Consider the following 71,284-nt stretch of genomic DNA (forward strand, 5'->3'; position numbering starts at 1 on the left):
TGTTTTTGTGAATGGTGTAAGAAAGTGGTCTAGTTTCATCCTTCTGCATGGTGCTGTCCAGTTCTCCCAGCACCATTTAAAGAGACTGTCTTTTTTCCATTGGATATTCTTGCCTGCTTTGTCAAAGATGAGTTGGCCATACTTTTGTGGATCTAGTTCTGGGGTTTCTATTCTATTCCACTGGTCCATGTGTCTGTTTTTGTGCCAATACCATGCTGTCTTGATGATGACAGCTTTGTAGTAGAGGCTAAAGTCTGGGATTGTGATGCCTCCTGCTTTGGTCGTCTTCAAAATTACTTTGGCTATTCGGAGCCTTTTGTGGTTCCATACAAATTTTAGGATTGCTTGTTCTAGCTTCGAGAAGAGTGCTGGTGCAATTTTGATTGGGATTGCATTGAATGTGTAGAGAGCTTTGGGTAGTGTTGACATTTTAACAATATTTATTCTTCCAATCCATGAGCATGGAATGTTTTTCCATTTCTTTATATCTTCTTCAGTTTCCTTCATAAGCTTTCTATAGTTTTGAGCATACAGATCTTTTACATCTTTGGTTAGGTTTACTCCTAGGTATTTTATGCTTCTTGGTGCAGTTGTGAATGGGATCGGTTTCTTTATTTGTCTTTCTGTTGCTTCCTTATTAGTGTATAAGAATGCAACTGATTTCTGTACATTGATTTTGTATCCTGCAACTTTGCTGAATTCATGTATCAGTTCTAGCAGACTTTTGGTGGAGTCTATCGGATTTTCCATGTATAATATCATGTCATCTGCAAAAAGTGAAAATTTCATCTTTGCCAATTTTGATGACTTTGATTTCCTTTTGTTGTCTGATTGCTGATGCTAGAACTTCCAACACTATGTTAAACAACAGCGGTGAGAGTGGACATCCCTGTCGTGTTCCTGATCTCAGGGAGAAAGCTCTCAGTTTTTCCCCATTGAGGATGATATTAGCTGTGGGCTTTTCATAAATGGCTTTTGTGATGTTTAAGTATGTTCCTTGTATCCCGACTTTCTTGAGGGTTTTTATTAAGAAAGGATGCTGAATTTTGTCCAATGCTTTTTCTGCATCGATTGACAGGATCATATGGTTCTTATCTTTTCTTTCATTAATGTGATGTATCACATTGATTGATTTGCGAATGTTGAACCAGCCCTGCAGGCCAGGAATGAATCCCACTGGATCATGGTGAATAATTCTTTTTATATGCTGTTGAATTCGATTTGCTAGTATCTTATTGAGAAATTTTGCATCCATATTCATCAGGGATATTGGCCTGTAGTTCTCTTTTTTTACTCGGTCTCTGTCTGGTTTAGGAATCAAAGTAATGCTGGCTTCATAGAATGAGTCTGGAAGTTTTCCATCCCTTTCTATTTTTTGGAATAGCTTGAGAAGGATAGGTATTATCTCTGCTTTAAATGTCTGGTAGAATTCCTCTGGGAAGCCATCTGGTCCTGGACTCTTATTTGCTGGGAGATTTTTGATAACTGATTGAATTTATTGGCTGGTTATGGGTCTGTTCAAGCTTTCTATTTCTTCCTGTTTGAGTTTTGGAAATGTGTGGGTGTTTAGGAATTTGTCCATTTCTTCCAGGCTGTCCAGTTTGTTGGCATATAATTTTCCATAGTATTCCCTGATAATTGCTTGTATTTCTGAGGGATTGGTTATAATAATTCCATTTTCATTCATGATTTTATCTATTTGGGGCATCTCCCTTTTCTTTTTAAGAAGCCTGGCTAGAGATTTATCAATTTTGTTTATTTTTTCAAAAAACCGACTCTTGGTTTTATTGATCTGCTCTACAGTTTTTTTTTTTTAATTTTGTAATGTTTATTTTTGACAGAGAGAGAGAGACAGCGAGAGAGAGCGAGAGCACGCTCATGAGTGGGGGAGGAGCAGAGAGAGAGTGAGACACATAATCCAAAGCAGGCTCCAGGCTCTGAGCTGTCAGCACAGAGCCCGATGCGGGGCTCAAACCCACAGACCATGAGATCATGACCTGAGCTGAAGTCGGATGCTCAACTGACTGAGCCACCCAGGCACCCCTCTACAGTTTTTTTAGATTCTATATTGTTTGTTTCTGCTCTGATCTTTATTATTTCTTTTCTTCTGCTGGGTTTGGGGTGTCTTTGCTGTTCTGCTTCTATTTCCTTTAGGTGTGCTGTTAGATTTTGTATTTGGGATTTTTCTTGTTTCTTGAGATAGGCCTGGATTGCAATGTATTTTCCTCTCAGGACTGCCTTTGATGCATCCCAAAGCATTTGGATTGTTGTATTTTCATTTTCATTTGTCTCCCTGTATTTTTTAATTTCTTCTCTAATTGCCTGGTTGACCCATTCATTCTTTAGTAGGGTGTTCTTTAAACCCCATGCTTTTGGAGGTTTTCCAGACTTTTTCTTGTGGTTGATTTCAAGCTTCATTGCATTGTGATCTGAAAGTATGCATGATATGATCTCAGTTCTTTTATACTTATGAAGGGCTGTTTTGTGACCCAGTATGTGATCTATCTTGGAGAATGTTCCATGTGCACTTGAGAAGAAATTATATTCTGTTGCTTTGGGATGCAGAGTTCTAAATATATCTGTCAAGTCCATCTGATCCAGTGTATCAGTCAGGGCCCTTGTTTGTTTATTGATCCTGTGTCTAGATGATCTATCCAATGTTTTAAGTGGAGTATTAAAGTCCCCTGCAATTACCATGTTCTTTTCAATAAGGTTGCTTATGCTTGTGATTGTTTTATATATTTGGGGGCTCTCATATTTGGCACATAGACATTTATAATTGTTAGCTCTTCCTGATGGATAGACCGTGTAATTATTATATAATGCTTGTAGCGATGTCTCTGGTACTTTGTCTCACAGGATCCCCCTTAGGATCTCTTGTAGGGCTGGTTTGGTGGTGATGAATTCCTTCAGTTTTTGTTTGGGAAGACTTTAATTTCTCCTTCTATTCTAAATGACAGACTTGCTGGATAAAGGGTTCTTGGCTGCATTTTTTTTTTTTTCTGTTCATCACATTGAAGATTTCCTGCCATTCCTTTCTGGCCTGCCAAGTTTCAGTAGACAGATCCGTCACGAGTCTTATAGATCTCCCTTTATATGTTAGAGCATGTTTATCCCTAGCTGCTTTCAGATTCTCTCTTTATCCTTGTGTTTTGCCAGTTTCACTATGATATGTTGTGCAGAAGATCGATTCAAGTTATGTCTGAAGGGAGTTCTCTGTGCCTCTTGGATTTCAATGCCTTTTTCCTTCCCCAGATCAGGGAAGTTCTAAGCTATGATTTCTTCAAGTATACCTTCAGCACCTTTCCCTCTCTCTTCCTCCTCTGGAATCCCAATTATGCGTATATTATTTCGTTTAATTGTGTCAGTTTGTTCTCTAAGTCTCTCCTCATACTCCTGGATTTTTTTTATCTCTCTTTTTCTCAGCTTCTTCTTTTTCCATAATTATATCTTCTAATTCACCTGTTCTCTCTTCTGCCTCTTCAATCCGACCTGTGGTCACCTCCATTTTATTTTGCAGGTCATTTATAGCGTTTTTTAGCTCCTCCTTGCTGTTTCTTAGACCCTTGATCTCTGTAGCAATAGATTCTTGACTGTCCTCTATACTGTTTTCAAGCCCAGCGATTAATCTTATGACTATTATTTTAAATTCATTTTCTGCTATATTGCTTAAATCGTTTTGATCAGTTCGTTAGCTGTCGCTAATTCCTGGAGTTTCTTTTGAGGAGAATTCTTACGTTTTGTCATTTTGGATAGTCCCTGGGGTGGCGTGGAACTGCAGGGCACTTCCCCTGTCCTGTCTGGAGTAATTTGCATTGGTGGGCGGGGCCGCAGTCAGACCTGACGTCTGCCCCCAGCCCACCACTGGGGCCACAGTCAGACTGGTGTGTACCTTATCTTCCCCTCTCCCAGGGGCGGGACTCATTGTGGGGTGGTGTGGCCTCTGTCTGGGCTACTTGCACACTGCCAGGCTTGTGCTCCTTCGATGGGATCTCACATATTAGCTGCAGTGGATCCGCAAGGTGCACGGGTGGCGGGGTGGGGGGGGGGCAGGCTCTGCTTGCTTTGCCTTCGGTGGTCCACTTTGGGAGGGGCCCTGTGGCACCAGGAGGGAGGCAGACCCATCCGAAGGATGGATTCAGAGAAGCACAGTGTTGGGTGTTTGCGCGGTGCAAGCAAGTTCCATGCCAGAAACTGGTTCCCTTTGGGATTTTGGCTGGGGGATGGGCGAGGGAGATGGCGCTTCCCAGAGCAGTTGTTCCCCGCCAAGCTGAGCTCTGTCCTCTGGGGTCAACAACTCTCCCTCTTGCTCTCTGAGCAGAGCTGTTGACTTGTGACATTCCAGATGTTAAGTCCTGCTGGCTGTCAGAACACACTCCATCTGGCCCCTCCACTTTTGCAAGCCAGACTAGGGGGCTCTGCCTTGCCGGGTGGGCTGGCTGCCCCTCCACCACCCTGGCTCCCTCCCGCCAGTCTGTGTAGCACGCACCACCTCTCTGCCCTTCCTACCCTCTTCGCTGGGCCTCTCCTCTACGCTTGGCTCTGGAGAGTCCAATCTGCTAGTCTTCTGGCGGTTTTCTGGGTAAATTAGGCAGATGTGGGTGAAATCTAAGCAATCAGGATGCAGTGAGCCCAGCGTCCTCCTACACCACCATCTTCCTACAATCTCATGACTCTCTTAATGTATTGTGAATATGGTTTGCTAATATTTTATTGAGGATTTTTGCACCTGTGTTTAACAGGGATATTGACCTGTGATTTTCTTTGTTTATGGTGTCCTTGTCTGGTTTTGGTATCAGGATGATGCTGGCCTCATAAAATGAGTTGAGAAGAGTTCACTCCTTTTATTTTTTTTGAAAGAGTTTGAGGCCTGGTATTAATTCTTCTTTGTGTGTTTGGTAGAATTCACCAGTGAATCCAATCTTGTCCTAGACTGTCATTTGTTGGGAGATTTTTGACTATTGATTTAATTTCCCTACTAGTGATTGGTCTGTTTAGATTTTATCTTTCATTGTGTTTCAGTCTTAGTAGGTCGTATGTTTCTAAGAATTTATCTATTTCTCCTAAGTAGTCCAACTTGCTGGAGTATAAATGTTCCTAGCAGTCTCTTATGATTCTTTGGATTTCTGTGGTAAGAGTTGTAACATCTCTTACATTCCTGATTTTATTTATTTGAGTCCTCTGGCCTTTTTTCATGGTGAGTCTAGCTAAAGTCTTGCCGATTTGTTTAATTTTTCAAAAAATCAACTGTTTTATTGATCTCTATGTTTTTTTAGTCTCTATTTTATTTATTTCTATTTTAACCTTTGTTATTTTTTTTTCCTTCTACTAACTTTGGACTTCATTTGTTCTTTTTCTAGTTCCTTGAGTTATAAAATTAGGTTGTTTATTTGGGAACTTTTTTCTTTGTTGCAGAAGGAATTTATCACTATGACCTTCCCTCTTAGAACTGCTTTCATCACATCCCACAAATTTTGGTATATTTCCATTTTCATTTGTCCAAAAGTAGTTTTTACTTGTCTTTAGATTTCTTCTTTGACCAATATATTGATTGTTCAGTGACATGTTGTTTAATCTCACATATTTGTGAATTTTCCAGTATTCTCCAGGTGATTAATTTCTAGTTTCATACTATTGTGGTCAGAAAAGATGCATGTGATATGGCAGTATCAGATTTACAGACCTCAAGTTACATTACAAAGCTGTGGTAAACAAAAACAGTATAGTAATGGCACAAAAGTAGATAGGTCAAAGGAACAGAATTAAAACCCAGAAATAAGCCCATATTTAATATACAGTGGGGAAAAAGCCTCTTCACCAAAAGTTTTGGGAAAACTGGACAGCAATATATAAAAGAATGAAACTGGACCACTTTCTTACACCATACACAAAAATAAGCTCAAAATGAATTAAAGACCTAAATGTGAGCCCTAAAACCATAAAAATCTTAGGAGAGAACACAGGCTGTAATTTCTCTGACATTGGCCACAACAACATTTTTCTAGATATGTCTCCTGAGGCAAGGGAAATAAAAGCAAAAAATAAACTGTTGGGACCACATCAAAATAAAAAACGTCTGCACAACAAAGGAAACAGTCAAAACTAAAAGGCAACCTACTGAATGGAAGAAGATACTTGTAAATGATATATCTGAAAAAGGATCAGTATCCAAAGTTTAAGAAGAATGGGTACAATGCAACACCAAAAAATCAAATAATCCAATTAAAAAATGGGCAGAAGACATGAGAACACATTTTTCCAAAGAAGAGATCCAGATAGCCAACAGACCCATGAAAAGATGTTCAACATTGGCTCATCATCAGGGATATGCAAATCAAATCCACAGTAAGATACCATTTCACCCCTGTCAGAATGGCTAAAATCAAAGACACAAGAAACAAGTGTTGGTGAGGATGTGGATGAAAAGGAACCCTGGTGTGCTATTGGTAAGAATGAAAACTGATGCAGCCACTGTGGAAAACAGTACAGAAGTTCCTCAAAAGCTAAAAGTAGACCTATCTTATGATGTAGTAATTGCACTACTGGGTACTTACCCCACATATATAAAAACACTAATTCAAAGGAATACATGCACCCCTATGTTGATTGCAGCAAAAATAACCAAATTATGGAAGCAGCTCAAATGTCCACTGATAGGTGAATGGACAAAGAAGTGGTATATATATTCAATGGAATATTACTCACCCATAAAAAATAATGAAATCTTGCCATTTGCAACAACATGGGTGGATCTAGAGAGTATAAAGCTAAACAAAATAAGTGAGAAAAAGACAAATACTGTGTGATTTCACTCATTCCTAGAATTTAAGAGACCAAACAAATGAGCAAGGGAAAGAAATCACAAACCAAGAAACAGACTCTTAACTATAGAGAGCAAACTGATGGTTACCAGAGGGGGACGTAGATGGGGAGAAGAATGAAATAGGTGATGGGGATTAAAGAGTACATATATCATGGTGAGCACTATATGAGTAACATATAGAATTGTTAAATCACTATATTGTACACCTGAAACTAATATACCACTGTATGTTAACTATACTGGAATTAAAATGAAAAACTTAATAGAAAAAGATGCTTGATATAATTTCAATCCTCTTAAATTTATTCTTTTAAGAATAAAGAATATTCTTTTAATTTATTTGTTATTTAATATTCTTTTAATTTATTTTTTTTCTGCGTAATATATGATATAGCCTAGAAAATGTTTTATGTGCCCTTGAGAAGAAAAAGTATTCTGTTGCTTCTGGATAGACTATTCTGTATCAACCTGTCAAGTCCATCTGGTCTAGTATGTAATTTATGGCTGATGTTTCCTTATTGATTTTCTGTCTGGATGATCCACTGATGTAAGTGGCATACTAAAGTCTCCTACTTTTACTATATTGCAATCTATTCTTCTGTTTCTCTTTAGATCTGTTAATATTGTTGGGTGTGTACATATTTATAAATGTTACATCCTCTTGTTGGGTTGACCCTTTATCATTATGTGACACCCATCTTTGTCTCTTACTACAGTCTGCTTTAAAGTCTATTTTGTCTGATATAATTATAGCTGCTATAGCTTTTGGTTTTCATTTGCATAGCATATCTTTTACCGTATCTTCACTTTCAGTCTGTGTATGTCCTCGAGTTTAAAATAAGTCTCTTGTAGGCAGCCTAAAGATGGGTTTTCTTTTTCTTTTTTTTTAAATCCCTTCAGCCATTGTCTGTTTTTTGATTGGAGAATTTATTCCATTTACATTTACCATAATTATTGAAGGTATGTACTGCTTTTAAGGAACATAGACTGTGGGCACCATCTTAGTGCTCTCCTTTTGCCTTGCTCCAGTTAACTGGTATTTCCCAGAAAAGAACTTATATACTTACCTGAAGCCCCAGTCTTTGTGCCTCCTACCCAGAGGACACTCCCATATTGCCTGGCTCTGGTGACCATGAGGATTTATGTTTGTGGGCCCACAAGACTGTCTATATTTGCATACTTTTAAAAGCTCCTGCTGGGGTTTTGGCTTCCATTCAGCCTAAATCTACCTGCTGAGATCCTCCCCTTTGTGGTACTGAAAGTTCTTGGTACATCCTCAATTCCTGTGAGCTATTAAAATATAACAGGGTGCTTGGGCAAGTACAAAGGTTAGAAAACAAAGAGCTGAGGCAAGGTTGAATGACAACGTTCATATATTACACAGGAGCACTCCTTCAAGACTGGGAGAGATAGTTGCTTCCTCTCTTGGATACAAATCAACACAGAAGAGTCAAGCAAAATGAGGAAACATTTGGAATAGGTTCCAAATGAAAGAAGAAGATAAAACCTCAGAAAATAAAACATTAATGAAATGTAGATAAGTAACTTACCCAATGCGTCTGAAGTAATGGTCATAAAGATGCTCACTGAACTAGGGAGAAAAAGGGATGGAGAAAGCAAGAACCTCAACAGAGAGAAGGAAAATACAAGAAAGTACTGAATAGAAGAAGTCTCATAGCTGAATGATACCATAACTGAAATTATTGAAATAGTTCAATAATGAAATATACACTGGTAGGGTGGGGTACAACAGCAGACTAGATGAAGCAGAAGAAAGGATCAGTCAAGTCAAAGACAAAGTGGTGGAATACACCCAACCAGAGCAGCAAAGTTTATAGGAGTTCATCCCCACCAAACCAACCTTACAAGAAATATTAAAAGGACTTTAAGCCTAAAAGAAAGGGCATTGATTAGTAACAAGAAAACACATGAAAGACTAAATCTTAGTGGAAAAGTAAACATACAGTAAAGGTAGTGGATTAATCACCTAGAAAGCTAGTGTGAAGGTTAAAAGATAAAAGTAGTAAGATAACTATAATTATAATAATTAAGGGATACACAAGATAAAAGAATGTGACATCAAAAACGTGGTGGGGAGAGGAAAGATGTTGAGGCTTAGAATGTTAACTAGACTTACACATGCCAGCTGTTACATGTAAACCTCATGGTAACCACAAAAGAAAAACCTACAGTAAATACACAAGGGTATAATAAGAGAAAGTAACAGAAACATACCACTGAAGAAAGCCATCATACCATAGAGGAAGAGAGCAAGAGAAGAAAGGAACAGAGAATAACCATAAAAACAGCTAGAAAAAATAATACGATGGCAATAGGTACATACGGATCAATATTTTACTTACAGTATTTAACTTCTAAGAGCTTTTCTTAGTCTCTGAGTGTTCCTTTTAAGAGCATCTTGTACTTACTTTATACATTGCAATATCGTTTGTCTCCAAGCTATGATTTACAAGGGTTTTTTGGACAAGTTCTTCTGTTTTTTCCATTGACATTCTTTCTTAAGTTTTTGTTTTCTCTTTGTGGAATGTTTTTCTAAAAATTTGAGTGATCCTTGGCTTTGAGTGATCCTTGGCTTTTTCTTACTTAATAATGAACTGAAATGATGAGTAAAACTGTGCGTGAGCAGGGCTTGGTGACAGGTGGTTTTCCCTATCCATGACAGAGTCCAGGGTTTGGCCATTTTGAGTGGGAATTCCAATCATTGGTAACTGCAGATCCTTTTTCTTGGTCGAATCAAAATCTCCAAATTCTGGTCTGGTGTGTATGAAGATAGGAATATAAATCTGGTTGAATCATTCTGGAAACTAAGAAGGATTGGAGCCTTTGAAATGGACGAAGTGGGTTCCCAACTTGTTTGCTATATTTTTATCCAGTCTTTCTCATTGATTACTTCCAGAGTGTAAACGTGTGGACAACTATCAGGATTATGGGAAAAAATCATCTGGATTCAAAGGAAAAATCTAAGGGGTCTCTTACTTGTTGTATGGGTGGGAGGAGGTGGAAATATTCTTTAAAATGCTAAATTTTAAAAAATTGGATGCCAAATGAATTCCCACTAATAGGGACAAGGTTAAGTAACCTGTGGTGCAGCCACATCATGACATATTATGAAGCCTATAAAAGCCATAATGTATACCAGCATACGTTACTAGGAAAATGGTCATTACATATGGCAAAATATGCAGCCTATAAGATATGTGTAATAGGATAGTGTCTTTTCTTTTAAAAAAAAAAAGTTTTATTTTCGAGAGAGAGAGAGAGGAGCATGAAAGGGGGAGGGGCAGAGAGAGAAGGAGACGCATAATCCAAAGCAGGCTCCAGGCTCTGAGCTATCAGCACAGAGCCTGATGCAGGGCTCAAACCCATGAGATCATGACCTGAGCCAAAGTCAGATGCTTAACTGACTGAGCCACCCAGGCGCCCCTAGGATAGTGTTTTTTATTTAAAACAACCAAGAACTTCCTCACTGTATAGTTTCTGTCTCCATAAACATTTCAGGAGTAAGACAAGGGATTTGTTGATACGCTACTCCAGGGGACAGAGCTCTTCAGAAATAAAGACTAAAAAGTTATCTTTTTGAAAAAAAAAATGTTTTCCCATGTGATACAGCTATAAGGAAATAGTTTTCCCAGTCATTTTGGCTCTTTATTTTCTACTTCTAATATTGTCGTCTGTATGGCTCACAGATGGTTTTGCACGATTATTTGGCCAAATTAGGAAGTGTATGGTGCAAGCCCTATGACACCAATAATAATCTAATCTAATAGTAATCTAATAGCCTGTAGCAAGTATCTCTGGCATGAACTCAGGGAACCGAAGGACTCTGGTGCCATGAGGCATATAAAATGAAGAGTGAATGTGAGCAAGTTGGAAACATCTTTGGAAAAAAACCCAGCTTTTTTATTTTTGTTTTATTTCTGACCTTAAAGGGAATGCTTCTAGTTTATATCATGATTGAATATGAAATGGCTATTGGCTTAACATTTCTATATATTTTTATCATTTTTAAGAAATGTCCTTGTAATCCTGACTTTCAAATAATTTTTATTTAAAAATGCTTAATAAATTTTACAAAGTGCCTTCGGTACATTGTTTTTTTTTTTCATTGTAAGACTTGTCTCATTTGATCCATTGATGTGCCACATTAGATTAGTTATATTAAATTATCCTAACATAGTTTGAGAATTATGATTTGGTCATGGTGAGTTATGTCCTTTATATCATTGAAGTTGATGTGGTAGCATTTGGTTTGGGATTTTTTTCATCTGCATTCATAAGTGACACCAATCTACAGGGGCATGTATGTGATTGTGTATGCAGGTACACAAATCATCATTGTCAGTTGTAGAACAGGATTATTTTACTTAAAAGCAGAGCATCAAATACATGAGCCAAAACTGATAGAAATACAAGAAGCAAAAGAGAAGTATACACTTGTAATTAGAGATTTCAATACATTTTTCTCTCAATCATTGATAAGACAGAAAGCCTGCAAGGATGTGGAAAATTTGAACAACGCTATCAACCAATTTGATTTGACATAAATTGAACACTCCACCTGATAAGAGCAGAATACGGTCTAAGTGCACATGTGACATTTATCAAGATAGATTTTATTTTTGTGGGTTTTTTAGTGTTGTTTTTTTTTTTTTTTGAGAGAGAGAGTGGGGGAGGGGCAGAGAGAGAGGGAGACACAGAATCTGAAGCAGGCTCCAGGCTCTGCGCTGTCAGCATAGAGTCTGACATGAGGCTCAAATTCACAAACCATGAGATCATGACCCAAGCTGAAGTTGGGCGCTTAACCAACTGATCCACCCAGGCACCCCTATATTCTTGTGTTTAGATCTTCATATATTTCAGATTTATCCCTAAGTATTTCATATTTTAATGATCTAAAAAGTACTTTTATTTTAAATTTCAATTTCCAATTGTTGCTGTTAAATATAGAAAGACAATATTTTTATATTGCAATTGTATCCTGCAACTTGGTAAATACACTTGTTAATGTTAGTGGGTTTTTTATGGGAAAATTTCATAGGATTTTCTATACAGATTATCATGTTGTCTGTCAACAAAGAAAGTTTACTTTTTTCTTTCTAGTATGGATGCATTTTATTCATTTTTTTTCATGCCTTATTGCACTGTCTAGACTCTCCAATACAATGGTGAATAGAAAGGGTGAGAGAAAATGTCTTGTTCCTGATTTAGGAGGAAAGCATTCAGTCTGTCATTATTAAGTGTGTTATTAGCTCTAAGCATTTGGAAAATGCTCTTTGTGAGGTTGAGGAAGTTCTTTTTCTAGTTTGCTGAAAGTTTTTATCAGGAGTAGATACATTTTGTCAAGTTCTACTTCTGCATCTATTAGGACAATCATAGAGTTTTTCTTCTTTTAATCTACTAATGTTATAAATTACATTGATTTATTTTTAAATGTTAAACCAGCCCTGAATTTTACAGTGAACCCCATGTAACCATGATGTATTATCCTTTTTATGTGTTGTTGGGTTTGATTGGCCAACATTTTGTTAAGAATTTTTACACTGATGTTCATCAGGGATATTAATCTGTTTTCTTGTAATGTCCTTGTCTTATTTTGGTATCAGAGTCCCTTGGGATGAGTTAGGAAAGATCCTCTCTTTTTCAGCTTTCTGGAAGAGATTGGGTAGAATGGTATTCTCTCTTTCATAAGTGTTGGGTAGAATTCACTAGTAAAGCCACTCGGAAGGCCTTGAATGACAGACTCAAGAGCTTGGCCTTTGCTCTGAAACCTTCACAGGCTCCAATGTTAAAAAGATGAGGTCCACAAAGTGTGTTTGGGGAAGTTGAATCTGGCAGCCTTGGGCAGGAAAGAGGCTGGCAGCTCTAAGTACTAGGAGCAACATTATATTATTACTTCCCAAATTCCTGCATGATAAAGCTCAGCTCACTCTTTCACAGGCTGTAGGAAATTCTCCACACAGAAAGAAAGGGGACTCCATTTGCTGAAAACCGGAAATCGGCTGGAAGATGCTTTGTCTTGATGGAGGGGCAATGTGGGGGCTCCAGCCATGTCACTTAAAAATGACCCTTGGTGGCCAGGGTTTCTCGTTCAGCTAAATAAATCCAGCCCGGTTGGACACTTGCTTCATGAACTGCCAAGACCACAGTCAGATGCCAGCGTTTTTAAGTGACTGGTTTTTTTTGTTTGTTATTTGTTTTAGGAAAGGGATTATTTCAGATTTCCCTTACAGGTTGAGAGAGTCAGAAAAGAAACACAAATCTTAAGGACTTTGCCACTTTCCCCCAACACTGGACGTTTGTTGTTTTGAACAAGCCCAGCCACCTGTTCTGGGCATGATAGCCTCCAAATCCCCTTCTGCCCTGTTGACGAGTAGTGAAGAACAATACTGCAATTTGATCATCTGATGGCAGTAGCCACACTCGGAGAGTTTCATTGTATTGCATCAGTGCTCAGGATAGGTGAGGCCAGGCCAGTGCCAGCCAAAGAGCTTAGTAACTAAAACTGCAAAACTAACAACGTGAATGAATTGAAGACTGAAGCTATTGTATTCTACCAGCTCTTTTCAGCGCAGGAGGGAACATCTTTCCCCACCTATCAGTCGTATGTGAATAGCTTGAAGCACTTTTCTGCCCTGCAACTCAAACGATGCCTACATATTAGAAAAGCTGGCACACACCTTTTTAATATAATGTGCCATTGGGAGGGAGGCGCAGGTGACATCAATGGAAAATTCGGTGGATTGGGGAACGGCTTTCACTTGGCATCCGTGTGAGTGACTTAGCATTGTCAACATGGGTGGTGTTACTTTAAACAGAAAATCCTGCACAGTGATTTTCATTGTAAACTACATATCCGTGATGTCAAACTTCCATAAACTCTCTTTCTGGGAAGTCAACCTGCAAATTGTGTGCAAGGAAAATGTCTTTTCTTCCAAACAGCCCTGGGGGGGTGGGGGGTGGGGAACAAACTCACATACGGGTAGTACACATCTGTTATTCCATCTGGTCCTTAGAACATGTATGTGGAAGGGACTAAGTCAGATTTTTTCATTGACTTATTTTACAGTTGCAGCAATGGAGGCTTGGAGATGAAGAGAATTTCCTAGGATTATAAAGGAGATAAGTGGCAAAGCAAAGATTGGAATTCAAACCTCTGAAGTCTGGCTTCTGTGCTTTTCCCTTTATGGCACCTTGCTTCTCCGGAATGAAAATACGGATATGGTGATTAAGAGCTTACCAGCTTGCGGTACTCAAAACACACATACCTGGTACATCATAACACAGGGCAAGCCAGTATTACTCCCCTGGATTTGAACATTTTAGAAAGAAATTCCCAAACGTTACGTTTCCATTGAGAAAGAACCATTGTGTTTTGCTGGTAAGTAAGATATTATTTCGGTCCATTTAATACACTATTTGGATGATGTTTCAGAGACCTGATGAATAGAATCTTAGGGAAAAAGGAGATAGTCATAGAAAATGTGAGTTTACTTAAATGTATAAATTAGAAATTCCTAACTTGGGGTGAGGGCATTTTTAAATGAAATGAAAAATAAAAATTTGTGAGTACGTATGTTCCTTTCTGGGAGTGGTTTTTGGTTTTGGTAGACATTTTTTTTAAAGTTTGTTTATTTATTTTGAGGGAGAGAACCGGTGGGGGAGGGGCAGAGAGAGAAGGAGACAGAGAATCTCCAGCAGGCCCTGCACTGTCAGTGTGGAGCCCCACGCGGGGTTTGAACTTGCAAACTGTGAGATCATGACCTGAACTGAAATCAAGAGTCAGATGCCCAACTGACTGAGCCACCCAGGCACCCCTGTTCGGTTATACTTTTAAAGAGGAGTGTGTTTCTTGAAGAACCATTACTCTGATGGGTATAGACATAGTTCCTTCTTTCTGCTACCACTGCAGTCCCCAAAGATTTTTCCATTTCTTGAGCTCCCTGAGAGCATATTGTCTGCCTGCCATATTGATCTGGTGCCCATTAAGCATGGCTTTCTTTGTCTTGTTACTTAACTGCATGTGTAAGAAAGAGGGGCTGTGTCTCTATTATCTATGTGTTTTTTCAGAGTACCCGGAACACTGCTGTGTATGGAGTAGTTGTTTACAGGGGCAGGGGGCACCTGGGTGGCTCAGTCAGTTAAGCATCAGACTCTTGATTTCAGCTCAGGTCATGATTTCATAGTCTGTGAGTTCGAGCCCTGCTTCAGGCTCTGCACTGACAGTGTGGAGCCTGCTTGAGATTCTCTTCGTTCCTCTTTCTCTGCCCTTCCCCTGCTCACACTTGCCCCCCCCCAAAACAAACAAATACACACAGATTGAAAAACCATCACAGATTGAAAAATGTCAACTTTCAGCACTCTGATCACTAAGGCAGATTTTATCATTAACTCATTTTGCAGATGAAGACATCAAGGCCTGGAGATGAAAGAGAATTTACTGGGATTATAAGGTGGGTAAGTGGCAAAATGAATATGGGAGGGTGGATCTTTTAAATTCCTGTCCTAGAGCACGCGGAGGCTTGTGGGATCAAGAATTTTTGTAGCCATGCTGTATAAGGTATTTAGTTGGCAAATCAAGTCTGAAGACAAAAATGAAGTAACCGGTGTGATTTTCAAGTATCAGGATAGGTTTTCAGTGGTCTCCGAGGGATATAGAAACTGAGGTGAGTGTTACCGCATTTGGCGTAATCCCCTTGGCTGCTTGTGCGTTCGTTTCAAAGATGGCGCCTTTGGCTCTAAGGGTGTTCTGTAAGGTTTTCTTGTTGGGACCACCATGGAGGGTCTCCAAATGCTCTTAACTGGCGTGTTAAGTTATCGTGTTCCCTGACGGAACACGCAGTGATTTTTCCTGTTCCAAAATATTAAGTCTACCCTCAAGGACGGAAGGTTTGCTACAATGATATGTGTGCCAAGGAGCTTTGTGCTCCCTGAACGTATGTTCACAGAAGGACCTCCAATTTGTGTGGGGTATGGGATTTCATTCCCATAGATAAATGATTTCTTAAGGGAACTTCTTGTGAGAGAAAAGGTGCAATTGAAGGCCTAAACTTTGGTATGCTTGCTAACAAAATATTGCTTGTATTCGTGGGATCAATGTAGCTTAACAAATAGTATTGGGGCACTTAAAAAGTGCTTAACTTTGCAGTATATGTGCTGTGGGAGGGGCCACAAAGTTTACCAATGCTCCGTTCTTTTTTTTTTTTAATTTTTAAAAATGTTTTATTTATTTTTAACACAGAGAGAAACAGAGTGTGAGTGGGGATGGGGCAGAGGGGGAGACACAGAATCCGAAGCAGGCTCCAGGCTCTGAGCTGTCAGCACAGAGCCCGAAGCAGGGCTCGAACTCACAGACCATGAGATCATAACCTGAGCCGAAGTCAGACGATCAACCGACTGAGCCACCCAGGCACCCCACCAATGCTCCATTCTTAAAGCAGTTGTATTTCACTCAGGAAGCCACCCGTAAAAATAGGCAATCTCAGTCTAATGGTGTGCATGTTATTATAGAATGCTGGTTAGGCACGAGACCTGTGACTCAAACTGGGGCAACAGGGAAGCCTTCCTGGAGGAGGTGATACCTGAACAAAATCTTGGAGAGTAAGAGCCAAGTGATAAAGACAAGAAGACACTGAGAGCAGAGAAAAGGGACAGTTTTGTGTATGAAGCAACGCTGTGTGTGAGTTTGGGGGAGGGGTGGTGTTTAACGGGGGGTTGCAAGCAGTACAGCATCCAAAAAGCCACCTGATCTCACCTTATAAAGTTAATAATTCATGACATCAGATGGAGTCACTCTGCCCCCTAAGCACCAGATAGTGTGGGCTGGAACTTCCATTCTCCATCCCGTGGAAAGTCCACTTTCTTCACCAGAGACTTCTGGAAGCTTTACATTCTGTGGATCTGAGCTCTCACAACTCCTAAGTTCATTTGAGTTACTGGATTGTTCTGAAAGTCCTTTCCTTGTTCTGCCGTGTCAGCCCAGACCTAGGCCTGGGCTCCTTTCTAGGACTTTCATCAAAAGCCAGTCCCACCAGCCGTCACGGTGCCATTAACTTGACCAGAGGGCAGGAGACGTTGAGAGTGTTGGGTTGGGGGCACAGAGAATGTGACCTGTCCACAGTTGTAGGTGACGTGTTCCTGTGGCCAGCCAGCTTGAGCCCCAACATCCACGGTGTACCGCCTTGGTCCTTCCCATCCCTTCCCCACCCCTGGTCCAAGCCCTCTCAGGGTACAGTGCCATTCAGCCATCTTTAGAGAGAGGAGGGAGGTCCCCCACCCTCAGCTGGGGACTCTCTTGGTGAATCCAAAGGTTTTCCTCCTCTATTCACAATATAGAAATTTCCCTTCCCAAGGATATTGCCAGCCCTCTCCCAGGACAAAAGGAGCTACAGTCAGTTTGGGTTGAAAGTAACATTTTCCCAGCCCAAATTCCCTGGGTTTCTGAGAGAACTCACTGGTGTGCCACTGTAGGCAAATTGGCACTATAAATTAGGCCCCTTGAAATCTTATCTGCCCCCTAATGGAGAGCGTTCACAGAGGCCTGGAACACAGTGCCCGCTGCCGGGAGGGAGAAGCGAGGAGAAGAGCACGTAGCCTCTATGCTCAGCCGCCTCCTTGTGGGAGGATCCCAGATCCTGAGATAAAGAAGCTTGGTTTTCTTTTCTGAGTGGAAGCAGGTACTGGGGCTGACGTCTGAGAAGAGGCTGCTTTTTCGGTCTCAGAACTGTTTGTTAATATTTGGCTTCTAGTCTGTGACATGCACGGGTGCCCTTCAGAGCCTGACCTTGCTTCTTCCTACATAAAGGAAAAAACCAGGATCCTAGGATGCTTTTGATTTTCCAAAACAGTGTTCTCTTTTGTTTTTTATGCTCAAGGTTCACAGGCTGTTGCTGAGTTTCTAGCCTTCTTACAAGAGCGAACATTACGCTGTGGGTGACTTAGGGTGCTGTCGGGTGGATGGGGGTCTCCTTGCTGGGTCACTTGAGATAGACCTTTTCTTCTTCTCCGCCTGGGGCCTGGTACCAACTGTGTCAGACAAGTACCAGCCTCCATGACCTTAGGGTGTCTTTTGACCCAGGACCCTGAAGTTTCTTAGGGAAAGTGGTTTGGAGAATTCTCCAGTGCCTCTAAGGATAAGGCAGTTAATATGGAAAATAGACAGCAGTTGAATAGATGGAAACTGCTCGATCCCGTCTAAAGCCATTACATAGATGTCAATGGTGCCGCCTGCAGAAAACCTGCCTCTAGAGGACATTACTTAAGAGCCTGCACAGAGCTCTGTACCAGAATGACCCTGCCAAGCTGTGACCCCGGGGAGGGCTCTACCTTGAAGGTAGGAAAGAACTCCCTTTGAACAGGTGAAACCCTTGTACTTGGGTGAATTGGGAATTACGCTCCAGGTTCTTTTCTTCTCTATTCAGGCTTGCTTCCCAGCTTCCATGCAGCCTTGTTGAGTTTGTCCACTGATGCAGGGATGGTGCCTGTCACCCCTGCCCATTTGGGGGGCAGCCGAACTGATACCATGCAGATAGCACAGCTGAGCTAGGAACCAGCTAGGTTCTCCTGAAGGAGGGACCACCTGTCATGACAGGTTGGCCGCTCCGGGAGAAAGCCTGTGCACATCCCTGCAGGCCAGATGCAGAGTAGAGGTTTCTCGCACCCACACCAGTCCAGCCCAAGCCATGGCCTTCTACCTGCCTTCCTGCTGTAGCCTGCTAATTGATTTCCCTGTTTTTTCCATTATGTACCTGCAATCTACGTCAGCAGATCAGTCAACGTGATCCCTTTAAGATGGGAAGTCACTCTCCTGCCCCCAAACCCTCTAACGATGTCCTGTCACTTAAAATGCTAAATTCTGGGGTGCCTGAGCCTGAGGCTCAATTGGCTAAGTGTCAGACTCTTGATTTGGGCTCAGGTCATGATCCCAGGGTTGTGAGATTGAGCCCCATGTAAGAGCTCTGCACTGAGTGTGGAGCTTGCTTGGGATTCTCTCTCTCTCTCTCTCTCTCTCTCTCTCTCTCTCTCTCCTGCCCCTCTCCCCTGCTTGCTTGCTCACTTTCTCTGTCTGTCTTTTGCTTGCTCTAAAAAAAAGACTTCTAAAAATTTTTTAACATTTATTTTTGAGAGACAGGGCACGAGCAGGAGAGGAGCAGAGAGAGAGGGAGACCAAGGAGGGAGACACAGAATCCGAAGCAGGCTCCAGGCTCCAAGCTGTCAGCACAGAGCCCGACATGGGGCTTGTACTCACGAACCGTGAGATCATGACCTGAGCTGAAGTCGGACACTTAACCGACTGAGCCACCTACCCACCCCCCAAAAGTCTTAAATCCCAGTCATAGCCCTTGAAATCTATACCACTAGGTCTTTGCTTTTCTTTCCTCCCTCTCTACCATGGCCAGTTCCAGCTACGTGGCTGCCTTGCTTTATCATACAAGGATCAAGCAGGTTCCTGCCTCAGGACCTCCCACCTCTGCTGTGTCCTCAGTGGCTCATTCCCATACATCCTGGTCCAGCATCTCTGCTCAGGTCACTTCCGTGGAGGGCTTCCTTGACCACTGTACCTAAAACAGCACATTCTGTCATTCTCGGTCCCTTACTCTGTTTGGTTTTCCTTTGTAGCTCTTATCACTATCTGGCATATTAAATGTCTGTTCTGTGCCTGACTCCCTGCTAGAATGAGCCCCGGGAAGTTTGGGGCTTGGGCCTATCACTAGTTCCCCAGAATCCAGAACAAAGCCTGGTACATGGGAGGTGTTGAGCAAATGAGTGAAGCAAGGACAGAGAATGTGGGGAGTGTGTGTGTGTGTGTGTATGTGCACATACATATGCACCTTCTGAAGGGTTGGTCCACATACATCCTTCCTCAGTTTCATTAAAAATCCAAGAATGTTTTGCATTAACCCATAATGCACATTCATACTAGGACATATGAAGTATAAAACCATCTATGATACTTTAGTAACCGTCACGGTAGGCCTCCCAGAGGCCAGTTGGTAACTTAGTTATACCTAAAACCATCGTCCAGTGTTGATAAGCCCTCCTTGGGAAATCACAGGTCTATTCTTTTGGGTCGGCCCAAAAGGCAAATGGGCTTTTGGCTTTAAAAGTCCTCATCCTCAGCAAAGTTCACATGTAAATGGGTGAATGTAAGAAAACATAAGCAACCATGGGTGTAAAAATCTGGTCTGTCTTCAATCAACAGGTAGGCAAAAATGTCTCCAAAGGAGAGACTACAGCTTTAGTTAAATGTTCAGAACCCAAATTTAGCATTCTCCGACATGTCCTAGATTATGGGCCCATCACATGATGGAGCCTGATGGATCGAAAGAGCATGCTAACTTGACCTTCTGGAGCAGTGCAGAGTTTCGCATTGTCCCTTCCCACTGATGAAACAGACCTCTCTGTATAATTGAACCAGTAGCCTGTGCCCTCTAATCAGCAGAGGGCCGTGCACACAAGACTTTCTGCAAAGCCTCCAGAGGCAGGAGGATTCATCTTTCTCTCTTGGGGGTAAAAACCAACGGCCAAATGCTAGCATTTCAAGGGGACACCCTTGCAAATGGGGTTGAATGTGAACGTGCAGACCACAATCAGATCTCCAAGAGGGCACAAGTGAAACATTTTAACTTCTGTTCTTTTTATTTTATTTTTTTTAATGTGTATTGATTTTTACGAGAGAGAGCATGGCTGAGCGAGTGGGGGAGGGGCAGAAAAAAGGAGAAAAGGGATCTGAAGCCGGCTCTGAGCTGTAAGCACAGAGCCCGATGCAGGGCTCCAACTCATGACCACGAGATCATGACCCGAGCCAAAATCGAGAGTCCGCTGCTTAACCAGCTGAGCCACTCTGGTGCCCCTGACTTACCTTCTTTTTAAAATGAACCCTGGCTTTTTGGCATGAGCGAGGAAAACATTAGTTATTTGAGTGAAGCACTTGATATTGGTTGCTTCTCTTATGAGAAGCCAACGCGAGTGGGTGTTACTTCCATGGGAGGCCAGGGCTTGGATGGCAAGCAGTTGACCTGCGGGCGTAGCAAATTAAGTAGTGGAAGAAAGGTCCAAACTCACTGCTTCCTTCTCACTGCACAGCTGGTATTCACTCAACCTTTCACTGATGAAGTGAATCCTTTTATTCATTAAGGACTTATTCTAGAGCTTTTAAAGATTTTTTTGGTGGCGGGAGCAATTTCTTTTTCCCTCAACTTACTTTTCTCCTCCCCACCCCCCCCACCACTACTGTTTCTGATTCCTTGAGCCAATATCAAGGTTTAGCACACAGTAGGATTTCAACAGGAGCTACTGCTTGGAAAAATTTCAGATGGAATATCTCTAAGACTTGTAAGCATTTAGGTTCGTCATATGTGAATCTCTTTTACTTTTCTAATTCGAATTTTAGTTAACACACAGTGCAATATTGGTTTCAGGAGTAGAATTCTGTGATTGCATGCAACACCCAGTGCTCATCCCAACAGTGCCCTCTTTTAATGTTAATTTATTTTTGAGAGAGAGAGTGAGACACAGAGAGAGAGGGAGGCAGAGAGAAAGGGAGACAGAGGACCCAAAGTGGTCTCTGTGCTCACAGCAGAGGGCCTAATGTGGGACTCAAACTCAGGAACCATGAGATCATGACCTGAGCTAAAGTCGGATGCTCAATGAACTGAGCCACCCAGGCATCCCTGTTCTCTATCTTTAAGAGTCTCTTGTGGTGGAATTTAAGAAACAAAACAGATGAACATACAGGAAGGGGGAAGAAAAGAGATAAGGAAACCACAGGAGAATCCTAGGTGAGTTTCAACACAAACCACTTAGGAGATAATGGGGGTAAGGTATCAAAATGATTTTTACTTGTCTGTCAAGACCAGTCTTGTCCTGCCACCCCAGGGGGCTTCCTCCTTTAGGCCACAAAGCATCTGTTCTGTCACGCACAGGGAGGCCTAATATTCCCTGGTAAGAGTAGCTTTGATTTTCATTTCTTTCATGGGAGGAGTGGGAAGGGGGAGTTGGAGAGGGTGAGGCTTTTGCTTCTTCTGGTCAGACACTAACTGTACTTCTAAGTATGGCAAGGAAGGTGACATCTTCCATCCTTTGAGGACGTTTTCCAGAAAGGGGCGACTAAGCCATCTTCAGTGATTGAGTTGCAAAAAAGGAGAAAGACGTGAGGAAAAGCTTTTTTTTGTTTAAGTTCTGTAGGAAAAAAGGAAAGGCTTATGACAGTTATTTCAAAAAATAAACTTTTATTTAAGTTACATGTACAGTTTATTAATAAAAGAAAGATGTTTATCTACAGGTCAGCAGGACTGGATGTGTTCCCAACATGAGACTCTAGGAGTTGAGGATCCTGAGCGTTAGAACGTCGTCATACGCTCTGGACTCCTGAGGCATTACATGCTCTTAAATTGCATTTTGGTATCGAGTGACATTTTAGAAGGGGCAAGACCGTTTTTTCAAAGCCAGTCATTTTATTTTCCCCCCCAAAGAATTCTTTCCCCCAGTGCATGTGTATAAACTGAGAAAAACCCAGGTGTCAGGGGTGGATTCCAGAATACCTAAGACCCATCAGTCAGTTGAGTTGACCCAAGTTATTGTCCTTCCTCTCTGCTTGGGCATGTCTTTCCTTAGGAGAACCTTACAGTGTATGACAGGGGGTAGTACAGCTTGTTGGCTCCAGTATCTGTCTACACAGGAGGGATGTTGCATGCCTAGCGCTTCCTTCAGAGAATCTTTACCTTTCACGTTGCAATCCAGTAACCTGCTGCTACTTGATATAGACAGCCAAGGAAAATAACGCTGGGACTTCTGGCATCTTGGCTCACAGCATGTAACTGACAATATTCTTCTGTGCCGACCTGAGGGACCGCTAGTTTTCTACTTCCAGCATGCTCGCATATTGGACGCCAGCCACGAAGGGCATCTGAGACACCTAGGAAACTGCTCAAGGACCCCTAACATCGGTAGTTAAGGGGACTCCGCAACCGTGTGGAGTGACATCCATCTTAACCTTGACACAGCTCTGCCTCCTTTTCTGAGAGGGGAATGGCAGTAAGCATGTAGAGTTTGGAATCTGCTGTTATCAGTGGCCCCAGTTTTCCCATCTATAAAATGCAGACATTGACCTACCCAGGTCCCATAAAATCACATAAAATACATAAAGATCACATAAAATACATGCCAGCATCGATCTAGCATATTCTTAAGCATACGGTAAGAAGTGAAGGGAGATTCAAAGTGTGTGAGCTGCCATCCAAACACTGCAGGCCACCAAAAACTCGTTTCCATGTCCCAGGCAGTAAAGCCAAAAGGTCGAGGCAGAGATACGCCAGCTCCGTTTCTAGGATTCAAATCACGTAAGCCTTGAAGACTTTGTAACTGTATAAAGGTGATACCACCACCTGTATCTCATCAGACAAGTGTCGCGGGAAACAGTTGGGACAAGGTCTCGTGCATGTTAGGCTCAGTAATGAGTCAAGTTACTGTCACTCTCACCGGTAAAGTCACTTAGCACTTTCTAGATGGTGCCACAACGAATAAATGAAGGCATAGCATCGAGAGCGATCTCCAGCAGGAACGCTCGCCTTACACCCGCTACGTGCCAGGCACTGTACTGAGCCCTTCTGTGGACTCTCACTTGACCCTCACCATGGCACAGCAACACAGTCCGCACCACGTCCACCTCGAGAAGGGCTTAGCAGCTTGCCCAAACGACCACATCAAGACCGACACCACCATCAGTGCTTGTGAACCTCCTTGCTGCCAATCTGTGACTTTCTCCTTAAGCAAAGTGAAGAGCAAACTCTGGATGCTCTGCTCCCTTGCAGAGCCCACGACCCACCTACACCCTATCTTGGGCTTCCTTCTGAGATCATCGCTAGTAGGTTTACAGGGAGACTGTCAGTCGGTGGTCCCCCTTGGTTCCTGTTTCTTGAATAAGCCAGGCTCAGAAATGCTCAATGGATTTGGGAGACACAGTAGAGATGAGACACTCCTGTCATCTGTTCTTTAATAGCTTATCTGCAGACCCCCCCAGGATTCATGCATAGGACCTCACTGCTAACTCGTGTTCAGCTTTTGATCTGTGAAAGCAGACAAGGATGATGTACATAGAAGGCTCTACTCCCCCTCGCATGAAACCGTTTTGACTTGGAAAAGTTCCATGCTTGACTTGAGAGAAATAAGTCCCCAAAATGCCGTTGTAGAATCTTGAGATTCATGTCTCCTATATTTGGAAACAAGGTATCTTTGGAGACTGTTTCTACTTCTACATATTCCTGAACCTCCACAGTTTAGGTCCATGATGTGGCTAAAACATTGATCATATAATTCCCAGTTTTTCCAGAGTCAGGCTGGTTGCTTAATTGTGAAACCGTGGAGCTCAAACTCCATGATCAGGACGAGCAGGTTGTGTTCTAAATTCTCGAACGTAAGTTATCACAGCAAAAGTGAATAAGCCATTTGCAAGTTTCCCTCCCACTAAAATCAGGGATTCTAGCTTCCATTTGGGTTCAAAAGAATAAACCTCTTCACTAGGTAAGAATTTTAGAAAATTCCTCTAGTTAGACTAATGAGATGGAACACTCCACCAGGATCTTTTGCTTTGGGGGGTGAAGAGAGTTAAAAGGTATGCTTCAGTGAGGTCTCCCACTTCTAAGCATTAAACTGAAGAGTTAGTCCTTTTCAATGCCCTATAGTTTTGCTATTTAAAGCCCGTCTTCTCATTTTTTGAGAAGGGCTATCTGACTTCCAAAGATACAAGGAACAGAAGTAAGTGCCAAAGTCGAAGTCTCTCTCTCTCTCTCTCTCTTTTTTTTTTTTTTTTTGCCTTGTGTTCATCAAGAATAGAACACTGGAGGCTTGAAGATGATGCCATGGCTTTAAAATAGCTGTAAGAATGTCTTAAGGGGGTTGTTTGAACAACTGGGGGTACTTGCTTGCCAAACAGACAGCTTACAAAGGCCACTTAAAAATTTGGACTCAGGGACGCAGCTGGATTTCTTTACCAGGGGCCACAAATGTATTTACTCATTGTTTACCCGTCTTTGCAGCAAGTCCTAAAGTCTCTGGAGGACCCACTTTCAGTGACTGTGTACGACTCACTTGATTCCAAGCATCTTCCATCATTGTTTGATAAGTTTCATATTTTACCTCTTAACTAATTCTTGCCTTGTCTAGTAAACTCTCTGGACATAGCAAACTTAGGCCAATATGTTTCATGTAGGACTTTTATAGCTCTTATTTGGATACTGAAGCCCAAGGCTCTAGTTCTTCATAAAGTGTCATTACATGCTGAATTGACAAGCCATATTAACTATTCTTAATACATAATTACTTCATATCTTCAGCACTTGAGTTAGAGTTTCTGTCCTTGGCTACTTACAGGGGGTAGGGCAAGGTAAAAGATGGAGGTTGGAGACTCTTAGAAGGTTGGAGACTGGGACCTTGAACCTAAAAGAATACAGGTGGGACTGGAATGTAAGAGGAGATGATGGAGAATAATGCTTGATTTTATTCTTAAAAACTATGGCTTTGGGCCTTAAAGTTGATGAGCACTACACAGTCCTCATAATGGGGGAAAACACCGGTATCTTCAAGCTTCCCAGGAGGGAACTTTGTGTTGCTCCAATTAAAAAAAATAAATCAGTGGGTTTTGTAGCATAGGGTCAAAGTACCAGGCAACCAAAGGGCCTTCAGAGTTCAGATACGATGAATGCTAACCTACTTATCACATGGGCACTTCAGATACCCTATGTCGGCAGGCCACATCCTGTTTAGTGTAGTGACTATTTGAAGAGGAAGTAACAGGTGGACAGCTGAAGAATCCTGCCTTCACGGCTACAGCCTCTTCCTTCTATATTCCGGAATTGCACACCCCCCAACAAAAGCCCATGCCTTTCACCTTGATCTATCTGACCAAAATCACAACAGGTATCTATTAAACAATATGGCAGAAGCAACTTCATGTTGGATTGTTGATCTCTGCCTAAGCCACAACCGAGGTGTCAGCTGCCTTACTTATATTCCACGTGCAAGTGGAATGGGAGTCACCCACCGATCTGTCATCCACTTATCTCAAAATACCTCTTCATCCTCTTGCTCCCGCATTGGTCATTTAATCCCAAAAGGAATCCTGCCTTCTGCAGCAGACTCCGCACCTCATTTTAGAATTAGAGCATCTTCCCAGGAATTCACGCCTCCTATCTTCCCTTGCTTGCCCACATCCTGAGACTTGAGAGAAACAAGGCAATGGCCAACCTGATGGAAAACTTATTAAAGCCCCGTGCTTTTTCTTCTACCCAAATTCCTTATTTGCCCTTCATACTAAAAATGTCAGACATTTTCCATAGAAGGAATCCATGCCAACCAGACTCAAAAATTAGAAGGTACTGCAGGTTATCCATGAAGTCACATTGGAACAGTGGTTTTTCAAATGTTAGCTTACATCACAATCACCTGAAGGGCTTGTGGAAACATATTCCTGGACCCCACCCCCAGAGTTTCTCATTCGGCAGGTCTGGGAAGGGACCTGAGAACTTGCATTTTTAACATGTTCTCAGAGGATGGAGATGTTAACCCCACTGAGAACCACTACCTTAGAGTTCAAGAATGGCACTGAATGTTACCTCTCCAGCCCTCTTCATGGAAGACTGTGTACACGTATAAAAGCAGAACATACTTAGCTCAAGGACAAGAAGCACTCATCCTGGAGCTACATATAATGATAGGACACGGAAAACAGAGACTTAAGCATGAAGAAGCAGAATTGCCAGAAATCTTAGCACAGGTTTCTAGATCAGGGAACAAATGAATGAGAAAAGGAACTTCCCCCTGAACAAGAGGAATCCTAGGTATAGGCTAAGTCAGCTTCTTTTACAAAATAAATAATTGGGGAACAAATATTAAGTGGTACCTTGTTCTCTTGGTACTTGGTTGTAAGAGAAAGTAGCCAAATTACAGGCTTAGTTATGCAACATCAAGGTCTGTATCACGTAGCTTCTATAGTTCATTAGAACGCTTGATTCTACTCAGGCTGTTTATAGAAGTTTATCCTAGAGGAATAGGCACAAACCGTGGGTAAGCTGCTTGGTTTAATTGTTTTAGCACTTGAAAAAAAAATGTACAGTAGTTTGAACACTCAGTCTTTGCAAGCCTCCACTGAGGTCCAAGGTTTCATTCATACGTACAAAATTAGTTTACAAATTTTTTGGCAATTTCATCTTAGTAACCCGTTTTATCCTATTGCCATTGTCCCAACCGTTGAAAAAGTTTACAATAATTTACATAGAAATATTTTCAAAGTGCTTAAGAATAGTGATTGTTTTCTGGGATATTTACAGATGGCCTATACAATGTATGTACAGGTGGTCTACACTATAGCACAAGTGTCATTGCTGGAATATGGCTTTCTAGGGAAAGTGCATATTTGGCCAGATGTGGCAATACTGTCTAGAAGTTCAAGGGTTAGATACTTGGTAACCACATCCAAAGCTGAAGTAGAATGTGGGCAGGGATATTTACAAAAGTCATATAAAAACGGTCAAGTAGACAAGCTTGATCCATGTAAAGATATCTTGATGTTCTTCCAGACTGGAGGAAGAAAGACTTCAGGTGTTGGCTCGGTTACCGTTCCGAAGTGGGGGGACGGTATTGGTCTAGACCTCAAAGGTCAAGACTCGTCTCAGAAGTCAAGCTAGATCATCATCTGTGCTTACAACTGATATCTGTGGAAGAGAAAGAGTACAGAATGAGCTTGGTGGTCACTCACTGGTAGTAACTCCAGTCTCTGAAATGGACCTTGCTTTTGGGCTGGTCATTCAGAGACCAAAGGGGCATCGAAGGAAGTCAGATCTCAAAAAAGTATTGAGTTGTGTCCTTGATGCATTTTAACTTGAATCCATTGGTATCTACTTGGTAGACAGAGAAAACAGTGGAACTGATGCTGCCATTCTACTTAATGATCTTAAGTAGAACAGGGAAAAGACACATGTGTGCCATCAATTGACCACCATTCTTTGTTTTGCCCAAGAGCTTGAGAGAGGGAGTGCTGAGTACTTGTTTGGTTCACACTCTTCCCTAGGTGAAGGCCAAATACTCCAGTTGCGTTTCAACTGAAGAACAAGCAGCTGACTCTGCTGCTGAAAGGAAGCTAGCTATAGTAGGTGGGATAGGCCACTTCCAAGCATTTGGTATTGGTGGCTAAACGAATCTCGCTTAATACACTGACTGACTTTAAGCCAACTCCCCTATACAGGACGTGCTAATTTTTAAATGTCCAGTAGACAGCGGCCTTAACAGTTCAAATTGGAGCCACTTGGTTCATATAAGTTGGTACATACATTTTCCATAACCAAGAAATATCTCCAATAGTACAGTGATGACCTTAGATCGACTTACTTGTTCTGTATGGGGCAGATGCTTAGCAACTGACTGGCATGTGCTCTAACAGGCTAGACTGTCTACTCTCCGGTTGGTAGATGTATTTGGTGGCTCTGTGATCCCAATGGCTCTTTCCAGCCCAAGCAGCCATAGCTTGAGTCAGCTGTCTCCTTTCCAGAAAGTCCTACAGCAAGCCATGGTGTATCAAGACACAAAGCTGACTTACTGCTGGGTACGTGTGTCCAACAGAAGCACTGTGTCTGCCAATGTCTATTGACAAGTCCTCTTCGGTAGTCTTCAAGTACACAGGATTGTCAAAGTTCATGCTTTTCATGTTCTTGTGCTGCCAATTCCGCCACATCAAATAGCCACCCACCGCTGCCATTGCCAAGAGCACTGAAAAAAGTGAGAAGGTGACTAGGCAGCCTCTAGTCTCAAAACGTCCAAAAAAAAAAGGGTCATGTTCAGGGATCGGTGATAGGTGACATGAATACAAATTTTAGGTTTTAGGAAGTTGGCATGGCTAAATGTTGGAAGATAAATGGGTCAGGAGCTTGAAACAAGTTCAGACCAGCGGTTAAGTGTCACTCTGTAGACTGGTGCTAAGCTCCACACAGCCATGTAGGGGAGTGTGGAGTCCTGGGCCCCTTCCCGGGCCAACTGAATTAAAATTGCACAAGTTTCTGGAGGGCTTTCCAAGTGTTCCCCCACGCGTGTTAGCTAGGCTTGGAATCCAGTATTTGAGGATAAAGTGACCCTTTTAGCCCAGTGCTTTAGAATCCTCATGCCCAAAAATTGCTCTAGAAGTTCTTTCCCCGGAGTTTAATAATTCTTAACCATTTTTAATTTACCCTGTACAAGTCCTCCAACTCCTCAGGAAGGCAATAAAGTATCCGTATGTCACCCCTGTGTGACGCATCATATACATTTCAAAGAGGGGAAGAGACCTGTGTTCTTTACCTAAAGGGACATGTTGTGAAAGGGGAAGAGCCAGACTAACAACTGTGAAGTAGAGAGCAATGAGCACCATTCATGGAATAGCTGAGAATTTACCACTGTGAGTCACTGTGCTAAATATACCATCGAAGAGAAAGGTATGGACTCCGTGTGCCATGCTGGGGACAGAGTGAATGCGGTCAAGGTCACGAGTACTGTGACCATGGGAGAGGGGTCTCTAGATGGATGAGAAATGTCCATCTGGTTGGTGGTGAACAAATTCATCAGACCCAGGTACATAGGGAATGGACTTACAGAGAGGAAGGATGGCCCAGGCAGCAGAAGTGCCTTTCGGAGGAACGGTGACCTCCGTTACCGCTGTGGTCACATTGATCCCTACAGGAGAATAAAAGGAATCGGTTTAGATGGACCTGAATTCAGACTTAGAAATGTATCCATCTGGCGGAGCACCTCATACCCGGTGCTCGTTACTGATGTTTAGTATCTACTGCTTTGTATACCAGGAGCAACTGGTCTACAAGTATTTGAGAGGCACGTACTAGAACAGCTATTTCACTAACAGTTTGCTAACAGAAATCTTAATAAGTCAGAACAGGCTAAGAATTGCAGGCTCTAAGTCTTTGGAGTTCAAATGCATGTTACCAATCAGGGGCAGAATGAGTAGTTACAGGCTGCATTAATTACATAAGCAATAAATACAGGGAGTGTGGCTGTTAGTTGAGATTCACGGTTGGCAGTACTGGCCCAGTACCTCCAGGAGCTAGTCCACTAGTTGGCGAACTTTCTATTGTGTCGAAACCCTTTGTCTCTCTGTAAGTCACAGTAGTTGCAGTACCTGAATTACAAAGACCAAGAACCTGGTTAATGCCAAGGTTCCAGAGTGGCTAGCTGTTTCGTCCAGATAAATCATGAGAATGGTTATTTAACACCACGGGAGACCGACAAATCGCTGCTGAGCTAAAGTTGCACGGCCAAGGCTAAAACAAAGTCTTCATGCAAAACCAAAGACATGTAAGACTTGGGACAGAACAGTCAGCATTTGGAATTTGACAATTCTAGAAGATGCACAGCCACACTTACCCCTGTCAGCACCGTCCTGGAAGTTACAAGAAACACTCTCAAAACCAGATTAGCAAACGTACTATTCTTACTGTCAGATTGCCTTGCAATGACTTTCTTAGTAAACTGACCTAATCTCTGCAGGAACTCCTTAGCAAGCTAATAAAAGCCTCACACTGCGAATTCCTTGCTCACAAGAAGTGACTTTAATTTGCCATGCAATCAAAAGCTAAGGACAAAAGATGAAAGTCAAGTTTAAATGTGAGTAGAAGATGGCATCGCCCACTGGGGCCGTAAGGGTTCCTGTAATGATGGCCTCTTGGGAGGAAAATATTAAGACTCGGTTTAGTTATCTGCAAGTTGGCTAGCTCAGTGCTGTTACGGGCCTCACTGGTACAAATCAGTATAGTCGCACTCACTCTTGAGTCAGCTACAGACTCGCCTGATGCTGATGTGAGTTAGAAGTCAGTTCTGAAGTACAGACATGAAACCCTGGCATGCAAGTGGCAGATACATTCCCAAATCTATTCCAAGAATCAGAACAGAATTCTTTAAAAAGCCAGGCTGGTTTTATGGCTAGTGTCTTATTCTGTTGCCTACTGTTGTGTCCCATGGGTGGTTGTAAAGGAAAAAGCCTTACTGTGGCACTCCCGGCCGTTTTCCTCTAGATTGTACCCATTGGGACAGGAACAGGTATACTTTGGAGAGTGATCGTTAATTTGTGGTGCTGGCAGGCACAGGTATTCACATCCTCCATTCTCCATGTCTTCTTCACACCAATTTTTACCTATTGAGAAATAAAAGTCCTTTAAAATAGGTATTCTGGTGCCTGCTATACATGGAGCCCTGTTCTAGATGCTGAAGACATGAGCCCTTGTCCCCAAGGAGATGAAACTTGTCTATCTGTCAAACCTTGGAGCTCAACCAGTACAGTGAAGAAAAAATATAAGGGTACAGGAAGCATGCTCTAAGGATACCACAGATCCAAAGAAACTTGTTGGAAGTCGCATAAGGATTATGCCTTGAACAGGTGGGTGGTGAGGGAGCAGGCGGGGGAAGGAGGTACCCACTACTGGTCCAAAGCTTATAGTGAAGACTCAAGGGAAGGAGATTAGCATGTTCTCCTTGGTCTTTGCTTTGCCTCGCTCCCACAAAGTGGAAGGAGCCCAGCTACAGGGAGGTTTAAGGCTTTCTGTTACATAGAACCAGTCAAGTATTTTGAGCAGGAGATAGTATGAACAGATGTGGTTGAGGATCTACATAGAAGATGTGTCATGATGGGGAGGCAGAGAAAGTTTCTGGCATAAAGCTACATTTGATGATAGTACAATCATCTTAGTATAAGAGATTGACGGCCAAAAGTTATGGAAAGCCTGAAATAAAAGACTGAACGCTGAGGGTTGGAAGGGAACACATGAGTTGAAGTTCTACAGCTCTTGAAGAAGTCAGAAATTTTAAAAAACATCAGCTTTGAAGTGTTTGAAGTGAGGGGAAGGAAGGGAAATTTTCCATTGTAGAGCAAGTTGAGTTGCTAAAGAGTTACCGATACCCAAGCAGGTACTACGTCATGCTGCTGTCCTTACAGTGGCCTTGCCGGGCCGTGCTCATCCACATTACCTGATGGCTGTACAAGTTCATGATAGACAATGATGTCTTGGGCATCATTAAGGTTGTTAACGAGAGTGGCCAGCTCTGATCCAGTGAATTTATTGGCCCCATAGACTGCTTCATTTTCCCCATCGATCCAGTAGACACGATCCTAAAACAGAACACCCAAACGAGCATGTGTACCTGGGATTAACACAAGTCATTATCTGAAGTCATCATCATTTACTTGCAATTTAATGGACCAAATTTATTGAACACTGGTCTGGGACACTGGATGTCCCAGACTATAAAAGATGCAAGTTGAGGTTTCTTAAAGTGCCGTAAGAAATCAGCATAGAATTTGTCCCATGTTGTAAGTGTCCAGCCCCCTCTTCCCGCGTGCCTGTTCTTTTTCCCCCAGGACGCTACAGTAACTCAGAGGTACACACTTAGACATGAGGCACACATCTCACCTCAAATATGGTTAGTGCGAGAGGATGAGCTAGGAACTCCAGAGACTTGAGGACAATCCTACGATCTTGGCCATTCAAGTCCACGCTGGACAACATGTGCAGCTTGGAGTCGAGCCAATAGAGACGGCTCTTTATAAGGTCTGGGGAAGAAAAGAATTGTCAAGGCATGATAAGCTGTCACGGCTCTGGCTTCCATTGAAAATATCCAAAAAGTCCAACATTCTACACTCATGGGTTCCTTCTCCAGCCCAGTTTCGTAAGGGGGTCCCACAAACCTTGTGAAGCAGCTGGCAGAATCTGTACACATATTCATTCTGGGAGACTAAGGGAGTGCCTAAGGTTCTCCAAGGAGCTGCCTTGAGAAATGTTACATTATATAGAAGTATTAAGCTAGCGTGTTGTTCTGCCCCTACGGGATGAGAGTTTCCAAGGCCCAAGTTCAGGCTTCCCTGAATTCATGTCACCTATTGGGTCCAAATGGACATAAAAGCTAGCGGTGGTGCAGCAAGTAATTTGTTAAGTCCACTGTCCCACTTGAATTGCTCAGTTACTCTCTTCCAAAAGTCCTGCTACGAAGGGAACCATAGAGAACTGTCTGCCATAGTGCAGAATAAACTGTAGAGAGAAGCGAAAACTGCAGAATTGGTGGTCAAAGAAGGAAGAACATACGTACCAAGGGTAATTCCATTAGGCCATTGGATGTCCACTGTCACCAGAGGCCGTCTATCAAATCCATTCATGCCCGCTTTTTCTATTTTAGCGGGTTCTCCCCAGTCTGACCAGTAAACAAAGCTGGGAAGAGTTAAATGAGATAAGCCTCAGCAGTGTGGAAGGCATAAACTCATAGTTTGAGACACACATTTAAAGAATGAATAGAAAACTCGAGAGATGATCAGTGACAATTCAGGGTCTAAATTATGTTCTGGGGAAACAAAAGTGAACACTGAGAATCTACAAGCTCATTATAGACTATATTAATCTATATAAGTGTGGCACTTATATTTCAACCCCAAGTCACAGGTTAGGTCTTTCTTTTCCAAAAGGCCAATTCTTTCAGAGGACCCAAAAACAAATACATGCTAAGTTTTAGGGTAGGGGCTGGCTGATTATGTTCTAGTGAGGATTCATGGGGGTCAACAGTGGGTACTACAGGCTCAGTCAACTTTCCCAACTGCTTCCCTATATTATTTAGTGGCAATTTAGGGACATGTCTCCATGAAGTGTTGCTAGACAGGTCCATTTATTTCCCCCAGACTCTCAGACAACTTGGACGTGTAGATGAAAGCTTTGAGGTATTGTGGTTACCACAATCCCCCGACTCGTGCTGGTACTTGGGTTTGCTCATTGGGAGCTAAGGTAACAAAGAATTCAGACAAAAATTAAAAATCACTTGGAAAGAAGGTGGGTGGCCACAAGGGCTCAGGTACAGCTTTTGGTGCATGTCACAGCAGACCTGTTGTTTCATTCATGTCAAGCAGCGGTCATACAGCCAGGGAGGGCCTGTAGTACAGTCCACCATGGCATCGCCGACATCTTGAACTGGATAACTGTTTGTTGTGGGGAGCTGAGTCTACGGCCACACCACCCTGAACGTGCCCCACCTCGTCTGTTGTGGAGAGCTGATAAGTCTTGGGATTTCAGTACTCTTTCAGCCACGGGGATAGCTCCTGGCATACACAGATAGCATCCAAAAGGCTGTAAGATGAAAAGCAGACTACAAACCCAGACAGTGGGTCCACAGCTATGGAGGCAGGCTCCCGCAAGTCAGAGTTAAACAGGAACTTCCTCTTGGCTCCATCTAGGGTAGCTACTGAAATAGTCTTAGAAGCCGCATCCGTCCAGTAGATGGTCTTGTACACCCAATCAACAGCAATGGCTGCAGGATTATAGACATTGTCGATCATTTTAACATGTCTACCAACCTTGTCATCAATTGAGGCACTGAAACAGAATAGGTCACAAGAAATTTAAGAGTTTGACACCATCAGAGCCTGGAGAATGGACTTTCTGTTTACAAAATGGTCAACAGCTTTGTTCAGAAGAAACTCTAGTAACACCACAGCTCACCACTCAGATTATTTCACTATGCCTCTTACTGGTCCTACACAATACTGTCCATTATTTAGTTGCTGTTACATATTCGATATGCAAGAATGACCCATTTCTAAGTGAAGCTATTTGTTTCAGGAGCCATCGTCTGCGTTTCTATAGTTGGGGTTAAGAAAAAGCTGTCACTACCATTTCTAGCTTATAGCAGCTATGAACAGTTGTCAGTTAACTAGAGAGAAGGGTGAAAATAGGAAAAGTTAAGATGTGCTTTGTGATAATCCTATAGCTATAGCCACCTTGTACTTGACAGATGATTGTTAATTTCTAAGGAGGAACTGATAGTCATATAATAGTTGGAGAATCAATCAGCGTTCAGATTTAAGAGTCCCAGCTCATGAGATACTAGATTGGAGCTACAAATTCCTCCAAACCTTCCCAAAGACCAAGTGACAAGGACTTGATGTCGAGATACCATGCACAGAACTGAAGTTACCTGAAGATGGCCTTTTGGCTTAGATCAGCCCAGAACAGCTTCTGAGCAGCGATATCCACATCCAGAGCCACTGTGTTTCTTAGCTGTTCAACTAGTTGGATGTATTCTTTCCTCTCCAAGCCAATCTTCCGGATGTCTCTTCGATTAGTGAAGATCAGACTTGGTTCTTTGCCTGCAAGAGAGGAGTCAGGTTTATTTGGTTTTGCTGTAAGAAGGCAAGGTCCTTCTGAGTCAGCTCCTCCTGGAGGAGGAGCACTTGTAAAGTAAAGGCAATGCTAAACACCTGAGGAATATTCTTGCTGCACTCCGTGTTCCCTGGGACTGCAAGTACTTCCCACCATCAAAAAAGGCCGTCCTGGGGTCACAGCACTCAATGGGAGGGTGGCTGGTGGGTAAGTTACTTACTGGGATTGCGCTCAAGTCTGGGAAGCAGAGAGTAAGCAAACCTGGGAGGTGTTCATGGTGTCGGATGCAAAAGAAACTGACTAAGGCAGGTGTCTGGGGAAACGATAGTCTGTTTAACCTATGATACTGCACTGTGAGTCAGTAGCACGGTTCCCAAGTACAGATAGTCCCCAGCTTAGGACTTTTTAACCTTACGATGGTACAAAAGGGGTTTGCGTTCTGTAGAAACCACACTTTGAATTCAGAGTTTGGATCTTTTCTCGGGGCCAGGGATAGGTGCTACCAACCTCTCTTGGGATGTTTTCTCATGATACTGCACAGGAGCTCGGGGTCAGCCCCGCGATTACACGAGTGACCAACTGATCCACCAACGCCCATCTGTACCCATAAAACCATTCTGCTTTTCACTTTGAGTACAGTACTCAATACGTGACAGGAGCTACTTGATACTTGATGATAATACAGGCTTTGTGTTAGACGATGTTGCCTAACAATAAGCTAATGTAAGCGTTCTGAGCACATTTACGGTGGGCTTGGCGAAGCCACGTGACTTGGCAGGTTAGGTATGTTAAATGCGTTTTCGACTTAGGATATTTTCAGCCTACAATGGGTTTATTGGATTGTGACGTCATCGTAAGTCAAGGAAGAGCTGCACTGTTTTAATTCCATATTGAGTTGACTCTTGGAGTCACTGGCTCTAGCTTTCGTAAGCACTTGCTACTAAGGTACCAGAGCAACACGAGCCCAAGTCCATTTACCTACTGCCTTGCACACACCAGTGGCAAGATCCATCTGATATCCTCGACTACATTCACACTTGTAACCGCCTTTTAGGTTGATACAAATTTGGCTGCAGATTCCCGGGTTTTGGCATTCGTCAATGTCTAGGAGGGAAATTAGAATCAGTCTTGCTGTGCCTAGATGATACAGAGATACACAGTCTTTTCCAAGCCCCTCCCCCACCGCCATCCCCCCTGACCCCGGCCAGGGCTCAGGCTCCCTCCCTGACTCACCTCCACAGATTTTCTTATCTATCAGTTCAAACCCAGCTGCACAGTCACACGCGTACCCTATAACAAGGTCCTTGCAGATGTGAGAACAGCCACCGTTATTAACCAGGCATTCATTGACATCTGAAATAAAAAGAGACTAGAGTTACTCAGCACCTTACTCCAAATTGGTGTCTGCCCTGATGAACATTCAACCTTGGGGCTTTTTGTGATAAGGTATCTAGTTAGTCTGGCCCAACCCAAGATTTTCCTCCTCAGATCTAATAATCTGTCTTCAAGGTATGCATCTTGGAGGGTTTTGGTGGATAGAAAACCCATCTCCTTGGCAAGTTACTAGTTGGCTAAGTAGTACTTAGCCAATTTCCCTGTTGTTGATCTGTCATTTATAAGGAGGTAAGACTGTGTACCAGTTTGTCACTGCTTCGACTTCTAAGGCATAAAAATGCCACTCTGGAGCCCAACAACTGAAGTCGGTTCACTACAAGTGGTTTAAGCAGGCACTGTATGCATCTGTGTGGCATTAACTGTGGGCCACGTCACTGACCTTCCCCACCCTGTACTCAGGCCGCGGGGGTCCACTTACGGCATTCTTTGAGGGGCTCGTCACTCCAGTCCCTGCAGTCCTGCTCCTGGTTACATACTTTACCGATATCTATGCATTCCCCGCTTCTGCACTTGAACTTGCCAGGGCCCAAGCACTGATTGACTACAGAGAGAAACACAAAAGTGAGATTCCATGGTGGGGCCGCTCACAGCAATCCTGCGACTCACCCCCAGGACGCGAGACCCTTACCGTTTTTGCAGTTGACTTCATCAGAGCCGTCCACGCAGTCTCGGATGCCATTGCACTGCCTGCTGCCGTGGATGCAGCTTCCGTCCTCACACTCAAACTGGTCAGGGCGGCAGGTTCGCGAAGCTGCAGTGGGGGGAGGCAAGACCATGGGATGGTCGGCCAAGCCGTCCCAGCTGACGCGTGGAGGGGGAGGGGGAGGAAGGGGAGGAGGGGGAGGAGGGAACAGGCCCTACTGATAAGAAGGCTACGTACGACAGTTGACCTCGTCGCTGCCGTCTTTGCAGTCGGGGTCCCCGTCACACCGCCACTTCTTGTGGATGCACTCGCCCGAGCCGCACTGCGTCTCGCTGGCGGGGCACTTGGTGTGCATCCGCGGCTGGCGGCCGCACTGCTCCAGGGACTCGTCGGATTGGTCGGAGCAGTCGGCGTCGTCGTCACACACCCAGCTGAGGGGGATGCACGAGGACGTGCTGCACTGGAACTCGTGGGCGCCGCACGTCGGGGGCGCGCAGTCCAGCTCGTCGCTGCCGTCGCTGCAGTCGTCCTGGCCGTTGCACACGAAATTCCTGGAGATGCAGCGGCCGCTGGAGCACGTGAACTCATCGGGGCCACACGTGATGTTGCCTGCGGAGAGACAGCGGGCTCCGCTGAGTACGTGTCCCGCGCGTGCCTTCCAGACTCTGGTCCCACAATGTAGCATGCGGGATCTCAGATCACGAGCCCTAGCTTTCCAGCTTCACTAAAAAGCTAACGTGGATCTCTATCAATATCCAAATTCGTGGAGTATCTAGCAAGCCGTCCCGGTATGTACAAGAGGCAGGGACTCTTGAATAAGAACAGAAATAAAGGACCAAGAAAAGAGTTGAAGACTCTTAAGTTAATTGGAGAGGAGAACCACAATCTATCCGTAACTTAAAGCAACGGATAACTTGAACGAGAAAGGGGCAGTTCACTTTGAAAGGCAAAGACTCAGTTATCTCTCAATGGATAGACCACGGATCGGATTGTTAGCTAAAACTATTGTGTACCAGGTATACAGGCAAGACACTCGTAATAAGCATTATGACACTGTCACCAAAAAGAAGTCATCATGTTATACTACCATGCATGGTTCCTTCTCTGCTGGTCCTTCAAATGAGGATCCGGAATCACAGGTCTTAAATATTTTCAAGTGTTAGAAAGTCATTGCCAGGGCTAGAATCTCAATCTAGCAGCCCGCTAGGCTGATAACAATAAGCTAGGCAGACTAGCCAGTTTGTGCTTGGATTCAGATTCCTGCTGAATGAATCAAGGTCACAGTTTGGTGGTAATTAGGGTAGAAACCATGACTCTCTTGGGAAGCAAAGTCTAGATTAAAGAGGGAAACTCTGGGCAGCTCCCGGGCTTACCAAGCCATAAAAGCTCCACTCTAAGATTAAACACCAAAACTCACTGGACTAGGTGCGGTGATATTGACCTTGGAAGTCGACTCGTACACACGCAAGATGGACGTTTCGACCGCAAACACCCTCGGCTCACTTACTCTGCTGCATCAGGAGGCCCGTGCCCGTCAGACCTGGAAGGTGCAGCTTTCTGGGCCCTATAAAAGGGCGGTAGCTTGAAAGAGTGCTCAGAGCAGTGTTTGTTCAACCTAGGTATTTTCCCAGGGCCTGGCCTGAGACATGCGGCACTTTATTACATATTTTCCAGGAACAGACACGTGAAAGCATAGGAAACCGAGCTCGTTTTTACAGGCAGGGACCGTGAGAAGAGACAAAAGTACCATCGGTGGAATGGAGTTTTCTTTGGGCATGTGCTGGCAAGATGTGAACGAACGTTTGTGCACCAAGTTACCCTTGGGAAAGGTTGAGCTAGAATCTAGCTTGGGCGTGGGGGGCTACGAAAGGCTTGTATGATGTTCACGTAATTTATTCCAATCAGCAGACCCACTGGAGACCGAGGAATAAGCTTTCTGGCCCTAGACCCCTCCTCGTTTCATCGAGCCCCAGTGAGGAAGGCCCACGACTTCCTGTCCTGACGGAGACTGGAGCCCAACGCACGATTCTGTGGCTTCACTGAGCTGCTTCTAAACGCCAGTGCCCTGAATGACTTACCTGCTTCTCGCTATCTGCCTAGAAGAAACCCCGAAGCAAGCCGTGGTCAGTTACCATGGGAACGTGTGGCCGAGTTTCAGGGCAGTGAGGAAAGCCAAGGAGTCGAGCAGAGAGTGAGATCATGGAAAAGCGCGTCAACGGAGCTGTTCTCTTCACGCTCCGGGGAGCTTCCCTGCCCACCCTTGAGAAAAGGGGTCTCTGGGATACAAGCCACTCCACACTGGTCTTCTTACCACAGTTCTCTTCATCTTCTCCACTGTCACAATCGTGTTCACCATCACATCTCCAGGACACGGGGATACACTGAGTGGAGCGGGCGCCACAGCTGATTTCATTAATGCGGCATGTTCTCATATCTGTTGACGATATACAGTCTCAAAAGAGCCTCCAAACTCATCAGGGCAAAGCTGCTGTTCCTGTGCTGCCTGTGAGTGGTCACACCTGCACCTCAGCGGCCTGGCCGGCGGATGCGATCGGACCTACCGTGGCGGAAGCCTGGGGCGGCTCGGGAGCCCTGCCAACCTGTGCCACCTGGCAGTGCACCTGAGAGCCTGGACCGTGTTACTCCTTCAAGGTTCCATGGCGCGCTCAGTCCTGGCTTTTGTTTTACTTGGCATGGTTAGGCTTACTGGCCGGCCTGCTCCTTGACCTTTTTTTTTTTTTTTTTATATCGGATATCAGATAAGGTCACCCGATGCCAACTTCATTAAAGGCTGGAAGGTCTAACACCTGTGAAGTCTTCCTTTGACTAGATTCCTTTATAGGCTTCTTCACAACCTACTTTAGACTGGCAAAACGGGGACAGCTCCTGAAGGTTGACCTCACCGGGCCATCCTCAGGGCCACGTCTTTGTGGAACCTGTCTTTACCTGTGGGGACTTACCTGCCTTGACCAATGTTCTGATCGCTCCCCTTATTTCTTGCCTAGAAAACTGAGATGGACACATTTAGCTTCCTTTCTGCTTCACTGTGTTTTGTAAATCCTATTCCAGACCTAAACTTCGCTCCTATTGGGACTGTGTATTCAGTGCTTTCACAGGTCTCTCCTGCTTTGAAATGAACGCCAAGACATGCTTCACCACGACAGTCAAAGGATCCCAATTTATCTGTCCCAAATCCTCCTCTTCTGTGATGTCACAGACCATTTCCTGAATATCAGCCTAAGGACACAGATAGACCTTTGAATACCTATGAGGTTTCTCTTATTTAAGAACAAGCTGTAAGCTTTACCCTACTTCAATAACCTTAGGTAACAAGTTTGTTAAAAATCACGACGTCCCCCTATATTTAGCCACCTTACCCCATCAGTAATTGATTTTTTTTTCCAATCGCCTAAGTTGTGCAGCTAAAAGCTTATCCTTGGTGCAAGTGGTCCCTCATATAGCTCAGCTTCCAGGACCACAGTACCATCTGCTCGGAGTCCTAATTACCAAACATTTGCAATCTATGCACCTAGTCAAGGAGTTCTTCATCAAATCTGCTGGCTTCCGTCGTAAATATTCAATAGTGAAGCTACCCAAGAGGACGTGAGTCTTGTTAGACTAGGGAGAACATTCTTTAAAGGACACGGATCGACTGCTCGTGACTCGACTGACCTTGGAGTCAAAGGGCTTACACATCACGGTCGGCAAAGGGAAACTACAACCAAGTTTCAGATGAAACCATACTTGGAGCTCTGAGACACAAACCAGCCTGGAAACGTTAAGGTCCAAAGCAGTCACTCACGGCACTGTTCGGGGCTTTCGTCAGAGCCGTCTTCACAATCGGGATCTCCGTCACACTGCCACCGGCTGGGGACACATTGGCCATTGTTGCAAACAAAGTCCGACTCGGCACATGTCTTCTTCACTACAAAAGTGTATTTGCAGGGTTAAAGTCGAAGTCACCCAAGAGCTTATATTCCCATGGGGGGTAAAAATGAATGATGGTACGTTGGCTTCTAACAATAAGGCTGAGTCAATTGGCTCTCAACTGACAGTGTCCAGGAGAACACTAGAAAAACCTATTTTCACTTTTCCAGAGGAGAAAGGGGCCCACTTGAGAGAGCTGGAGGGGACAGAAGGCATGGTAAGTTTGCTCATTACCTGACAGCTCAGGGATACCTCCTAATGAACTTCTTGCAAGTTTCATATTGTTGAGTGTAAGTCATAGTTTCATGCTTTTATGCATTTCTTCCAAGTCATTCAAATAACCTCCTAAGGTTTAAAAGCCAAACATTCCATCCTATGACTGGATCACAGTACAATTGTTCTAGGGGCTTCTCTAAACGGCCCACGGGTTTAGTGTAGAGTTGGGACCCGCTTCAGGACTGAATATTGTCACTCCTACAGGTCTGTTGGGGTAGAGGAACCTGCCCAGTAAGAAACAGAGAAAGCTTAAACACGAGGACAAAAGAAGTCACATTTAGAGTCCTAGAGACAGACTAACATCGACTGACTGAAAGTCACCAAAGCCGCTGTGGAAGCTACCAGTCTCTTTGAGGCCTAGAGTGAAAATCGCCTATAACAAGGTATCACGTGTGCTGTGAATTCCTACTAGGGCAGGACTTTTCTCCTAGAATTTTGGTGACTCAGGTTGTTGTCCAAATAAGGAAAATCTCAGGAGGAAGGGGACACTGTTAAATACCAGGAAGATAAGCATAAACCTGGACTCTCTTAAACCAGCTGGGTGGCTTGGTCACCTTCTCCACAAGGGAGTCAGAGAGAAAGAAGGAATCTCAATAAGCAGCCACACAGGGTGTTCTAGGCTCATCCTTCCCAGGCTGTGTTGTTCGTCTCTCATGTGCCTATACTTTCTACCTAAATTTCCAGTTTAAGATCTTCTTCTCTAACGAATATTCTGTACTGGTAAATCAGCGTAAACCCAATTAATTTGCTAAAAACTTGAAAGGGACTGCTTCAGGTCCAGGGTTTGAGCTGCATACAACTTGCAGGGTGTAGGGGACGCTAAAGTACAGGGCCGCTCTCGTTTCGCCTCAGACACCGTGCGGCAGGGGAAATCGTGACTACGGTCAATTCCGAGAACTCACATTGTGGTGATGAATCATGATGATCTGAAAAGGATTATTCATCTCCTTGAATTGTGTAGCCAAGGAAACAAGAAAAGCCACATTGGCTCTTGGATTCACACCTGTTTGTAAAATCCCTGAAATACTCAAACCCCAGTATTAACGGTGAAGGCCATATCCAGGGCCCATGTGCTCCCGCGCGTGTAGGAAGGTGCTAGAACGTCCGTAGAGCTGCTTGCTGCAATTCGACCTGTGATGGTCCTCAGGAAGAGGAGGCAGGAAATGGCTTTAAGGAGACCACACTGGTTTGAAGACAGATTAAAATGGTACAGGGATGGGCAAGAGGGGCAACTCTGCAAAGTGTGATGGCAAAAGATAAACAGGGACAGACAAATTGCTTGAGTTTGTCTCTCTCCATTCTGAACACAGTCTGGGAGGGTCAAGAAAGGCTGTTGGAATGGGACCTGAAGAGGTGGATAGAGATTCAGGTGTGCCACCGGGAAGGAGGGCTACCTGTTTCCTCCTCGGAGAGCTGAAGTTACTGATTAATCAGATCAGCCCAACACTTGTAAAACAATGAGTTACTGGGACCCACGGAAGCACCTGGCTTCTGGAGTCTCCGCTTCAACTGACTGAAAATGCTGGTCGACACGTGGAAAGAAACAGCCCTGCTGAAATTGCAACCAAGTTCAGCATCAAGAGGCTGGATAGGAAGAATACTACAAGGCTTTCTGAGTTTTAAGCATTTCTGCTGCCTTTTTCTTCCAGGGAGGAAGATCTCAAAACAAGCATTCAGAGCTTCCCTGAGCAGGGCTCCCATGTGCCTTCTCTACCTTCAGAACCATGAGGCAGAGACCAATTCTGGCCGAGGATATATTTAATTTTTGCCACCTCATGTGATTGTGAGTGATAACTACATCTACCTCCTCAAATCTTCCCAATCTTCCTGCTGTGTGTCTGGAAGTTATTGAGGTGGAGACTATTCTTAGGAAAAGCCGGTGGTGACCCCTAAGAGGCCCCAGGTTAGGTGCTACCAAGTTAGATGGTAAAAGGAGGCTTCTGGAAAGAACAATGAAAGACAAAGAACAATGGGTCTTGCCAAATATACATTTGGGAATGCAGGAAGAATTGTTACTTTCCAAAAGAAGAGTTGCCAAGAGTGAGTCCTTGCAGGGAGATACTTCGTGAAGGATTTATATCACCTACGTAACCTAGCAGTGGCAAGAACTCCATGTCTTGTAGGATACACTAAAATCCCAGTTTTACGGTGTAAATAGGGGCACATTGATGCCAGGAAGATTCTTGGTCCTGAGACTGGAGATGAGTTTCTCCCCTGAGACTAGAAAGGATTTTCTGTTGTTTCCAAATGAGCTGCAAGTCCCTATTTCGATGTACAAACACCTATGCTATTGCTCGGCGAGCTCAAGCATAAGATCGTCTGCCATGATGCTTAGGCTATGCCATTTTTGTAATGATGCACGAAAAGCAGAGAAAGGCATAACGAGATGGCAATTGATGCAGTCTACATTTGGCTTCTATTTTTCTTGTGTGTTTCTAATTTGTACAGCGGACATGTGTATATAACCTCTTTTAAGAGGCAAATGACAGTGTTGTCCCCGGCATTCGTACACAGCATCGTTTCAGGATTTTTACACCACAGAACAAAGGGATCAAAAAGCAAACTGGGGCATATATTCAGGGTACCTCCGTGCCACCTTGATACGTATTTCTCAGCTGTGGTGGCTCCACATGAGGGTACACAGATTGCATAGGGGCATTTCTCACAATGATCTTGGATAGATGCTGATCAATGCTTATGATGGTATATCCCCACTTTCCTGGGGAAAGACTGTCTTCCACTCTGCTCAACGCTTTAGAATTACCAGCTGTGGTAGGCAGAGAATTAAAAAAAAAAAAAATCCTTATCTGATCTATGATCTGCACTGGCCTGTATTTTCTATGCCAGGAGTTTATTAACCTTATAAAACCTTAGGGGATTTCTTACTGCTCGTGGCTTGCTTTATTTTCAGGGGTGGGGATCAGAGCCATTTGAGAATTAAATAAAAGGAAGTCTGTTCCAAGCAAGCTTCTGTCTGTCTCTGCTTCGGGTCCTGGGGTCCCCTCTCCTTGTTTCCTCTGCCACATGTTTGCCTGATCTATAAACAGGTCCTGTCATTTGAAAGCACCTCCACTTTATCTTCCACGTCCCACACTCAGGTTGATAGCCCCATGTCAAACATTCAACTATATTCCTCTAGACCAGGACGTATAGACTCTTTGGAGTTTTTATATATTTTTTAATATATAAAATATATTAAATATATTTAATAACTATTTTTATTATATTTTATATTTAATATTATATTTAACATATGATACATATTAAATATATATTGAATATATTTATATTTATTAAATAAAAATAAAATATATTAAAATACATAATTTTTAATATATTTTTTAAAAAGTTAATTTATTTTGAGAGGGAGAGAGAGTGCACGAGCAGGAGAGGTGCAGAGAGAATTCCAAGCAACCTCCGTGCTGTCAGCGCAGAGCCTGATGCGGGGCTCGAACTCATGAACCTCGAGATGATGACCTGAGTTGAGATTAAGAGCCAGATTCTTAACTGAGCCTCTCAGGCACCCTATTTATTTATTTAGCATTCAATCAATCTAGTTCAGGGCAATTCTTAGCCATGGATCATAGTTTCCGAATCTCAATACATTTAGAAAGAGCATCACGGTAAATGCATGTATCCTCGTGGGGAGGCCAGTGATGCTGTCAGGCTCTTTACTTACCACAGTTCTTTTCATCGCTGCCGTCAGCACAGTCTTCGTCCCCATCACATTTCCACAACAACGTGATACAGCGGCCATTTGTGCACTGGAATTGGGATGGTTCACATTTGGCTTTTCTTCCTAAAATCAGGAGGGAGCACTTAGCTAAGCTGGGATACAAGTGTGGTAATTCAGACATGCAAGTTACCCCAAAACCCGTGGATAGGGTCCTTCTTGGAGGGGCAGCTGCAGACTCGGCAGGTAGAACATTCTAGGGGCCAGGGTGGGGTGGGCACTGGAGCAACGACTGACTGCGACTGAGTTCTTAGCTGGGCACATGCCATCTGGGGAAGACTAGATTTCCCAGCCTGTCTTGCAGTGAGGCATAGCCATGGATGGGGCTAAGGTCTGGCTACTGGAATATCAACAGAAATAGTAAATAGGACTTCTGGGAACTGTCCTCGAAGGGATAGGGATCCCATTTTCCTGCCCATTTTTCCTTTCTGGCTCGTGAAAAGTGGCCCTGGTGTCTGCAGTCGTGATCCTGGGCTAATGGAGCCAGACCAAGAAAGAAGGAACCTGGATTGTCCAGAAAACACGGGGAGTGGGGTCGGGCTTCACCTGCCTCTAGCTTTGTTTTCCCTCCTTTAACTCATTCCTGTAGCTATAATCACACAGCCAAATCCTAATCCATTAATAGCATTTCTTGGCCATATTCTATACTGTGATTCACAGAGGATGCCCCTTATTACAAGCAGACTAAGGGAGATTTAGAAGGGGTAGCAAGGAGGGGACAAAATAGAGGTTTAGTACATGGCTCTTCATCTTAGGATTTGAGGTCTAATTAGAAAAAAGACAAGCTTACAAAATGGCTCAAAGACAAAGATCAAGAAGGTACAGTTGAGAGGTGAAGAGATCCTTTTTAGTGACGGGGGCGGGGAAGGGCGTGTAGCACCACAGACCTGGAGTCTATTTCTCTGAATCTCCGTTTTCTGATGGGTATTGACTTCACACAGTGGTATACACTCATACTTGTAAGTAGAGGGTCTTTTTTTTTTTTTTGCCTGGCATGGGACAGCTAGCATTCAGGTGTTTCCTACCATTATCATGTCTGTCCTTCTGGAGGATGTGATTTTTTTGACCTCAAAGGCAAGGATCTGGTTGCTTAATGCGAGTATATACTGCAAAGAGGCAAGAAGACGAGAGGTGCCCCGTGGCTCGTACAGATTACTTAGGGAGGCCTTCCAGGCAGAAAGCCCTCCGATGCCCTGCCACCTTTCAGTATCTGCAGCTGTGGCGTTGCTGGCCTGAGAGCAGATGGGACAGTGCCAAGTACAGACTAGAACTCTTGTGCTGAGTACACAATACTCTCCTTGGCCTCCCTGCGTTCGGCTCCTCCCCACTGTCCGGGGGCATTCTAGACCCGCGTGGCTAATTCCCTGGTGGACAAGAATTTTGGTCCAAGTCAGCTTTGCCCTATGAATGTACATTCTTAGCTACTAAATGTATCGGTGGCTATATGTGCCATTCTGTTGTCAAGGGTCTAGCTAAGCGGGGCCCCAGCTACAAAGCAGTGTGGTTTGATGGCGTTCCCTACCTGTGTTTCATACTATGTGTTCATTCCACAAGTAGGTTATTGGGGGTAAGATGTCAGGGATTCAGAACGGTAGGTGTTAGGGTGCCTGGGTGGCTCAGTCTGTTAAGTGTCCGACTTTGGCTCAGGTCACGGTCTCAGGATTCGTGGGTTCGAGCCCCGCGTTGGGCTCCCTGCTGACAGCTCGGAGCCTGGAGCCTGCTTCGGGTTCTGTGTTTCCCTCTCTCCCTGCCCCTCCCCTGCTCCTGGTCTGTCTGTCTGTCTGTCTCTCTCAAAAATAAATAAATAAATATATATGTTTTAAAAAGTTAAAAAAAGAAGGGTAGATGTTGTTGCCAGGAAGTGGCACCTGCTGATTCTTATACTGCTAACCGATTTGGAGTGGCTGCCTCCCCCGCCACCGGGCATATAGTCTCGATAGATTGTGACTGTTCTCAGTGCTGCTCTAGGGGCCGCTGGCTTCAGTTCTCTGTGCCCACGACTTCTGAGGGCTATAGGACTGGTCAGGATCTACTTAGAGTACTCTGTGAAAAGCAGACAAAGAACAGTCAGTCATCAGAGAACATCGATACAAATATGGTTGGGAAGACCAGTCAGGTTGCCATGAGGACGCTGTGGAGACAGGAAGGCTCTGAATTTGTTTCTCAAGGTTTTAGTGCCAAAGGTTGTTGAGTCAAAATGAGCCAAAAACTCAGACATGGATATCTACAGCGCCCAAAAGGTAACCGCACAATCAGGCTTGGACGGGGAGAAGAAAGTAGGTGTCAAATGTCGCTTTTCCGAGGGCGAGGTACTGAAAGATCGTGACAGTGAGTTTGGAAGCCGCAGAGTACATGGACATCCAAGCTGGCCAGGGATGCGGGACAGGCACGCAGTACAGTAAGGCTGGTGTTGGGTTCACCGGCACCTTTAAGGAGGGTCTCTGAACACAGCTGTAGCCAACAGTCAGTCCTAAGTGACACTAAAATTCCAGCAACGCTGCTTTAAGGGCAGATCCTGAGCAGACTCCGGACAGACATTCGCCTTTTCTTTTTTAAGTTTGTTTGTTTGTTTATTTATTTATTTTGAGAGAGAGAGAGCGCACGCGAGTGCACGGGGAGGGGCAGGGAGAGAGGGAGACAGAATCCCAAGCAGGCTCCACACTGCCTGTGCAGAGCCCCCACGCGGGGCTCGAACTCACGAACTGTGATACCATGACCTGAGCTGACACCAGGAGTCGTAACTGTTTTCTTCGTGTGTATTCCAAGGCTGTAAGACAAACAGAAGTTTACTTTCTACCTTTTGTGATCTCAGATATCTCTACTTCATCCAAGCTTCTGCCCGACTGTCATAAAAGTATGTTTTGCCGGGACACACACAAGATTCTCCATTACCATGGGGGTTAGATGTGGAGACAAGCTATTGACTGTTGCTGCTTGTTTAAAAGGGGAGCAGGGTCGGGGTGGGGGTGGGTAAGGCTGGCTGGCTGCCTTATAAAGGATGCTTTCTTTAAAGAGAGGTGAGTAAAGACCTTAAGTCTTTTTGGCCATGCCTCAGTTTCTTGTTATCTAAGCACTCAGTTGTGAGAGATGCGTCCTGGGCAGGAAGTCCTCCCGGTTCGGTTTAATCCCCTGCCTGGTGCATAGCAACCAGGGCTTTGACGCCAGAATCTCGACTGCTGTGACCTCAGCCAGGCTGCAGGGCTGTGGGTCTTCTGTCCAGGTTTCAGAAAGATTCTCCCTCACCCGTCTGGTGCTCAGCTGGCAATGTGGCCGTACACAGCTCCGGGAGAACCGAAAGCACCAAACAAGTTAAGAAGCTTTTGGTTTCCAAAGCTTTTGGGGGATTACAGGATTGTGGACCTGTAGTCTATTTTCATCCATGACAGTTAAGTCTCAGGTTCAGCATTAGTCTTGCATAAAGCGAACGGGTTGAGCTTGCAATCATCTATACCCAAGGTGCTTTTAATTCTTAGGCTAAGGCCAGCGATGCCTCAAAAAATAACCTTGTAAGTAGAGGCTCTAGACATCTGTATCCCAGCGTCTCTTAGCTCAGAAAGGAGAACAGTTGGAGTAAATGTGTTTTTTGGCAGGTTCCTCAAAGCCATGAGGTTTCATGGGAATGCCTTAGCACCAAAAGGGTGGTTGAACCAGGGAGAAAGGCCATGACCGTGGGGAACCTGGTCACGAACCAGGGGAATCCACCTGTTTCCACCGGGAAGGCTTTCTTTTCAACACAGGAGTTTTGTGTTTAAGGATTTAAAAAGGGCTCTTTCTGTTGCTTTAAGACCTCAAACTGTTGGCCTACATCTGGGTTTTCTTTTAGCTCTGCTACTTAAGAATGAATATTCCTCCCCTTTTGGGTCAGTGGGTAGGAAGTCGCTTGTACGTAGCCACCTATGGACCTAGTCACAGCTGTTTGCATTATCGTGTCATGAACGAAGGCCCAGAAGTGTCTGTCAAAGGCTAACTGCCTAATTCTGTCACTCGCACACGTGGAATCAGACCCTGCAAACTTAGTTCAAGGCACCCTTGTCCCAGGAACCTCGTTTACCTAAAGAGTGAATGCTGCTTCCCAGACAGGTTGGCAATTGACTGGCTCCAAGAAATTCAGAGTTTTAAATGCCTATAGAAGTCGATCTGCTGTTGTCTAACTTTCCCCGCAAAGGTTAACAGGGAAGAACAGTATGGAAGCTTCATTGAACTGTACAGATCTCACAGCAAATACAAACCCTTCAACGTGGGCTATGCACTTCCCAAGAGGGCTCTGGGCGGCGCTGAGTGCAGAGGGGTTTCTGAGTATCGGGCTCAGGTGTGAATTTGAACTTGCACCAAGGGGCTCAGGCTGTCACTGTGCTGGGACCAGCAGGGCCAAGCATTCAGATGTCTCTCTTTCTCTCTCTCTCTCTCTCTCTCTCTCTCTCTCTCTCTCTCTCTATTGCTGGAGCACACGCGTGTTATCTACAGGAATTTCTTGAGTCCATTTGTTTTGCCACTTCTGGGGCCACTGAGGGCATTTATTTTTAGTCCCGCTCACTTTCGCTGCTACTTTAATGCCAATCTTTCTATTTACAGGCTAAAACTCCTCTCAGGACAAGCTGACTTCTGAGTCAGCAAAGCAGTTTTCTCTCGAGGGAGAGGAGGCTAGTTAGTGACAGGAAGTCGGGAAAACAGCCTGAGTGTCAGGCACAAAGGTTGTGTCCCTGCCCTTGAGTCAGCCTCTAAAGCACTTGCCGTAACCAGTGAAAAACTGTTAAATACGTAGGTTAATCCTTCTCATTCACTGAAACAAGTGAATCTTACAGTCCCACTGACTGTTTTTCCATTGACATTAGATTCAGATAATCTCAGGAACTGGGGGTAAATAATTTTTTAAACATTGTTTGTTAAACGCAGCTCTAAGACTTTAGTCTTTTAATTCAGGTAGATTCTGCATCGTATACTTTGAACGTTACGATGCCCCATCTATGTATCAGGAAACCTGTCCACAGAAGGGGGGGAGGTACAGCCCTTGGGTGGTATGAGAATTTGAACCCGGGCATTCTGTCTCCAGACACTAAGCATGCCCACAATCTAAAACACCTAACTCAGGACTACTTCCCGCTAGAATATTTCTGTTGATTTTTGGCGACTCAGGTAGTGGAATCAGTTGAAAGCAATCCAGAATTAGGCAGTCTCACCTGTCCGGATGACGCTATCCTAACACAGTCTTATTGTTGAGGGATGGTCTTCCATCCCTCCCCCATTTTCATTTAAAAAGAAAAAGCTGCTAGTGTATCTTCAGCGAGGTGGGAGGGGGGTTTCTACAAGGACTACAGAGCTTGGTTCTTGTCTAGGGCACATTGGCCGAGTCGCGGCATATTGGGGAGCTATTAGTTTCTGTGGCGGGTGGACAGCTAAGTCAGCACGAGAGTTTCAAATGCACTGGGAGCAGAGCGGGGCCCACGCTTGCATTTCTGAGTTTCCAGACAGAACTGGTGTTGCTGGGCCCTGATCACACTTGGAAATCATTCCCTCAAGGTTAGGAGGCTAAGATTCCACCACAGCAGAAGGGACTATGTCATTTTAGGGACTGGACTGCACATCTCTTGCCCCCATAAGCTGTCCTGCCCATCACTGGATGGACACAGGTGACAAATGCTGGTCTTAAGGCTGACAGTATGGTGACAACCTGAGGCAGGCCAAACTCAGTCAAGATGCCTTAACAGCCATGCACCATAAATAAGTTCTAAAGCCTCTCTTCTCTTCCCCAGGAGCTCTATTCTTGAGGGGCTCCCTCCCTTGCTCGAAACCAGTGGTCCGGTAGGGAGCCCCGGTTCTTGTCCCCTGATGTTTTGCCATCAGGCCCTGGCCCTGTCCAGGCTCTCAACCCTTACCTGATGTAAATTCCTCTCCAGTTTCTCTGCCTGAGGGTTGCCACAGTCTCCATCCAAATCGACACGGCAATGCAAGCAGCCTAGAGTGGCCTGAAAAGCCAAGGGTCCTATCGCTTCTAGGCTTCTCACTGGCTCTAGGGCTGAGCCTTGCTCCCTCCCTACTTCACCCAACTTTTCCCTCTTGGTTCCCACCAGTCACCTGCTGTGAGTACACCCAGGGACCCACCCCCTTCCCCAGGCCTGTGCCTGCACCGTTACTCATGGTATTCCCATCCACTTATCCACTGGATAAGTGTGCACAGAGGTCTGCCCTTGAATGAGGCCCTCAGGTCCTCTCTTCACCAACCAGGTGAGGTCTGGCTGCTTCGCCATGGTCCCCTGTGCCTATCACACGGGTGTCACGTACTGGGAATACTTGTCCTACCTGCCTGTTTGCATCTCTGTATCTTCTAGGCCCCTTAGAAAGGGCCTAGAATTTGTAACTTGGGACCAGGTTCCTGACCTCTAAAGATTCTTTGGGCACTGATGAGTATTCCTAGGTGGAGAGGCTCTATGCTATAAAATCCACTCTTCCCTCTGCCTGTGGGCATACCGTCACCTCATCTTTGTGCCACTTTATTACCTAAAAACTGTGCGCTTTCCACACTGATCTGCCGGGGGGGGAGTGTGTCAGTGAGGGTACGTCGGCCTCATTTCCCTGTGAGTAGCAAGCTTCCAAGACCCAGGGAAACAGTAGCAGCAGCTAACTGGTAAAGTTAGAAATTTGACGTAGGGGACCCGGATTTCACTTTGGACATGTTTTGGTGCTCTTTGGTCACGTTGGTAGCAACCCACTCTTGCTTGAATCTCGTCACTTTTGTAAGATCATCTGCAGAGGTGGAATAGTGTCTGGCTTTGTCAGATTCAGGTCTAAGTGCTTGGGGACGATTGGGAAAACATAGGCTATCACACACGTAGTGGGGGAGAACTCCTGTGACCTTTGGCTGCTATCTGCCTGTTGTATGATTAAGCCCTTAATACGGATCTGCTCACTTCTCTCCAGAGCTTGTAGTCCAGACTGTCTTTGGAACATTGATTTTCTTTTTTTTAATTTTTTTTTTAACGTTTATTTTCATTTTTGAGAGACAGAGAGACAGAGCCTGAGTGGGGGAGGGGCAGAGAGAGAGGGAGACACAGAATCCGAAGCAGGCTCCAGGCTCTGAGCTGTCAGCACAGAGCCCGATGCAGGGCTCGAACCTACCAACTGTAAGATCATGACCTGAGCTGAAGTCAGATGCTTTACTGACTGAGCCACCCAGGTGCCCCTGGAGCATTGATCTTCTGATCTGACTTCCCCACTAGACCAAATGCCATGAAAGAAAGGACCAAGTCCGTAGTTACTGTGTCCACCCCCCACCCCCACGCCCTGGCCATGCCTGGTGGTGCTCAGTAGATGGATGTCCAGTGGTTGTAAGCAGAAGTACAAGGGACGCCAGCATGAATCTACCACCTACTCAGGGAACCTGTAGATGAGTTAATAAGTCAGGTCTCGGGAAGGCTTCTTAGAAACACGAAAGACTAGGGGCTGTCTACAACTCAACAGTATTTGGTGGGAAGAATTAAGTGGTAACACGTGAAGTAATTTGCAAGTGTATTTAGGGGAAGTGTGAGGTTATAACATCCGAACCCGGGAAGCAATTTGCAAATGTTGTCTATCAGCAAGGTTTTATCATCTCCTTTGCTGGGCAAGTTGCAAGCCCGGCCCCACCCCCTACCGCCAAAAGCATATACATAAATGGCTATATACATAAAGGCTCCTAGCCAGGAGGGCCAACCCAGAAGACCTGAGTTGGTGGCAAAATCATCCACTCCAGCCAGTGGTCCCCATCTTCTAGTTTCTGCCCCCAAAGTTACCTTTTAAAAACAAGAGCGTGCATGCCCTTCCCTAACTCTATCCACCCGTGGAACATTTTTAAAATACAAAGAAGTCAAAGGCTCTCCAAGCAAACATTAAGCACACCCCTCCTTTTTTTTTTTTTTTTTTTTGCATAATCTCTGTACTAAGTCTCCCAGCACCCAGCAGGCATCCTTGTGCGTAATTTAGGACCCCCATATAACCAGCAGGCCTAAGCTTTCCCGGAACACATCGCACGAAGGAAAAAATAGGCTAACTTGAAGATATCACCTGCCCTCTCAGGGCGTTGCTGCTGCAGGGCTAGTGTATCTAACCAGGTGGCATTAGCCATGCTTAGAGCTTTTACTGCTAAGTCAACAAAACAGGTTAGCCAAGGGACACCAATTCATATTGAAAAGGGCAGAGTGAAATGATCCAGCAAGATTTCTGCTACAGTGAAGTCTGCAAACTAAAAATCGATCAGTCCTCCAATTTCCTAGCTAAAAATTCTTCAGCTGGGGAGAGGGGGAAAAAAATGTCCCTGGACCACTTCTGCTCAACAGATATATCTCCTCCATCACCTCTGCAGAAGGTATTTTGGGGCCCTTTGTCTTGGAAGTGGTCTTCATGCTGTGCCCTGAGAACTCTCTTGAGATTGACTTAAAGTAGAAGGGAACACACTCGACCATGCTGAGTCTATCAACTAACCATCTAGAGAGAGGCACACCCTGAACAGCTCTCCTAAGGCAGGTACATGTGTCATAAACATCATTATAGACCTTATCACAGCCCTTTGAGGCATTTAATGTCTTCTAGGCTAGTAGGTGAAGGTGACTTTCCAAAGAACGGTCAGTAGCCACAGTAAACGTAATTATGACTTGACATAAAACAGGTAACCGCCTACCCTTGATCATTCTTCTTTCTACCAAAAAGGACAGCTTCACTTACGTTCTGTAAGAAATGGAAAACGCTCTAGATATTTAATCTGAGGTACCTATTTACCTATGCTGTGCTCTGAGTCTTCCCATCTTTGGCTCAAAACGTAAAGCCATGTGCCTGAGAGCTGCCTACTCCTTTGATCTTATGGCCATGTTTGAGGAGTTCTTGTGGTCTTATCAATTTGATACTTGTGGAGTAGAAGGGGCTTGGAACTACTTTTCATCGCGTCTCGAGTAGTAGGTGGTAGTAAAACTGCTCCCGTGAAATCAAATTGATGATTATTTGACTTTACGAAAGGCAGAAACACTTCAATCAGGACTTCTTCAAAGCAAGGGGACTGCCGTGCCCTTACTACCTTTGCTTATTGTGGTAAAGTCTCAACAGTTGGCTGCACTTGGCCTTTACGCAGGCATCAGGCATCTGGGGCCGCAGGCTGGAAAAGGAAAGCATCCTAACAACACAGGACAGACATTACAGCTAAACATCACATGGCGTAGCAACAGGCCGCTGCCCGGAAGGAGGTGCTCCGGCTTGAGGAAGCTGTCACTTGCCTGGTGATCCTCCTTAAGGAGTCCAGACTCACATGTTCATTCCTCGGCCTGAGGCTTGTGATCGCCGTGACACTTTCCCGCAGTGCTACAGGCTGGCTCCAGTGTATTTGCTCCTTGCCCTCCAGGTCTCCTCTTACTGCCGGCTTCACCAACCGACTCCCGAAGTTAGAGAAGTTTCTGCCTACTCATTTTCCTGGTTGCTGGCCACATCTGAATACCCCTCATAAACACCTTGGTTCTTCCAGACTCTGGCTTGAAAATGTGGTACCCCACAGCCTAATCCTGAGCACCTGGGCTGGAGGAACACGTGCTAAAACTCCCAGGTGTCTGCCATCGGGCATACTACACTACTGAACTTCAACCTCTCTTGTTGGCCTAAGTTCCAGGCCAGGATATCAGGGCACAGCTGCCCATCCCCCATCCTAGAATATTTTATATGGCTACCGTGAGCACGTATGGATGTGGGGAGGATTTGGGAAGAAGGGATGTAGAGAAAACGGCCAAAAGCCGGCCCATATGGCCTGGGACTTTGAACTTCAGACAGGAGCCAGTCTGGGTTGGCTTGGGATCCATTCCTCCTTCGGCCAACCCCGGATTCTATCCACGTGAAAAATGATGTGCCTCTCTTCCTTGGAAGAATTTAAGTCTTGAACGGGCTCCTACTTTTCACTACTCATGGCACCACACGTGTTTCACACGTGGACGTAGGGGAGCCAAGGTGACCCTCACCTGCCTCTTCCAAGGTGAACATAGAGCTTCAGCTAACCCATCTCAGCAGTTCAAGTGCATCCCCAGCTTCCTGTAGGATAAAGTTAACTCCACATGGAAAGCTATCACATGTTAAATTAAAAGAATAGGAACAGAACATGCACCAAAAATGAATCTTTCTCCCACCTCCTGGCCGGTTAGCAATAGTTTCTGGCATCTCAGTCTTTCGAGATGTTACGGAAAGTATAATGCACGGCACTATTGTGAGAAATCGTTGAATAAGTTGGGATTGCTCATCCATTAATGATTCATGTTCCAGTCTGCAAATTCTTGTAGGCAGGACTTTTCCAGGCTCTTAACGTGTGTGGCACATTAGAGGCTATCTCCAGGACTCGCCTTTTTCAAGGGGAAAGCATTTCAGCGAACAGTCCGGGGGAGCCTGTCGGGTCTTGTACATTCCCTTAATGATAATACTCCTTTGGCTGCTGTACGCGGAGACATGTGACCAACCCAAACGTGCTCGGGCGGCCAGCCAATCGCGGAGGGCAGAAAAGCCCGTCCCTGCTTCACATGCTCGCTCGGGACAGCTGGACCAAAGGGCAGGGGGGCGGTCGGAGGCTTGAAGCCCCCACGTACTGCCCTGCCGGAAAGAGGCTGCTTGACCGCACACTGTAAAGTTGGCTCACTTTAGGAGACACGTGACTGCAGGCAGGCCGGCCTCCTAGGCCACCGGGCTGCAGGAGCTAGGGACTCTGAAATGGGTACTCGGGACGGGGGCACCTTCCTGCCCCACTGCCGTAGAGCTGGCCAGCAAGCCCCGTGCTGTCCTGTCAAGATCACTCCGGGGACCCGCCAGGCTTCCCACGGAATCCTTAGAAGGGCTTGCTGTCGCCTGCCCAGCAAAGTTGTGCGGCTCCAAGCGGAGCGTGGCTGAGCACAGGGCTCCCGGGCCCAGTGCGGCAGACCCTGGGGACTCCACGGCCGTCACCACCGCCACTCGCGCTACTCCCTTTGATCTATTGTTTGGAATGAAGGCTAATTACACAGTCACCAGATTAGGGCTCAATTCCTCTCGAGGAAATCTCACCGGGAACCAAGAGCAGCAAACTAACCTGATTAAGTCTTCGTTCCGCTCCCCTCCCCCGTTCAGCTGTACGCGAGACCCGAGAGGTTTACAAACACTGCGCGAAGGGGAACGAGCCGGGGAGGAACACCCGGTGGGGAGTCCTATTTGAACCCGTACTCCAGAGCGACCACCGGGCGCCGGGGGAGTCGCAGTCCGGGTGAGCAGGCTGTGCACTTGTAGTGGCTCCCCGGGAGCCCGCCCGCTGCCGCCCATTGAACGTGCGCCCGCTCCCCGCCGCCGCCAGGGTCTCGCTGCCGGGACCTGCACCCGGCGCCCCGCGTCCCCGCACACGCCCACCTGCGTCCATCGCCCACTCACCCCCCCCCCACCACCTCAAGTCCCAGGAGCGCGCCCCCGGTTCCCGAGCGCGTCTCGGCCCGACCCGGCCCTCTGCCTCCTTCCTAACACTCCGCCTGGCAGACAGAACCATTGTTCAGTGGCTCAGAAGCCCACATTCCCCAGCCCCGACCAAGCAGGGTGAAAAACGAGGCAAAGCAGTGGCTCTGGGGGAGACAGTGTTAGGGAATGAAGAGTTCAGGCCAGGCTTTAGGATACCCCAAATCCCGCTGTCCGCCCGCCCCCCCCCCCCCCCCCCCCCCCCCCACCCCCTACTGGCGCCCAGGCTGGGTCCGGGCAGCCAGCGGAGGGGCGCGTCCTCACTCACCCGCTCCGGTGGCGCGGCTCTCCCGGGGCGCCCAGCACAGCGCGAGCAGCAGCCAGAGCGCCCAGCGCGCGGACGTGCCCATGGTGCCCGCCTGGATGGTGCCGCCGCTCGCTCCGCACAACAAGTTACCAGCCCTTCGCGAAGGAGGAAGGAGGTGGGGGCGGGGAGGGGGGAGGAAGGAGGAGGGGAAGGAGTTAGCAAGGGGGAAAGGGAGCGGGGAAGAAGAGGGCACTCCCCCTCCCCTACAACTTGCACAATCTCCTCCCCACCAGCCACCCACCCACCCACCCACCTCCCCGGGCTGCAGCACCAGTGCAAGCCGAGCCGGCGGGCAGAAGATAATGCAGGCGCTGCAGAGGAGGGGAGGGTACAGGAGGGGAGGGGAAGGAGGGGGTGGGGTGGGGAGCCGAGAGCAGAGGAGCAAGGCAGAGGAGAGCGGAGCCGGCCGCGGAGCACCCACACTGGCGGCTGCCTCCGGAGCGCGGGGTGAGCTGCGAGGAGGGGGCAGGAGGGGGAGTGGTCAGCGAGGGGTGAGGGGGGTGTAAGGGGGTGGGGAGCGGCGGCTCCAGCCTTCCTTTCCCCTAGACGCGCCGCTTTTATAAGCTCCGGGCAGCCAGGTGCCTGCGCAGGGGGTGTGCGAGTCTGAGTGCGAGCGTGTGCGTGCGTGAGTGGCCGTGGCCGTGGCCGCCGCCGCCACCGCCACCGGGACTGCTCCTGGGGCCCGGCGGCTCCGCGCGTCCGCCCGGGGCTCACGGGGGCCCGGGGCGGCCGCTGGTTGGCTCGTGCGCCGCCCTCGCCTCCAATCCCCGGTGCCTGCCCTAATTTCCTGATCCAGGGAACCTGCCGCCGCAGCAGCTGCACGCTCCCTGCGGTCGTTACTGTACCCTCCCGGCGGCCGGCGGCAGTAGTTAGCGCTGATGCAACTGCTGCTGCTGTTGCCATCGCCTTCCCACTAACGGGGCTGGCCGCCCGGGGGGACTTGCGGCTTCCAAGGGCAACACGCATCTCTCTCTCTCTCTCTCTCTCTCTCTCTCTCTCTCTCTCTCTCCCTCCCTCTCTCTCCACTTCCCTCTCCCCCTCCCCCCTTTCCTGCACCCCAGAGAGGCTGGTACTCTAAGGCTGGTAGGTAGCGTCTTCCTCGGGCCTCCTGTCTCCACCCGAAAGTGATGGAGCCCCCGGGGGGGGGGGGGTCTCAACTGCACGCCGAGGTGCCATTTTCGCCAAAAGTGAAATGTGCCTTTAAGCGAGAGCGTGTGTGTGCGCGCGCGAGGGTGCGTGCGTTTGTGGTTTGTTCTCGGTAATGGAACGGGACTGAAATAACCCAGCCTGGGCGGACGGAATTTGCTAGCGCAGCCCTGCCTTCGCTCATCCACGATTATAGTTAATTGATAATTGCACAGAACGGTAGTTTGAGGGCCTGTAATTAAAAGCTTAACCTTTTCTTGTTTGGGGGAAGGGGGGAACCTGGGTTGGCGGTTCCTGATACACTTTGTAACATTCAATTATGAGGCTTAGGGAAAGAGAAAAAGGAAGTCAAGGCCAGGATTCCTTTTAAGGACTGATTCTTGTTTGGTGCCTGGCGGTACCTGAGCTTATGATTTGTTGTTTGGGGTGCTTTGTCTTTCTCGCACACTTTCCCCTGGTTGAGGTGCGGGGTCTGCTGTGGTCTTTTAAGCACTTCATAAGAGTTGCAGGGCATACCAAGCTATTTGGCTTTTAAGTTTTTATATTGGATGACCCCACATTCACAGGTTTCGAGGGGATCTCATTCTAGCACGAGTCTCTTGGTGATCTGGTGGGCACTGCTTAGCTATATTCTCTTTGCCCCAGTGCTTCTGGACATTTGTCAAGGCTGGCCACCAGATGGGATGTTCGTTAGGAACTTCCTGTCTCCAGGAGATGGCCAGAGGGGAAAACTTCAGGTCAGGACACACTTTGCTGGGGCCAGAGGATGTCAGGGTGGTGACTGATCAGCCTTCAAGGGTTCCATCCTGTGTGTTGGTAGAGTGTGGCACTGTAGGGCTTTTTGCATGCTGTTTTGCCCAGCCTGTGCTTGTGCACTCCACACGAACTGCAGCAGCCATACACATGGGGCGTGTGAAACGGAATCCAAATTTGTTGTAGGCCGTTCAGCAGTGAAAACGCGTGCAAGGGTTGTTCCCCTCGTGGGCATGAAGGTGTACAGCCTTCGGGGCACATCGTCTCTGGTATCCTCAGGGTTCTGAGAGACCGTCTGAGAGTGAGCTGTGTCACTTTCCAGAGGAAGAGATGAGTGGAAATGATATGGGAAAAGCGCCACGTTAATAAATAGTCATGTGGCTTGTTTCTAATAGTTTGCTCGGAGATCATTGCCTGGGTACCACGACCTAAACACGAGTATGACAGAGTAGGCACACGGCTGACACACACGTGTTGTGATTTCTGGGTATAAATAAACCGCCGGTGAATTTAGCTGAGGGTCTGGGCTCCATCGTGGCGCTTTATTGTTGCTTCGAAAGGAAGCGAAACTCTTGGCTCTACCTCTGATTGGCTGTGCAGTGTAGGAAAATCACGGTGCCTCCCTGTGCCTGCCTTCTGCCCTGTAAACTGAAAACAAACCAGTCCACATAAAGTCAGAGTGCTCTCTGGTCTCAGGGACCAGCTTGCTGCAAAGCATTGATGGTTAGAAGAAAACAGCTATAAGAAGAAAGGAGTTTGACGAAGAGAGAAAAGGGCTGGATAACCAAGATGATGACGTTTATCACGAGTGGAGACTGGTGTGGTTGAACTAGCTGGTCTCAGAAGGGTTAACACCGCTAGCTCCAGGAGCCTTCAGGGAAATGCAGAGGCAGCCATTCACTCCCACAGTCCATCACATTCATTTTTGTTGTTGTTGTTGAGACAACACACATCGGGCATCCTTGGCTCGTGGTCCCTGTGTTATGCGGTGGGCATATGGAGATGCCTCCCCAAGGAACTCAAGGTCTGCTGGGGAAGGCAGAGAAGCAGCAGCTCCGGCATCCTCTGCACAGCCCAAGGAATGCTCCAGGTGCTATAAGATGACAGGGGAAGAGTAGCTAATCTGGCTGGGGAACGAGCGTGTCCAACAAGGCTTTCCAGAGCAAGTGTCTTGGGGCTGAGTAGACGCATCATGTTTCTTCCATGTTTATTCCAGTTCTTAGGACTGGTGGGCACGTGCTGGGATTCCACCTTCTGGCTCCCCTGTTGGTTGGGCGGGACTGAAAGACGAATTTTGGCCAATTATTTGTGAGAAGGCACGGGGCGCCACTTGGGGACTGGAGCATTTCATGGCTTGCAGTGAGACCCCGTCTTTTGTCTGCCGTCTGATGACCAGAAATGCTCAAGCTAGGACTGCTTCATGAACCCGATCTGTGGATGACTATGTGAGTAATTCTCTGCTGTCTATATGGGTCTGGCAGTGGTCACGTAGAGTAGAGGTCAGCAAATGGCCAGCGGCCTGCTTTTGGAGGGCTTAGGGATCTAAGAACAGTTTCTACATTTTTAAAAAAGGATTATACCAAAAACAACCACCCCCAAAACAACAAACGGACGAAACAAAGAAGAAAAATATGTAACAGAAACCCTATGTTGCTCGCAAAGCCTGAAATATTTGCCACCTGGGTCTCGGGAGAAGCATTAACTAGCATTAACCCTGGCTGACTCACTGGGAGAATGGAGAAGGAAGGTGGGGTTGAGCAAGTTAAGAAAAAGGCAAAAGAGAATCAGGTATTCAGGGCCATGCCAGGGATGCAGGATGTTTCAAGGGTGAGTTTCAAGCGGGCCAATGGGGTGAAAGAAGGCCGCGGAGGAAAGGTAAGGACTGGATTCTGTGGAGACCTGTACGTCATGGTGACTTTGCTCTCCATCCTGAAGGCTGTGGCGAGGTGATGGGCTTTTTTTTTTTTTTTAACTTTAAATAACTATTTAAAATGATTTTACTTTAATTTAGTAAGTCATATAATTCACTAAGGAGTAATTATAAAATACAGAGGAAAAAAGTGTTTGAAACCTTACTCTGAGTATTGAGAGAGATTAACATATTCCATCTCTTAACTTTTAAAAATATATTTAACTTTATCCTCCGGGCACAAATTATATCGACATTCCTATCATCGGTACAGTTATGGCTCTCTTTATTTGCTAATTTACTTCTGTAAATATTAAAAAAATATCCACGGGCCCACTGCTGCTCCCGAGTAACAGAATATTGACAATAACACCTATCTACGGAGGTCATTCCCTGTGAACACATCTAGTCTACTGTATTTTGAGTTTTGATTGGAGCCCTGATATCCAGTGCAGTCTAGAACGTTCACACTGGCAGTGGTATGAAGAATGACATATTTGGGAAGCAGGTAAGATGAGAAGAAGAACACTTAGGGGCCTTGGTAGTGAGGGGAATGTGTAAACAAGAGGAAGAAACTATTTTTGTGCTCATTCGTGTTCATATAATTTCTTTGTGAGATTTTTCTTTTTTATTTTTCTTTAAAAAAATTTTTTTAATGTTTATTTATTTTTGAGAGAGACAGAGACAGAATGCAAGTGGGTTGGGACAGAGAGAGAGGGAGACACAGAATCTGAAACAGGCTCCAGGCTCTGAGCTGTCAGCACAGAGCCCGACGCGGGGCTCAAACTCACAAGCTGTGAGATCATGACCTGGGCTGAAGTCGGACGCTCAACCGACTGAGCCACCCACATGCCCCAAGATTTTTCTTTTTTAAAAAATTTTTTTAAATGTTTATTTTTGAGAGAGAGAGAGAGAGCGCGCGCGCACGACCATGGGGGAGGGGCAGAGAGAGAGGGAGACACAGAATCCCAAGCAGGCTCCAGGCTCTGAGCTTTCAGCACAGAACCAAGATGTGGGGCTCGAACCCACGAACTGAGAGAGCACAACCTGAGCTGAAGTTGGGCGCTTCACTGACTGAGCCACCCAGGCGCCCCTGTGAGATTTTTCTCCTCAGTCCTTTGCTTGTATCTCTTAGAATGGAGTTTTCCAAAAACACATAATTCATGAGGCTCCCTAGCAATGGCGGCTGAAAGCGCAGGTTCCCAGATCCTCCCTTGGAGATCCTGACTCAGTGGATCCCAAGAGGGCCGTGTGTGTTATCTCAGTCCAGTTGATTCTTAGGATGGACTGTGGTTAAGAAACGTTGTTAGAGAACGTCTCCTTCGCTGCAATTTGAACAGCCAGGCAGCTTCACTGTTCTCAGATATGCATACATGTCTTTGTCCAATGTCTCCAGGGCTGGCAGGGTGGGGCCCCAGAAAATGCAAGTGCGAACATGGGACGTTTCCTTTTCTTTAAGCCCTGTGCACTAGCAAATAGGGGCAGCAGAAGGCATCCTCGAACCGATAGTTTGAAGCACTAATTACTGCGTTTTCTCCCCCGTAGCTGTGCCATAGGGAGAAGTGACGTAAACTTTCTCCCTTCAAAAGATTTTGTAACTTCTGGGGCCTCCGCCAGATCCTTTTCTGATCGAGTGACAGGCCAGTGATGTGCATGGGATTCACCCCACTCCAGGCTCTGTGAGCAGGGCCTGGTGGTCTAAACCTGTGGGCATGAACCCCAGCTTCTGTCAGAAATGACCCGGAGGTCTTATGAAAACATGGATTGCTGGGCCCCACCCCGGACTTGCTGTTTCAGCAGGTCTGGGACGGGGCCTGAAGATTTGTATTTGCAGCAAGTTCCCAGGTCATGCTGATGCCACTGGTCAGGGAACACACTTTGAGAACCAGTGTTCTAAACCCCTCAACATAACTTACCCCCCTCAGCCCCTGTGATTGATTCAGGGGCCTCAACCTGTCAACCCATGGCCTTCTGGCCACGCTGCTGGGATGCTTCAGCCCTAAGCATTTAACTCAGGCCTGTCTCCTTGCAGCGAAATACAAGACTTTTCTTGGCTAGAAAGGCACCCTCTTTAGAGCAACGTGGTGGATGGACATTTGGCCGGAACGTGTACATTGTGCCACCGTGAAGGAAGCCGGTTTGAAGGCCAGCCTGACTCACGGAGAAGAGGAGGCTGAGAAAATCAGAGAGATGGCCCTCAAACTTGACCCCCGGCCTGAGGCCAGTCTCCTGCAAGTTGTGATTCTGTAGGACTTCCCGCTTACCTGAGCCCGTAAATTCCCTTTGTTTGCATTAGACCTTTTGGATTGAGTTTTCACTTAGTAAGAAGTAACTGACTGACACAGGTGCCCTCTTTTTTAAAATTTTCTTAATGCTTATTTTTGTGAGAGAGACACAGTGTGAGTGGGGGAGGGGCAGAGAGGGAGACCCAGAATCCGAAGCAGGCTCCAGGCTCTGAGCTGTCAGCACAGAGCCCGACACGGGGCTTGAACCCACGAACTGTGAGATCTGAGCTGAAGTCAGACGCTTAACCGACTGAGCTGTCCAGGTGCCCCTCGAGGTGCCCTCTTAAAGGATGTAGTGGGCATCCTGTAAAGCACTGGGCAAAACTCCATCCAGTGAAGGTAACTTGCCCATCCTGGAGGGAATTCAGAGGGTAGCGTACTAGGAAAGACTCTGCTAAAAGCTACCTTCTTGTGCATAATGGTCAAGTCAGCTCCCCACCCCTCCCTCAACCCAAATCAAATGCTCAGTGCCCCTACTGAGGATTACGTTCTTGCAAAACCACGTTAGAAATCCCAAGGCCGAATGCTGTTTTGCAGGCTGCTTTTGAACAATTTCAGAAAGTAAAAATGTACCCAAACTTGGTAAAGAGTTTACAGCCGGAATAAAACTCCAAATAGGTGAGGATAAGGTTAAACCAGTGTTTCTCAACTGCCAGTCATCTTGTCCCCACGTCCCCTGCTCCCCCCACCTTTACTCCACCCCCCAGAACATTTGGCAGTGTCTGGAGTTTTAGTTTTCATGCCTCCGGGACAGGTACTAATGACATACAGTGGATAGAGCCCAGGCTGCCGGTAGACAAACAGCCCACAAGGCACAGAACAGGCCCCCACAACAAAGAATGATCTGTCTGGTCCAAAATGTCAGGGGTGCCACGGTTGAGACATCCTGAGCTACCCAGAGAAGTCAGATGATTCTGTAATGTGCAGTATGTAATGAGTAGGGTCAGGGGACATTATTTGGAGATTGGATGGCTCGGTAGAAAGATGTTCTCTCTCTGAACAAAGAAAGCACGATTGGGGGTTTGTTCAGTAGAAAAACAGATGGGAATGCAGCATCAGAGGGCAGTAGGGGGATTTACCGACCTGGGAAAAGTAAAGTGAACCACACGAAGTTTATATTTCAAATTGAAGTAGACTAATATAGGACATCCACAGCCTGGTTGCATTGTGACACAGCTGTCCTGTATTTTCAGGGTTCGGGGTTTTGTTTTGCCTGTTTTTCAATCAAGGAACGAAGCGCCGGACCAGTTTTAAGTTTATTTTCCAGAAACTCTTGATATTTAATTCCTAAGATTCTGGCCTCGAATTTGATTGGTCTCATATGTTGTAACCACAGTTTATAGGAGGTTTTGGGATGTAGTGCAATAGCATTTAAAACACACGAGGGGCGCCTGGGTGGCTCAGTTGGTTAAGCGTCTGACTTCGGCTCAGGTCATGATCTCATGGTTTGTAGGTTCAAGCCCCGCGTCGGGCCCTGTGCTGACAGCTCGGAGCCTGGAGCCTGCTTTGGATTCTGTGTCTCCCTCTCTCTCTGTTCCTCCCCCGCTAGCACTCTGTCTCTCTCTCTCTCTCTCAAAAATAAAGATTAAAAAAAATAATAAAACACACATACACAGGGAGTTTCTAAGGAAATGGGGACTTTGTGGCTGCTATGGAGCCAGCTAAGCCTAAATGTTCATTAGGGCATAAGAATTTTAATCTGCAAGTTAGGAGTAATGCAGCAAGGTCTTTAAGTATCTACTATTTCATCACGATAATTCAATTTTTAAGCTTTTAGGAGTTTTGTGAAAGTGGATAGTTGAAGTATCTAATTTTCTTTCTTTTTTTTTTTTTAATTTTTTAAATGTTTATTTTTGAAAGAGAGCAAGAGAGAGCCAGAGCACGAGTGGTGCATGGGTCAGAGAGAGAGGGAGACACAGAATCCAAAGTAGGCTCCAGGCTCTGAGCTGTCAGCACAGAGCCCGACACGGGGCTCGAACTCACCAACAAATAGCAAGATCATGACCTGAGCCGAAGTTGAACGCTTACCTGACTGAGCCACCCAGGTGCCCCTAGCTACTATGTTTTTTAAGTTGCATTTATTTATTTTGAGAGACAGCATGAGCGGGGGAGGAGCAAAGAGAGAGAGGAAGACAGAATCCCAAGCAGGCTCTAAACTGCCAGCGTGGAGTCTGATGCGGGGCTCCAAACCACGAACCGTGAGATGGTGGCCTGAGCCGAAACCGAGAGTCAGGTGCTTAACCCCGAGCCACCCAGGCACCCTGAGCTGCTATTACTGATAATGACATTTCTTGTCAGCAGCAGCCTCCCCTCTGTAAAAGACATGGAAGCGATTGCAGGTGTGGGCCCTGGGGTGGGAAAAGGTGGGTGCAGTGGTCCTGCCCCCTTGCCTGCACACTCAGATCCCCTGGAGAGCTGGTCAGAATATCGACACTGAAGTTCTACCCTAGGCCAGTTGGGAAATGAAGTTTGGAAGTGGAGCTCGGGTGTGTGCTTCCTAGGCGACTGGCATTCTACGTGTGGATGCCTTGGTGTCGAGCCTGAAGCTGTAGGCTGGCCCAGGGCAGCATAGAAGCACGGTGGGATAGTTGCTGGAACAGGCTTCATCCTCAGGGAGACGGGGAAGTCGTGGCGGCCTGCTGCAGAAGGAACAAAGGCAAGTCCAGTGTTCCAGAATGTTCTCCCAGCCTTCCCTGTGCATCCTGCTCCCGGCCCTGACATCTCTCAGGCAGCTAGATGTGTCATCTGTAAGAGAGCCAAGGACCACGGGAGGTCAGAAGCTCTGCAGAGCCAGACGGTCAGGCACCCAGCTGGCGTCTACCTATCAGTGACGGATTACATATCACCGGTCTCAGGCCTGTATGAGTCAGTCTACCAACATGGATCTGCTGTGGGGCCAGCCACTTGCCAGGTGACAGGAGGGCAGTGGCCAGATAGCGATGTGGCTGCTGTTGGGGGTGAGTTGTTACTGTTGTGTTTGCTTTTTCTGCAGGAGCCAAAATTCAGGCTTGTTCAGTGGTAATTGACAGTCCTTTCTTCTAAGGAAGTTTCTCTCGGATTCGCTGCCAATAGGAAGTGTGTTATTCTTCAGAGCACTGTACCATTCATTTATCGAGTGCCCACTCAATTATGAGGCATGACAGAGTTTGCCATCTAAGAGAGGAAAGGCCACTTAATGATTCCTGGAGTCAGAAGTCGGGAATAAATGGATAGACAGATCAAAGACTTAAGGGGATTCCATTGTAATTGGAGGAGTACTTTTAGCAGGAGCTGAGCCCTCCCCTGAAATCTTTAAAGGAGCCCTGGAATAAATTGTGTGGGAGAGAAAGTATGGTTTTGAACATAAACGAATAATGATTTCAGCAGATCATCGGATAGGATCACAAAGTGCAGGCTGTGGCTTTGATAACTATGGTGGGAATACAATGAACACCTGCTAGAAACTGGAATTCTATCTTGCAATCTTAAGAATTATTTCCCCCCATCCCGGAGAAATGGAACTCTCTCGGAAGGTGTGTTTATTACAGCAGTTTTCTGGGCTGGGTCTGATTGTTTTTCTGGATGGATGGTTCTTGCGTGGGAGGGAAATAGAATGCTTCAACCTTTGGGAGAGGCTTCCTTCTGGAGGTGAAGGATCGTTCTCGGTTACTGACCGATATGGAAGGATGATTGATGGTTAATGACCCCAATCAGAGCTTGTTCCTGACTTGGCTTGGCTTTGCCTTGGGAAGAAGGTAATGGAAGGCTATTTGGAAGCACAGATCAGAAGTCTTTACAGAGATGGAGAGGGGGGATAGTACGGGAACTGGGATAAGGGGATTTGGGAGAAGACACATACCTGAGACCTGCACTAAATCTAATGCTTACGTTTCACCTCCTTAACACTAACACACCAACATCCCTCTTTGCAATCAAAACTTACTCCTTGCCTGCCCCCAGACGTAAGCACCTTGAGGGTAAAAGTTATGGTTTAAATATGTGAGGGCCTGCCATGTTTGTGAAATTGAATTAGAGTGAATATATGAGCAGATCTTTTAATCAGGTTCTTTGGTTCTCTCTCTCTCTTTTTTTGTTTTATTTTATTTATTTTGAGAGAGAGAGAGAGAGAGAGCATGAGCAGGGGAGGGGCACAGAGAGAAAGAGAGAATCCCAACCAGGCTCCATACCATCAGTGCAAAACCCGATGGGGGGCTCAATCTCATGAACAGCAAGGTCATGACCTGAGCTGGAATCCAGAGTTGGACGCTTAACCGACTGAGCCACCCAGGCGCCCCTTGGTTCTTTGGTTCTCTTGGTGAACTCCTGAGAGGCACCTTTCTGGGAATAAGTGACTGCAGGGAGGTTGACCATCTGACATTTCTTCATTTCTTCCTTTGCTTTTCCAAAGACTCCAACGAAGAACAGAGAGGTGAGGGAGAGAGGGCTGGTTGGCATAAAGATTATTCAGAACGCCTGATAGAAAATCTGTGAAGGTGATAGAAGGTTGTCTCTTTCTTTTCTGGTATAATCTGTATAGAGGGGCAGTTTTCTAAAGGTGAAACAAAAAAAAAATGAAGGCTGTGTCTTACATGGGGTGAGAAGGATGTCTTGAATTGGCACTCTGCCTTTCTTCTGAGAAGGTTCAAAGCACTCTGCATGCATGACCTCATTACTCCGGGTAGGAGACAGTGGACCCACACTCGGGAATCATCTCCCTTCAGCAGTTTGGAGGAGCTGGAACACACATCAGTGCCCTTTCTGAGTCAAAGCGAGTCTTTCCAGATTGTTTGGGTTGTAAATCTCACGGAAAGACGGGCGTCCACACTAAAGGCGGCTAGCTGAAGTCTAGGTGAGGTCTCTTGATTCACCCTATGCCACAGGCTTTACAAAGGCACACTGAACATTTTTGTAGTTTCTTCTTTCCCCCCCAAATGGCCATGCTTAGAGTAGGCTTCCACCTAGCACTTGTTTCTGGAACAAGACAAAAGTAAAAAGACAGAACAAAACAAGAGATACCAAGTAGTGTCTGTGTTTTCGTTGGCTCACCTCACACAGAACCTGGAGTCTTAGGGAAGGGTCGTTGAAGAGAGAAATGAAAACATCCTATCTCCCTTTGTTGTTTTCATTAGGATCTCATGGCAGAGAGCAGTAGTGAGAGATTTTGTTAATAACTTGAGGGGGGTGGGGAGCATTACTCACTTGTGGCAGTTAAATTCCTGTGCCTGTCTTTGCAAGGAAATTTTAATCCCATCCGATAAAATTGCTTATTTGCCTTCCCCCCCCCCGTACCCCCTCAATCTCTGCCCTGACTCCTGACTGGCTCTCTCAGGAAATCTCAGGAGGTTCTGCCCATGGAAGGAAATTCAGAGAATATGAAAAGGAATGAAACTGTGTCTTGTAGCTCTAATATTTCCTGAAATCAGGTCCACTTCAGGGGAAGATTCACTGGAAAAATTATTGGAAATATCACAGCAGGGATTTTTTGGAAAATGAAGGCGAAGGCGGGAACTACTTACGTATCAGGTCAATTCTCTTCCCATTTCCCTGGACTCTGATGTGAAATGGTGGTAGTTCGTTTATTTCTGCTAACAGGTCTGGTACCTTGTCAGATAGAGGAGAATCTTTATTTTCTTCATCACCAAAGCACCTCTGGAAGGAAATGTTACTGGCCATTTAAATCTTGCTCAGCTATAAATACTTGTTCTGTATCTAGACTTGGCAGTGTGCACGTTGAGTTTACACCATAGTAACAAGGCGACTGTGCCTTTTCATGTGGCTGTCTGGATTTTTGGAGGGCTCTTTGTGTTTTTCTCCTCACATACTCCCCTAATTAAAAAAAAAATCTTCTTGGGGGTATGGTAGGAATCTTTGATTTATTTGCATTGAATAGGAGACTGTGGGAGTGCCTGGGTGGCTCAGTTGGTTGGGGGTCCAACTTCGGTTCAGGTCATGATCTTCCAGTTCTTGAGTTCAAGCCACATGTCAGGCTTAGAGCCTGGAGCCTGCTTTAGATTCATTCTCCCTCCCCCTCCCCCTCCCCCTCCCCCTCTCTCTCTGCCCCTCCCCCACTTGTGCTCTCTTTCTCTCAAAAAAATGAATAAACATTAAAAAATGTTAAAAAGAGATTAAAGAGACTGTTTGCGACATTTATTTATAATTGGACCACCAAATTCATCCTCATAGATACCCTTTTTTGTACACATTACACTTGGTGAGAAATTTCCAGTGTCTTTCCTTCCAAAAGCTAACCCCCTTAGTCTGGACACTTGGGGTCTCCTGCGTCCGCCTATCTCTGTGAGCTCATCATCCCCTCTTCCTACTCAGGAACCCCTGCTACAGTCCTGTGTTTTCTCACATTCTACCTTTGACCCTGGTTGCTAGTATCCTGTGCAGAGGGGTATACGAATATTTTGCCATTACGTACATGTTGTCATACCCGAGAAGATTGGGGATCACAAAGCATTACTATTTTCCACTTAACTCTGCCTTCCATTTGTTCTTAAACTTTTAGGACTCTGTCCAGTCTCTTCAACTGCATTGATATTCTGATAATTCTGGGGATCACAACCATGGAGCCCAAACAATTAGGAGGTTCCAGCACATACACATATGCAAAGGGCCTTTAAGTGGTTCATGAGGATAATCTGCATCCTGTGACTGTACCTTCTATAAACTGCTGAAATTCCTACTGGAATCAGATCTCAGATCTAACATGTTTGAAGTTTTCATATAGTTCTGTCCTTTGGATCATGTAGCACGGGCCTCTCCTACCTGTGATGCTTTATGCTAGAATTCTTGCGTGAGTTGGCAACACAGGGTCTGGGGCCGGACACAAGAGACACCTGTCTCGTACTAACATTGTTTCGTGGAAAGAAGTTACCAGTAGAGTTCCACTGTGTGTAATTTTAACCATTGGGTGTGATCCGTGGTAGTTGTTCAGTGATCTAGATTATATGGAATATACACCATTCTTGTTAAAAAATGTTTATCCATTTCTTTTTGAGAGAGAGAGGAAGAGAGAGAGAGAGACTCCCATGCAGGCTCTGTCCTACCAGCACAGAGCCCGACGCGGGGCTCGAACTCGTGAAACCGTGAGATCGTGACCTCGGCCAGAATCAAGAGTCCAACGCTTAACTGACTGAGCCATCCAGGTGCCCCAGAACATACACCATTCTTAAGGAATGAGCTCTGATGGGTAGGCACTGGAGATGGGGTGGGGGGAGGGTCTGTCCTATGCCTGCAACCTGGAGATGCTCTAGTTCATGGTAGTGAGCACTGGTTTAAGGTCTCAGAAACCCATAGCCTTTCTCACAGAGCGGCAGGTGCTCACAGATCTGGGTCAGCTCTGAGGCGTGTGCAGGAGAGCGATTCCATTAGAACCTGGAGAGCTCTCTGGGAGTTCACAGGTGCCCTGTGCGGAGAAACAGGTGCCCATGTTTGGTAAGGGAAAGAGAGAATGGCCCTTGTCAAAGCAACATGGGATTTCAGAACACATAGCCCTCCTGCCATGATGGGGAACATACTAAAAAGTGACACTCTTGAAAGTTTTTGCTCTTCCCTGGGTTCTCTAGGGCCTTTGAGTTCAGGAACGTGCTGGGTAATAATCAGTGGTGTTTGATAATTCCAGTATGAAGTATGCAGCCCTCGGATACAATTTTCAGTTGCCTGGGGGGCCCCTGGGTGGCTCAGTCAGTTAAGCATCCGACTCTTGATATAGGCTCGGGTCATGACTTTGCAGTTCTTGAGTTCCAGCCTTGGATTGGGTTCTGCCCTGACAGTGAGGAGCCCGCTTGGGATTCTCTCTCTCCCTCTCCTTCTGCCCGTCCCCTGCTCTCGCTTTCACTCTCTCTCAAAGTAAATAAATAAACTTAAAAATTAAACAATTTTAAGTTGCCTGGACATGTTCCATTACTAAGCAGCTGACTGAATAACAGGTAGGAGATGGTTAAGTGCGTGTATGTTGAGAAGGATTTCTGGACCCTCCTGGTGGTAAGATAATGCCCAGAATGTAAGTCATGTCCTCTCTGCTTGTCTAGAGGGTGACTCCATTGCCTTGTTTAAGAAACAAAGGATACATTTTCAAAGGAGTGTTGTGGAACGGACTTTTTTTTTTTTTTTTTCACTCTGGGATGGCTTTGCAACATTTTTGATTTTATCAGTTTAATGCGATGTGACCCGTGCTGGCATTTGGATTCAGAAACTGGGGTTTGCATCTAGGCTCTGTTCGTCCTGAGCTCTGCCTCCTTGAGGAGGCTCCTTAACTCCTGCTGAACCTCACTTTGGTTAGCTGGAGTAGGGAGACCAGTTTCTCCCTCCCTACTTCCTACAGCATTTCATCTGGCTCCAGAGAGAGAATGTACATAGAAGTGATTGTCAGTGGTTTGCACGGAGCATCGAGTGAAGTTTTCACTGTGACAGTGTATTGATGGTCAGAATTTAAAATTATAAAGGAATATGG

At 45.7% G+C, this 71,284-nt stretch overlaps 1 protein-coding gene and 1 long non-coding RNA gene across 3 annotated transcripts in view; one reads left to right on the forward strand and one right to left on the reverse strand.

The window, feature by feature from the left end:
- Positions 1-15,706, forward strand: part of LOC125932137 (uncharacterized) — a 41,800-nt gene extending 26,094 nt beyond the window's left edge. Inside the window, exons 2-3 of the long non-coding RNA XR_007460544.1 lie at positions 13,911-14,222; positions 15,245-15,706. This is a non-coding gene — a long non-coding RNA (uncharacterized LOC125932137). The remainder of the gene's footprint in view (positions 1-13,910; positions 14,223-15,244) is intronic.
- An 11,229-nt stretch (positions 15,707-26,935) lies between these two features.
- Positions 26,936-56,982, reverse strand: VLDLR (very low density lipoprotein receptor). 2 transcript variants are annotated; one of them, XM_049644771.1, is made up of 19 exons: positions 56,716-56,878; positions 44,928-45,047; positions 40,848-40,970; positions 39,357-39,479; positions 37,283-37,654; positions 37,031-37,153; positions 36,821-36,943; positions 36,241-36,360; positions 35,986-36,111; positions 34,823-34,994; positions 34,003-34,221; positions 32,954-33,072; positions 32,281-32,420; positions 31,838-31,979; positions 30,861-31,007; positions 29,913-29,996; positions 29,456-29,536; positions 28,431-28,600; positions 26,936-27,549 (listed from the first exon to the last, which is right to left on the reverse strand). In XM_049644771.1, exons 1-19 carry the CDS (start codon positions 56,795-56,797, stop codon positions 27,514-27,516), a joined length of 2,622 nt encoding a protein of 873 aa, XP_049500728.1. In that variant the 5' UTR covers positions 56,798-56,878; the 3' UTR covers positions 26,936-27,513. The 2 variants fall into 2 exon arrangements, with proteins under 2 accessions (XP_049500728.1, XP_049500652.1); XM_049644695.1 differs by lacking the exon at positions 29,913-29,996 and having other exon boundaries at positions 56,716-56,982.
- Between the last annotated feature and the right edge of the window lie 14,302 nt (positions 56,983-71,284).

Source organism: Panthera uncia, chromosome D4 (assembly GCF_023721935.1).
Source record: "Panthera uncia isolate 11264 chromosome D4, Puncia_PCG_1.0, whole genome shotgun sequence".
Classification (NCBI taxonomy): Eukaryota; Metazoa; Chordata; class Mammalia; order Carnivora; family Felidae; genus Panthera; species Panthera uncia.

Excerpts from the sequence above, each read along its gene's own strand:
- VLDLR (XM_049644771.1), bottom strand. The coding sequence starts at position 56,797 with ATGGGCACGTCCGCGCGCTGGGCGCTCTGGCTGCTGCTCGCGCTGTGC. Across the intron at positions 36,944-37,030 it reads TGAAGTCAACTGCAAAAACG|TCAATCAGTGCTTGGGCCCT; the intron begins GTAAGGGTCTCG and ends TTCTCTCTGTAG. Across the intron at positions 36,112-36,240 it reads AGATAAGAAAATCTGTGGAG|ACATTGACGAATGCCAAAAC; the intron begins GTGAGTCAGGGA and ends TTTCCCTCCTAG.